Source organism: Amphibalanus amphitrite, unplaced genomic scaffold (assembly GCF_019059575.1).
Source record: "Amphibalanus amphitrite isolate SeventyFive unplaced genomic scaffold, NRLGWU_Aamphi_draft 000404F_arrow, whole genome shotgun sequence".
NCBI classification, from domain to species: domain Eukaryota; kingdom Metazoa; phylum Arthropoda; class Thecostraca; order Balanomorpha; family Balanidae; genus Amphibalanus; species Amphibalanus amphitrite.
The window spans coordinates 923-73,011 of NW_024881898.1; the positions used below are offsets into that span (position 1 = coordinate 923).

At 47.5% G+C, this 72,089-nt stretch overlaps 1 protein-coding gene and 1 long non-coding RNA gene across 9 annotated transcripts; one reads left to right on the forward strand and one right to left on the reverse strand.

Moving 5' to 3' along the window:
- Nucleotides 1-14,129: 14,129 nt before the first annotated feature.
- On the reverse strand, nt 14,130-31,047 carry LOC122390658. Of its 8 annotated transcripts, none has more exons than XR_006258200.1 (3): nt 31,012-31,047; nt 18,465-18,549; nt 14,130-14,451 (listed from the first exon to the last, which is right to left on the reverse strand). It is a non-coding gene; the product is annotated as an uncharacterized LOC122390658 (long non-coding RNA). The 8 variants fall into 8 exon arrangements; XR_006258198.1 differs by lacking the exon at nt 31,012-31,047 and adding an exon at nt 21,156-21,191; XR_006258195.1 differs by lacking the exon at nt 31,012-31,047 and adding an exon at nt 21,080-21,104.
- Nucleotides 31,048-58,363: 27,316 nt separating this feature from the next.
- Nucleotides 58,364-60,041, forward strand: LOC122390666 (loricrin-like). The gene is made up of 2 exons (XM_043383827.1): nt 58,364-58,593; nt 58,894-60,041. Exons 1-2 carry the CDS (start codon nt 58,579-58,581, stop codon nt 59,902-59,904), a joined length of 1,026 nt encoding a protein of 341 aa, XP_043239762.1. The 5' UTR covers nt 58,364-58,578; the 3' UTR covers nt 59,905-60,041.
- Nucleotides 60,042-72,089: the final 12,048 nt, after the last annotated feature.

Genomic DNA, 72,089 nt, shown 5'->3' on the forward strand with positions numbered 1-72,089 from the left:
ACATACTAACTGACTTGTGCACAGCACCCTACTAACCGGTCTCTAAAGGTGTGCCGAATTTGAATGCAATCGGCCCAGCCGTTCCTGAGATCTGGAAGCGTCACCCTGCACGTGCGCACGTGCAACCTGGGGCCCAGCAGACCTGTGCAAGACACCCTACTACGCGATCTCTAGCGGTGTGCCAAATCTGAGCACAATTGGCCCGGCCGTTCTCGAGATCTGGAAGCGTCACCCTGCACGTGCGCACGTGCAGTTGCACCCCAATCGTGGCACATGGAAATGCATACTAAATGACTGCAACCTACTGATCGGTATCAAGCGTTTATGCCAAATTTGAACACAATCGGTCCAGCCGTTCTCGAGATCTGGAAGCGTCACCCTGCACGTGCGCACGTGCAGTTGCACCCCTACAAAGACACATGGAAATGCATCGCCTGGAAAGTGTCTACCTCCATGCCAAGTTTTAGCGCAATCGGCCCAGTAATTACCGCGAGCTATTGCGCGTATTACAAAACAGGCACCTCTTGGCTTTGCACGTGGAACCTGCGTTAGGGGTCACCCATATGCATCGAGAGTAGCACACTATGTGAAAGAAGGGAAAAAGCTACCCCACACAAAAAACCGCACGTGTATCAGCCCAGTGGTTGCCGAGATATAAGTCGTACAAAAACGTCCCCACGGCGGCCGGCCGCTATTTAGCAGTAAAATCGTGTCGCATCCTTCTATGGGAGGTATCCCCGTCACCTGTTCGTATACTGTCTGAGCAAAGGCCATACGTTACGGTCCAAACTCCATAGTGAGGCGGACATACGAATTTACGAGAGTTTAGCGACGAAATGATTCACTTAATTGTTAAGTAATGGGTACCATTAGGTAGACCATAAATTTTATCTAGCATCTCACCGTAGATGCAGTAAAAAGTGCTTTACTTTTCAATGTATATAATTTATAAAGACTTGCTCAGCTCAATCAGTTCACTCTGTATTGGCTCAAGCCGTATCATGCGAACGCAACACAAACTAGAGCACCGACAGCGCAGCGCTCCCCAACTCACTGCTCGCCCAGTCCACCCGGGCCGCCGCCACGACGGCCCCCCGCAAGTAGGCATCCCGCACTGCACCGACAGCCGCGGGCGACCAGCTGACCGGCCAGCTGACCGGCCAGCAGCCGGCGGGCGGCAAGCCGCGGATGGCCGACCCGCCAGCGCGGCGAGGGAGGGGAGGGACGCAGCTGAAAGACCCGACTACATATATATCAAAGAAACATTATATGTAATCATCGACGACGCGACATAAATCTGCTTTATTTGGTTTAGCGGTGTAGTCTGTGATGCCATCACAATGAAAATAGCCTAGTTTTGTAGAGCATCAAATTCTGATTCCATAACGACTCTCGCTAGTCCATTTTCAATTGTAAATAAGCCTTTTATTGCGATGCAAAGTCCCGAAATGGTGCCGACGGCGGCCGGTCCCCGATGGTACCATACCATAGATCTGGTAAACAGGTTAGTTCACATTCCCGCCGCTATGCGGGCGGCGGCGGCGCCACCTGTCCTCGTGTCCGCCTGACACCGTAACGATATAGGTCTGAGCTCAAATCTCGGTAATGTCGTGCTTTTTTACTATATTTCTCAAAAACGGCACCACGTGCAATAAAGTTGTATATATCATTGGAAAGAGCATCAAAAGTTGTATAACCTATCAACTTTTCACTTAAATATATCTCAACTGTAAAAAGTTATTAAGCAGCAAAGACGCTCCCATTCACTTTCCATGTTAAAATTTTTCATTTTTAAACGAGCCTTAAAAGAACAAACGAATTTGCACAGCTTAAAGAAGCATAACAACATGTTCTATGGTCTTTCTCAACAAGTCCTGAAAGTTAAAGCAAAATCGTATCATATAATTTTGTACAATGAGCGAATGAAAATGTCTCTGCAAAAACGCCCATTGACTTAACATGGGGAGCGAAAAAAGTTCAACTTTGACCTCGTGCAAAGACACGTTACGAAGTTCTGAGGGGTATACGGCGCACACTAGCGTGTACCCAAACGTGTTTGCCATAAAATGCTGGGAAGAAAACCACCTCTTCCTTGGCTCGTTTTCCCGCCATTGGCGATCGCGCAAAAAGTGTCCAAAACCCCACCCCGTTGACTTAACATGGGGAAAATGGAATGGCACGTGCCACGTGCCACGAGGTTTTAAGCGAGTAGCGACCGGTGCCATCAGGTAGATCGCCTGCGGGAGCCCATACCCTGAAATTTTTACGAAGATTGACCGATTCGTCTAGGCCCCGGTCAAGATGTCTCGATTCGCGGCCAGACTTGCAAAACATAGCCCGGAGACGGACCGCTCCGGTTGTTTTTCAATAGTAGAAAAACACAATTCTAACGAATAGTGTTTGTCTTTTCAAACAACCTGCGGTTACCCGGCATCTGCGATGCCGGGCTCCGCATCGCGGGACCGCAGGTTGTTTGAGCAAGCACCTTTGTAAACGCAGCAAAAACGCCCGCCACCAAACGAGAGGATGAGCCTTGCACGTGCAGACCGCAGTCGGTGTGCTACGGACTGACGTGCACGGCACCCTATTCGTCGGTCTATAGCGGTGTGCCAAATTTGAGTGCAATCGACCCGGCCGTTTTCGAGATCTGGAAGCGACACCCTGCACGTGCGCACGTGCAGCCTAGGCCCCAATTGACTTGTGCACGGCACTCTATTCGCCGGTTTCTAGCGGTGTACCAAATTGGAGCTCAATCAGCCCCGTCAATTTCAAGATCTGGAAGCGACCCCTACACGTGCGCTGGTGCAACTGCACCCCAACCGTGGCACATGAAAATACATACTAACTGACTTGTGCACGGCACCCTACTAACCAGTCTCTAGCGGTATGCCAAATTTCAGCAGAGTCGGCCCAGCCGTTCTTGAGATCTGGAAGCGTCAGCCTGCACGTGCGCACGTGCATAGCGGGTCCCATCTGACTTGTGCACGGCACCCTACTTACCAGCCTCTAGCGGTGTGCCAAGTTTGATCACAATCGGCCCAGCCGTTCTCGACATCTGGAAGCGTCACCCTGCCCGTGCGCACGTGCAGTTGCACCCCTACCAAGACACATGGAAATGCATCGCCTGGAAAGTGTCTACCTCCATGCCAAGTTTTAGCGCAATCGGCCCAGTAATTACCGCGAGCTATTGCGCTTATTACAAAACAGGCACCTCTTGGCTTTGCACGTGGAACGTGCGTTAGGGGTCACCCATATGCATCGAGAGTAGCACACTATGTGAAAGAAGGGAAAAAGCTACCCCACACAAAAAAACCGCACGTGTATCAGCCCAGTGGTTGCCGAGATATAAGTCGTACAAAAACGTCCCCACGGCGGCCGGCCGCTATTTAGCAGTAAAATCGTGTCGCATCCTTCTATTAGAGGTATCCCCGTCACCTGTTCGTATACTGTCTGAGCAAAGGCCATACGTTACGGTCCAAACTCCATAGTGAGGCGGACATACGAATTTACGAGAGTTTAGCGACGAAATGATTCACTTAATTGTTAAGTAATGGGTACCATTAGGTAGACCATAAATTTTATCTAGCATCTCACCGTAGATGCAGTAAAAAGTGCTTTACTTTTCAATGTATGTAAAGACTTGCTCAGCTCAATCAGTTCACTCTGTATTGGCTCAAGCCGTATCATGCGAACGCAATACAAACTAGAGCACCGACAGCGCAGCGCTCCCCAACTCACTGCTCGCCCAGTCCACCCGGGCCGCCGCCACGACGGCCCCCCGCAAGTAGGCATCCCGCACTGCACCGACAGCCGCGGGCGACCAGCTGACCGGCCAGCTGACCGGCCAGCAGCCGGCGGGCGGCAGGGCGCGGATGGCCGACCCGCCGGCGCGGCGAGGGAGGGGAGGAACGCAGCTGAAAGACCCGACTACATATATATCAAAGAAACATTACATGTAATCATCGATGACGCGACATAAATCTGCTTTATTGGGGTTAGCGGTGTAGTCTGTGATGCCATCACAATGAAAATAGGCGCCTAGTTTTGTAGAGCATCAAATTCTGATTCCATAACGACTCTCGCTAGTCCATTTTCAATTGTAAATAAGCCTTTTATTGCGATGCAAAGTCCCGAAATGGTGCCGACGGCGGCCGGTCCCCCGATGGTACCATACCATAGATGGTAAACAGGTTAGTTCACATTCCCGCCGCTATGCGGGCGGCGGCGGCGCCACCTGTCCTCGTGTCCGCCTGACACCGTAACGATATAGGTCTGAGCTCAAATCTCGGTAATGTCGTGCTTTTTTACTATATTTCTCAAAAACGGCACCACGTGCAATAAAGTTGTATATATCATTGGAAAGAGCATCAAAAGTTGTATAAAATATCAACTTTTCACTTGAATATGTCTTCAAGGTACAAAGTTATTAAGCACCAAAGACGCTCCCATTGACTTTCCATGTTAAAATTTTTCATTTTTAAAGAAGCCTAAAGACAACAAACGAATTTGCACAGCTTAAAGAAGCATAACAACATGTTCTATGGTCTTTTCTCAACAAGTCCTGAAAGTTTAAACAAAATCGTATCATATAATTTTGTACAATGAGCGAATGAAAAAGTCTCTGCAAAAACGCCCATTGACTTAACATGGGGAGCGAAAAAAGTTCAACTTTGACCTCGTGCAAAGACACGTTACGAAGTTCTGAGGGGTATACGGAGCACACTAGCGTGTACCTGAACGTGTTTGCCATAAAATGCTGGGAAGAAAACCACCTCCTTCTTGGCTCGTTTTCCCGCTATTCGCGATCGCGCAAAAAGTGTTCAAAACCCCATTGACTTAACATGGGGAAAATGGAATCGCACGTGCCACGTGCCACGAGGTTTTAAGCGAGTAGCGACCGGTGCCATCAGGTAGATCGCCTCCGGGAGCCCATACACTGAAATTTTTAAGAAAATCGAGCCACAAGTTTAGGCCTGACCCAAGTTGCCCCAATTCGCGGCCAGACATGCAAAACATAGCCCGGAGAAGGACCGCTCCGGTTGTTTTTCAATAGAAAAACACAATTCTAACGAATAGTGTTTGTCTTTTCAAACAACCTGCGGTTACCAGCATCTGCGATGCTGGGCTCCGCATCGCGGGACCGCAGGTTGTTTGAGCAAGCACCTCTGTAACGCCGCAAAAACGCCACCCGCCAAACGAGAGGATGAGCCTTGCACGTGCAGACCGGAGTGGGTGTGCTAAAAACTGACGTGCACGGCACCCAATTCGCCCGTCTCGAGCGGTGTGCAAAATTTGGGTGCAATCGGCCCGGCCGTTTTCGAGATCTTGAAGCGGCACCCTGCACGTGCGCACGTGCAAGCTGGGTCCCAACTGACTTGTGCACGGCACTCTATTCGCCGTTCTCTAGCGGTGTACCAAATTTAATCGCATTCGGCCCAGCCGTTTCCAAGATCTGGAAACGACCCCTACACGTGCGCACGTGCAGTTGTACCCCAACCGTGGCACATGAAAATACATACTTACTGACTTGTGCACGGCACCCTACTAACCAGTCTCTAGTGGTATGCCAAATTTGAGCACAGTCGGTCCAGCCGTTCTTGAGATATGGAAGCGTCAGCCTGCACGTGCGCACGTGCAAACTGGGCCCCATCTGACTTGTGCACGGCACCCTACTCGCCGATCCCTAACGGTGTGCCAAGTTTGATCACAATCGGCCCAGCCGTTCTCGAGATCTGGAAGCGTCACCCTGCCCGTGCGCACGTGCAGCGGCACCCCAACCGTGACACATGGAAATGCATTGCACGGCGGGTGCCTACATCCATGCCAAGTATCAGTGCAATCGGCAAACTAACTACAGAGTTATTAGACTTGTTACCGAACTGACACCTCTTCGTTTTGCACGTGGCACGTGCATTAGGGGTCACCCATACGTATCGAGGGTAGCACACTACGTGTGAGAAAGGAAGAAGCTATCCCACACAAAGACCGCAAGTGAATCGGTCAAGCGGTTGTGGAGATATAAGCTTTGCAAAGGCGCCCCCAGGGCGGCCGACTGCCAATAATTAGCAATAATCAGCGTCGCGTCCGCACATGGGAGGTGTCCCCTTCACCTGTTCGTATACTCTAATGTGGTTGGGTTCAAGTCACAGTCGAGCCCTGATTTTTTACACCTTTTCTTAAAAACGGCACATCGTGCAGTGACGTTCTATGCACCAGTGGAAAGAGCATCAGAAGTTGTATATTATATTAACTTTTCACCTATATGTCTTACTAAAGATAAAAGTTATAGAGGAATAAAGACGCTCCCATTGACTTTCCATGTTAAAAATTTTCATTTTCCAACGAACTTTATTAGAAAAAACGATTTCTGCCAGCTTAACGAAGCATACCAGCATGTACTACGCTCTTTCCTGTACAAGCTATAAGAGTTTGGGCAAATTCTATCTCTAAAATTTTGTACAATGAACGAATGAAAATGTCTCTGCAAAGTCTCGGCATCGCCGTCCATTGACTTAACATGGGACACAGCAAAATTCCAACTTTGATCTCGTGCAAAGACACGTTCCGAGATTCTGAGGGGTATACAGCGCACACTGGCGTGTACCCAAACGTGTTTGCCATAAAATGCTGGGAAGAAAACCACCTCTTCCTTGGCTCGTTTTCCCGCCATTGGCGATCGCGCAAAAGTGTCCAAAACCCCGTTCACTTAACATGGGGAAAATGGAATCGCACGTGCCACGTGCCACGAGATTCTGGCGGGTATACAGCGCACACTAGCGTGTACCCAAACGTGTTTGCCATAAAATGCTGGGAAGAAAACCACCTCCTTCTTGGCTCGTTTTCCCGCCATTGGCGATCGCGCAAAAAGTGTCCAAAACCCCATTGACTTAACATGGGGAAAATGGAATCGCACGTGCCACGCGCAAAAGACTTCTTAGCGAGTAGCGACCGGTGCCATCAGGTAGATCGCCTCCGAGAGCCCATACCCTGAAATTTTTACGAAGATTGAGCGATTCGTTTAGGCCAGACTCAAGATGTCTCGATTCGCGGCCAACTTTGCAAAACATACCCCGGAGAACGACCGCTCCGGTTGTTTTTCAATAGAAAAACACAATTCTAACGAATAGTGTTTGTCTTTTCAAACAACCTGCGGTTAGGCCGGCCGGCCGCTCATACTCAGAAATTTCCGTTAATCTAAGGAAAGACTTCGCTCGCTTCGCTCGCTCCGTAACAAAAGTGACACCTCTCCGTTTTACACGTGTCACGTGCAGTGGAGGTCACCCGCAAGCATTGTCCATAGTAAATACTTGTAAGAAGAGTATACGCTACCCCACACAAAAAACCGCAAGTGTAACAGTGTCCGTCCCCCTCCCCGGCGCCGTTTTCCTCCAGGGGAGGCGCCCCAGCCGCCGTACTGGGGCGTAGCGGAGTCCGTGCTTTTAGCACAGCAAAATATCCACCCAGGCTAGATTAACGTCACGACAACCTAGGATTAAGAGTGGCTAGACTTCAGACTTCATGCAGACTTAACATTGAAGTATTATATATGCAACTAAATGACACACATGGTGTTTGTTCTAACCTTCTCAACAGAAAGTGAACGTGTCAGGACAGCACCCCTTGGTGACCATTATATTCAAGGGGTGCAGGAACTGATTCCCCAGGGGTGAAGCGATAGAAGCAAAAACATGAGTCACTAGTTCCCTCCTGTGTCTTCCCTCCTGCAGAAAAAAAAATACATGTGTGATGCCCAATGTGACTGATAACTGCATATTATAAAGCTGGAAATATTGTACAAAGTTGTGACAACACAAGCAAACTATGCATGTCACTGCTCTTGTATAACTTTTCTATTTTTATTGCTATATGAGACCTCACAAGACACAAAAATATGCATGGTTAGAAAGTGGGTAACAATACATTTCAAATGAACTAAGCAGATTATTTCTAAGCTCCTTTAAGTCCCAATTTCTGCTATATTTCGCTTGTTGTCACTTCATATTTTGAACTCAAGGTGCCTTGTGGATTTACCTCAGGTATGTAGGTAAATCCACAAGGATTTATGGGCTTTACCACAGTTGAGTAGCTGCTCCCTCAATTTAAGTTTCTCGTTAAATTTCATTGAGGCGTTGCAAGATGGGCTGAAGCCGAATCCTCTTCCCTGTTTAGCTGATGCTCATAATACCTGAACATTTTTAATTCCAATTTTTATAGCTGTTAACAATTGGTAAAGGCCCATGTACCTAGACAACAATGACTTTACAGAAGAAACCCCTGGCTGTGTTTCATGGGCGCGCTGCCAGCCGCTGCCAGCGCATTCCGCGTGAGCTAGCGTCAACCTCCGGTAGTGTTGGAGGTATAGGCTTGTTGATGTCTCTATGGAAGCCAAAAGCGGCTGGCAGAGTGCTGTGATATGCTGTGATACACCACCCTTATTTTTGCACAATAATGCTGTGATAACTGTTCCTGCAAAAAATATAAGGTGAAGTGAAGTAAAATCAGGTCAAACATTAATATATACCCGAAAATAGCAGTGTTTGGAGTACCTATATTCACATTACCAATAATATAAAATCAGGTCAAACATTAATATATACCAGAAAATAGCAGTGTTTGCCGTTTGGAGTACCTATATTCACATTACCAATAATATGATACACAACAGGCCATAGAAAACCAGTGAATCAGAATGTTGAATTGTACCCCAATTTCAATATCAATATGGCACTTGGCAATAACAGTTAAACACACCGTTTTTGATGTTAAATCAACAGAGAAAACTCCTGAACATAAAAAATGATCAGAATGTATAATAAGGATAACAGTATAAATAAAAATCGACGACATCAGCACCTATCATCGCCGTTCCACATTCACCACTCCCCATTCCACGCACAGATTGTTTACTCCTTGGTTTACCCCGTGTTCGCAGTCTCCCTGACGACGGAGATTCTTTACGCCCACCGACCAATCACGTTCAAGATCAGCGGGGCTTGGCCGCAGTTCTCGAACGCTATTTGCCAGATTAAGCAGGACCTTCGTCGTCAGTAAACTGTGAACACGGCGTTACATATTTCGCTATGGTAACAAAAGCGCCAGAATTGACTACCAGAATTGGATCCGAAGGTCAAATGGGTCACGTGACTGACAAGTTCAGATGGACAACACCAGGAAAACGGAACAACGTGCAATAACGTTCTATATATCATTGGAAAGAGCATCAAAAGTTGTATAAAATATCAACTTTTGACTTAAACATATCTTAAACGTAAAAAGTTATTAAGCATCAAAGACGCTCCCATTGACTTTCAAAGTTAAAATTTTTCATTTTTAAACGAGCTTCAAAAGAGCAAACGAATTCTGACAGCTTAACGAAGCATAACACCATGTTCTATGGTCTTTTCTCAACAAGTCCTGAAAGTTTAAACAAAATCGTATCATATAATTTTGTACAATGAGCGAATGAAAAAGTCTCTGCAAAAACGCCCATTGACTTAACATGGGGAGCGAAAAAAATTCAACTTTGACCTCGTGCAAAGACACGTTACGAAGTTCTGAGGGGTATACGGCGCACACCAGCGTGTACCCAAACGTGTTTGCCATAAAATGCTGGGAAGAAAACCACCTCTTCCTTGGCTCGTTTTTCCGCTATTCCCGATCGCGCAAAAAGTGTCCAAAACCCCGTTGACTTAACATGCGGAAAATGGAATCGCACGTGCCACGTGCCACGAGGTTTTAAGCGAGTAGCGACCGGTGCCAACAGGTAGATCGCCTGCGGGAGCCCATACACTGAAATTTTTAAGAAAATCGAGCCACAAGTTTAGGCCTGACCCAAGTTGCCCCAATTCGCGGCCAGACATGCAAAACATAGCCCGGAGAAGGACCGCTCCGGTTGTTTTTCAATAGAAAAACACAATTCTAACGAATAGTGTTTGTCTTTTCAAACAACCTGCGGTTACGATGCTGGGCTCCGCATCGCGGGACCGCAGGTTGTTTGAGCAAGCACCTTTGTAAACGCAGCAAAAACGCCCGCCGCCAAACGAGAGGATGAGCCTTGCACGTGCAGACCGGAGTCGGTGTGTTACAAACTGACGTGCACGGCACCCTACTCGCTGATCTATAGCGGTGTGCCAAATTTGAGTGTAATCGGCTCGGCCATTTTCGAGATCTGGAAGCGTCACCCTGCACGTGCGCACGTGCAAGCTGTGTCCAATTGCATTGTGCATGGGACCCTATTCGCCGGTCCCTAGCGGTGTACCAAATTCGAGCTCAATCGGCCCAGCCGTTTTCAAGATCTTGAAACGACCCCTCCACGTGCGCACGTGCAGTTGCATCTCAACCGTGACACATGGAAATACATACTAACTGACTTGTGCACGGCACCCTACTGATCGATCTCTAGATGTTTGCCGAATTTGAGTGCAATCGGTCCAGCCGTTCTTGAAATCTGGAAGCGTCACCCTGCACGTGCGCACGTGCAAGATGGGTCCAAACTGACTTGCGCACGGCACCCTACTAATCGGTCTCTAGCGGTGTACCAAATTTGAACTCAATCGGCCCGGCCGTTCTCGAGATCTGGAAGCGTCACCCTGCACGTGCGCACGTGCAGTTGCACCCCAATCGTGGCACATGGAAATACATACTAAATGACTGCAACCTACTGATCGGTATCAAGCGTTATGCCAAATTTGAACACAATCGGTCTAGCCGTTCTCGAGATCTGGAAGCGTCACCCTGCACGTGCGCACGTGCAGTTGCACCCCTACCAAGACACATGGAAATGCATCGCCTGGAAAGTGTCTACCTCCATGCCAAGTTTTAGCGCAATCGGCCCAGTAATTACCGCGAGCTATTGCGCTTATTACAAAACAGGCACCTCTTGGCTTTGCACGTGGAACGTGCGTTAGGGGTCACCCATATGCATCGAGAGTAGCACACTATGTGAAAGAAGGGAAAAAGCTACCCCACACAAAAAAACCGCACGTGTATCAGCCCAGTGGTTGCCGAGATATAAGTCGTACAAAAACGTCCCCACGGCGGCCGGCCGCTATTTAGCAGTAAAATCGTGTCGCATCCTTCTATTAGAGGTATCCCCGTCACCTGTTCGTATACTGTCTGAGCAAAGGCCATACGTTACGGTCCAAACTCCATAGTGAGGCGGACATACGAATTTACGAGAGTTTAGCGACGAAATGATTCACTTAATTGTTAAGTAATGGGTACCATTAGGTAGACCATAAATTTTATCTAGCATCTCACCGTAGATGCAGTAAAAAGTGCTTTACTTTTCAATGTATGTAAAGACTTGCTCAGCTCAATCAGTTCACTCTGTATTGGCTCAAGCCGTATCATGCGAACGCAATACAAACTAGAGCACCGACAGCGCAGCGCTCCCCAACTCACTGCTCGCCCAGTCCACCCGGGCCGCCGCCACGACGGCCCCCCCCCGCAAGTAGGCATCCCGCACTGCACCGACAGCCGCGGGCGACCAGCTGACCGGCCAGCTGACCGGCCAGCAGCCGGCGGGCGGCAAGCCACGGATGGCCGACCCGCCGGCGCGGCGAGGGAGGGGAGGGACGCAGCTGAAAGACCCGACTACATATATATCAAAGAATGATACATTATATGTAATCATCGATGACGCGACATAAATCTGCTTTATTGGGTTTAGCGGTGTAGTCTGTGATGCCATCACAATGAAAATAGCCTAGTTTTGTAGAGCATCAAATTCTGATTCCATAACGACTCTCGCTAGTCCATTTTCAATTGTAAATAAGCCTTTTATTGCGATGCAAAGTCCCGAAATGGTGCCGACGGCGGCCGGTCCCCCGATGGTACCATACCATAGATGGTAAACAGGTTAGTTCACATTCCCGCCGCTATGCGGGCGGCGGCGGCGCCACCTGTCCTCGTGTCCGCCTGACACCGTAACGATATAGGTCTGAGCTCAAATCTCGGTAATGTCGTGCTTTTTTACTATATTTCTCAAAAACGGCACCACGTGCAATAAAGTTGTATATATCATTGGAAAGAGCATCAAAAGTTGTATAACCTATCAACTTTTCACATAAATATATCTCAACTGTAAAAAGTTATTAAGCAGCAAAGACGCTCCCATTGACTTTCCATGTTAAAATTTTTCATTTTTAAACGAGCCTAAAAAGAACAAACGAATTTGCACAGCTTAAAGAAGCATAACAACATGTTCTATGGTCTTTTCTCAACAAGTCCTGGAAGTTTAAACAAAATCGTATCATATAATTTTGTACAATGAGCGAATGAAAAAGTCTCTGCAAAAATGCCCATTGACTTAACATGGGGAGCGAAAAAAGTTCAACTTTGACCTCGTGCAAAGTCACGTTACGAAGTTCTGAGGGGTATACGGCGCACACTAGCGTGTACCCAAACGTGTTTGCCATAAAATGCTGGGAAGAAAACCACCTCTTCCTTGGCTCGTTTTTCCGCTATTCCCGATCGCGCAAAAAGTGTCCAAAACCCCGTTGACTTAACATGGGGAAAATGGAATCGCACGTGCCACGTGCCACGAGGTTTTAAGCGAGTAGCGACCGGTGCCAACAGGTAGATCGCCTGCGGGAGCCCATACACTGAAATTTTTAAGAAAATCGAGCCACAAGTTTAGGCCTGACCCAAGTTGCCCCAATTCGCGGCCAGACATGCAAAACATAGCCCGGAGAAGGACCGCTCCGGTTGTTTTTCAATAGAAAAACACAATTCTAACGAATAGTGTTTGTCTTTTCAAACAACCTGCGGTTACCCGCCGGCGCGGCGAGGGAGGGGAGGAACGCAGCTGAAAGACCCGACTACATATATATCAAAGAAACATTATATGTAATCATCGATGACGCGACATAAATCTGCTTTATTGGGGTTAGCGGTGTAGTCTGTGATGCCATCACAATGAAAATAGGCGCCTAGTTTTGTACAGCATCAAATTCTGATTCCATAACGACTCTCGCTAGTCCATTTTCAATTGTAAATAAGCCTTTTATTGCGATGCAAAGTCCCGAAATGGTGCCGACGGCGGCCGGTCCCCCGATGGTACCATACCATAGATGGTAAACAGGTTAGTTCACATTCCCGCCGCTATGCGGGCGGCGGCGGCGCCACCTGTCCTCGTGTCCGCCTGACACCGTAACGATATAGGTCTGAGCTCAAATCTCGGTAATGTCGTGCTTTTTTACTATATTTCTCAAAAACGGCACCACGTGCAATAAAGTTGTATATATCATTGGAAAGAGCATCAAAAGTTGTATAAAATATCAACTTTTCACTTGAATATGTCTTCAAGGTACAAAGTTATTAAGCACCAAAGACGCTCCCATTGACTTTCCATGTTAAAATTTTTCATTTTTAAAGAAGCCTAAAGACAACAAACGAATTTGCACAGCTTAAAGAAGCATAACAACATGTTCTATGGTCTTTTCTCAACAAGTCCTGAAAGTTTAAACAAAATCGTATCATATAATTTTGTACAATGAGCGAATGAAAAAGTCTCTGCAAAAACGCCCATTGACTTAACATGGGGAGCGAAAAAAGTTCAACTTTGACCTCGTGCAAAGACACGTTACGAAGTTCTGAGGGGTATACGGCGCACACTAGCGTGTACCTGAACGTGTTTGCCATAAAATGCTGGGAAGAAAACCACCTCCTTCTTGGCTCGTTTTCCCGCTATTCGCGATCGCGCAAAAAGTGTTCAAAACCCCATTGACTTAACATGGGGAAAATGGAATCGCACGTGCCACGTGCCACGAGGTTTTAAGCGAGTAGCGACCGGTGCCATCAGGTAGATCGCCCCCGAGAGCCCATACCCTGAAATTTTTACGAAGATTGAGCGTTTCGTCTAGGCCCCTATCAAGTTGCCCCAATCTCAGGCCAACTTTGCAAACATAGCCCGGAGAACGACCGCTCCGGTTGTTTTTCAATAGAAAAACACAATTCTAACGAATAGTGTTTGTCTTTTCAAACAACCTGCGGTTATTTTTGGGCGTCACGCCGCCGCAGCCTGCTTTTGCCGATTCTAATGCTAACCCTATGGCGCACATGAGCACGCGCCACGGGCGCACCCCCGGCCGCATCGTGCCCAAAATTTAATACGACCTGTTGAATGACGCGACCCACGAGCCGTGAAAATTTCACCCTCGTGCGTCAATCGACGGCGCCGCATAAAGCCTTTTTAAGCGTAACCCCGACGGCGGCGGACTTTTTAAGATTTATAGATGAATAGTAGACCACTACAACCGCTGGGTCGTGTCCCAGCGGTTGATGGTCCCACCAGATGGTCCGCGGAGGGGAGACCCATACCAGAACGTAGATTGTGAAACAATGTAAGTATCTGCCAATATTACCTTTTCCAGAAGAGTTGAAAAACAGCAATGGGTCAGCTCTTGTGAGAAGCACCATGCAGTGTTGGCTGCACTTCAATCTTGTCTCCTGTAAAAAAAAAAAAAAAAAACAGTATCACTGTATGATTGACAGTTTGATTGCATTTCCTTCAAGCTGCAACATCTCTATTTTAGACATTTTCAGTTCCCACTTGCGCACGGCACCCTACTAACCGGTCTCTAGCGATGTGCCAAATCTGAGCACAATCGGCCCGGCCGTTCTCGACATCTGGAAGCGTCACCCTGCACATGTGCACGTGCAGTTGCACCCCAACCGTGACACATTTAAACACATTGCCCGGTGGGTGCCTACATCCTTTTTATAATGTAGTTATTGTCATTACAATCAAGTTGTACCGTGCTATTGTCATTACAACAAAAATGACACCTCTCTGTTTTACACGTGTCACGTGCAGTGGAGGTCACCCGCATGCATTGTCAATAGTAAATACCTGTAAGAAGGGTATACGCTACCCCGCACAAAAAACCGCAAGTGTAACAGTGTCCATCCCCTCCCCGGCGCCGTCTTCTTCCAGGGGAGGCGCCCCGGCCGCCGCACTGGGGCGTAGCGGAGTCCGTGCTTTTAGCACAGCAAAATATCCACCCAGGCTAGATTAAGGTCACGACAACCTAGGATTAAGAGTGGCTACAGACTCCAGGCTTTATGCAGACTTAACATTGAAGTATTATATATGCAACTAAATGACACACATGGTGTTTGTTCTAACCTTCTCAACAGAAAGTGAACGTGTCAGGACAGCACCCCTTGGTGACCATTATATTCAAGGAGTGTAGGAACTGATTCCCCAGGGGTGAAGCGATAGAAGCAAAAACATGAGTCACTAGTTCCCTCCTGTGTCTTCCCTCCTGCAGGAAAAAAAAATACATGTGTGATGCCCAATGTGACTGATAACTGCATATTATAAAGCTGGAAATATTGTACAAAGTTGTGACAACACAAGCAAACTATGCATGTCACTGCTCTTGTATAACTTTTCTATTTTTATTGCTATATGAGACCTCACAAGACACAAAAATATGCATGGTTAGAAAGGGGGTAACAATACATTTCAAATGAACTAAGCAGATTATTTCTAAGCTCATTTAAGTCCCAATTTCTGCTATATTTCGCTTGGAGTCACTTCATAGTTTGAACTCAAGGTGCCTTGTGGATTTACCTCAGGTATGTAGGTAAATCCACAAGGATTTATGGGCTTTACCTCAGTTATGTAGCTGCTCCCTCAATTTAAGTTTCTCGTTAAATTTCATTGAGGCGTTGCAAGATGGGCTGTAGCCAAATATGCTTCCCTGTTTAGCTGATGCTCATAATACCTGAACATTTCTAATTCCAATTTTTATAGCTGTTAACAATTGCTAAAGGCCCATGTACCTAGACAATAATGACTTTACAGAGGAAACCCCTGGCTGTGTTTCATGGGCACGCTGCCAGCAGCTGCCAGCGCATTCCGTGGAGCTAGCATCAACCTCTGGTAGTGTTGGAGGTATAGGCTTGTTGATGTCTATGGAAGCCAAAAGTGGCTGACAGAGTGCCGCGTTAAACCACCCTTATTTTTTGCACAATAATGGTGTGATAACTGTTCCTGCAAAAAAAATAAGGTGAAGTGAACTAAAATCAGGTCAAACATTTATATGTACCCAAAAGTAGCAGTGTATGGAGTACCTATATTCACATTACCAATAATATGATGCACAACAGGCCATAGAAAACCAGTGCAGTTGGGGAAACTACGAGGTGAACGTCAAAAAATGGATTGGTCAATAAATGGACTTTTGATGACCATATATGGGCATAAATGCAGCCCCCGCTACTAAGAGTGAAAAACGGTATGACAAGCCGGTACTTGCGGCATCGCGTCCACTTATTGGAGAGAAAAGGCTTCCATTTTTCACTAGCAATTGGTGTGATTTGATAAAATTTGGCGAATTGACTCGAAAATGGCGATAGGAAAACGGCTTTTCTGCAGGTTCTGGGCGTCGCAATCAGCTGGCCATTCAATAAATGGATTGGTTTTATAAAAGAAAATTGTTCAAAGATTTAATTTAATTACAATAAACAAAAATATTTAATTCTATAATAATAACTTAACTACAATTTAAAAAACCATAAACAAAATAATAAAAATAATGACATTTTTAAACCACGGTACTGCTTACATTTTTTGGCGCGTCCGTTTCAATCCGCCATATTTGCCAATCACGGACCAATCACGGTTTGACCTTGCGTTGTAACTCTGCGATTTAGAGCCGCCAGTTAATTATGCACCGGGTGAGTGTAGGCCTTGCGTGGTTAAAAAACATTCTTATGCCTTATCTTTTCATTTGAATGCTAAAGCCCCGCCCACTCCAGCCGCTGATTGGCTAATCCAATTTTTGTTTGGCTCCTCGTAGTTTCCCCAACTGAGTGAATGTTGAATTGTACCCCAATTTCAATATCAATATGGCACTTGGCAATAACAGTGAAACACACCGTTTTTTATGTTAAATCAACAGAGAAAACTCCTGAACGTAAAAAATGATCAGAATGTATAATAAGGATAAAAGTATAAATAAAAATCGACATCAGCGCCTATCATCGCCCCTGCACATTCACCACTCCCCATTCCACACGCACAGATTGTTTACCCCTTGGTTTACCCCGTGTTCGCAGTCTCCCTGACGACGGAGATTCTATACGCCCACCGACCAATCACGTTGAAGATCAGCGGGGCTTGGCCGCAGTTCTCGAACGCCATTGGCCAGATTAAGCAGGACCTTCGTCGTCAGTAAACTGTGAACACGGTGTTACATAATTCGCTATGGTAACAAAAGCGCCAGAATTGACTACGAGAATTGGATCCGAAGGTCAAATGGGTCACGTGACTGACAAGTTTAGATGGACAATACCTGGAAAACGGCACAACGTGCAATAACGTTCTATATATCATTGGAAAGAGCATCAAAAGTTCTATAACCTATCAACTTTTCACTTAAATATATCTATAACGTAAAAAGTTATAAAGCAGCAAAGACGCTCCCATTGACTTTGCATGTTAAAAAAATTCTTCTTTAAACGAGCTCAAGAAGAACAAACGAATTCTGACAGCTTAACGAAGCATAACAACATATTCTATGGTCTTTTCTCAACAAGTCCTGAAAGTTTAAACAAAATCGTATCATATAATTTTGTACAATGAGCGAATGAAAATGCCTCTGCAAAAACGCCCATTGATTTAACATGGGGAGCGAAAAAAGTTCAACTTTGACCTCGTGCAAAGACACGTTACGAAGTTCTGAGGGGTATACGGCGCACACTAGCGTGTACCCAAACGTGTTTGCCATAAAATGCTGGGAAGAAAACCACCTCTTCCTTGGCTCGTTTTCCCGCTATTCGCGATTGCGCAAAAAGTGTCCAAAACCCCGTTGACTTAACATGGGGAAAATGGAATCGCACGTGCCACGTGCCACGAGGTTTTAAGCGAGTAGCGACCGGTGCCAACAGGTAGATCGCCTGCGGGAGCCCATACACTGAAATTTTTAAGAAAATCGAGCCACAAGTTTAGGCCTGACCCAAGTTGCCCCAATTCGCGGCCAGACATGCAAAACATAGCCCGGAGAAGGACCGCTCCGGTTGTTTTTCAATAGAAAAACACAATTCTAACGAATAGTGTTTGTCTTTTCAAACAACCTGCGGTTATTTTTGGGCGTCACGCCGCCGCAGCCTGCTTTTGCCGATTCTAATGCTAACCCTATGGCGCACATGAGCACGCGCCACGGGCGCACCCCCGGCCGCATCGTGCCCAAAATTTAATACGACCTGTTGAATGACGCGACCCACGAGCCGTGAAAATTTCACCCTCGTGCGTCAATCGACGGCGCCGCATAAAGCCTTTTTAAGCGTAACCCCGACGGCGGCGGACTTTTTAAGATTTATAGATGAATAGTAGACCACTACAACCGCTGGGTCGTGTCCCAGCGGTTGATGGTCCCACCAGATGGTCCGCGGAGGGGAGACCCATACCAGAACGTAGATTGTGAAACAATGTAAGTATCTGCCAATATTACCTTTTCCAGAAGAGTTGAAAAACAGCAATGGGTCAGCTCTTGTGAGAAGCACCATGCAGTGTTGGCTGCACTTCAATCTTGTCTCCTGTAAAAAAAAAAAAAAAAAACAGTATCACTGTATGATTGACAGTTTGATTGCATTTCCTTCAAGCTGCAACATCTCTATTTTAGACATTTTCAGTTCCCACTTGCGCACGGCACCCTACTAACCGGTCTCTAGCGATGTGCCAAATCTGAGCACAATCGGCCCGGCCGTTCTCGACATCTGGAAGCGTCACCCTGCACATGTGCACGTGCAGTTGCACCCCAACCGTGACACATTTAAACACATTGCCCGGTGGGTGCCTACATCCTTTTTATAATGTAGTTATTGTCATTACAATCAAGTTGTACCGTGCTATTGTCATTACAACAAAAATGACACCTCTCTGTTTTACACGTGTCACGTGCAGTGGAGGTCACCCGCATGCATTGTCAATAGTAAATACCTGTAAGAAGGGTATACGCTACCCCGCACAAAAAACCGCAAGTGTAACAGTGTCCATCCCCTCCCCGGCGCCGTCTTCTTCCAGGGGAGGCGCCCCGGCCGCCGCACTGGGGCGTAGCGGAGTCCGTGCTTTTAGCACAGCAAAATATCCACCCAGGCTAGATTAAGGTCACGACAACCTAGGATTAAGAGTGGCTACAGACTCCAGGCTTTATGCAGACTTAACATTGAAGTATTATATATGCAACTAAATGACACACATGGTGTTTGTTCTAACCTTCTCAACAGAAAGTGAACGTGTCAGGACAGCACCCCTTGGTGACCATTATATTCAAGGAGTGTAGGAACTGATTCCCCAGGGGTGAAGCGATAGAAGCAAAAACATGAGTCACTAGTTCCCTCCTGTGTCTTCCCTCCTGCAGGAAAAAAAAATACATGTGTGATGCCCAATGTGACTGATAACTGCATATTATAAAGCTGGAAATATTGTACAAAGTTGTGACAACACAAGCAAACTATGCATGTCACTGCTCTTGTATAACTTTTCTATTTTTATTGCTATATGAGACCTCACAAGACACAAAAATATGCATGGTTAGAAAGGGGGTAACAATACATTTCAAATGAACTAAGCAGATTATTTCTAAGCTCATTTAAGTCCCAATTTCTGCTATATTTCGCTTGGAGTCACTTCATAGTTTGAACTCAAGGTGCCTTGTGGATTTACCTCAGGTATGTAGGTAAATCCACAAGGATTTATGGGCTTTACCTCAGTTATGTAGCTGCTCCCTCAATTTAAGTTTCTCGTTAAATTTCATTGAGGCGTTGCAAGATGGGCTGTAGCCAAATATGCTTCCCTGTTTAGCTGATGCTCATAATACCTGAACATTTCTAATTCCAATTTTTATAGCTGTTAACAATTGCTAAAGGCCCATGTACCTAGACAATAATGACTTTACAGAGGAAACCCCTGGCTGTGTTTCATGGGCACGCTGCCAGCAGCTGCCAGCGCATTCCGTGGAGCTAGCATCAACCTCTGGTAGTGTTGGAGGTATAGGCTTGTTGATGTCTATGGAAGCCAAAAGTGGCTGACAGAGTGCCGCGTTAAACCACCCTTATTTTTTGCACAATAATGGTGTGATAACTGTTCCTGCAAAAAAAATAAGGTGAAGTGAACTAAAATCAGGTCAAACATTTATATGTACCCAAAAGTAGCAGTGTATGGAGTACCTATATTCACATTACCAATAATATGATGCACAACAGGCCATAGAAAACCAGTGCAGTTGGGGAAACTACGAGGTGAACGTCAAAAAATGGATTGGTCAATAAATGGACTTTTGATGACCATATATGGGCATAAATGCAGCCCCCGCTACTAAGAGTGAAAAACGGTATGACAAGCCGGTACTTGCGGCATCGCGTCCACTTATTGGAGAGAAAAGGCTTCCATTTTTCACTAGCAATTGGTGTGATTTGATAAAATTTGGCGAATTGACTCGAAAATGGCGATAGGAAAACGGCTTTTCTGCAGGTTCTGGGCGTCGCAATCAGCTGGCCATTCAATAAATGGATTGGTTTTATAAAAGAAAATTGTTCAAAGATTTAATTTAATTACAATAAACAAAAATATTTAATTCTATAATAATAACTTAACTACAATTTAAAAAACCATAAACAAAATAATAAAAATAATGACATTTTTAAACCACGGTACTGCTTACATTTTTTGGCGCGTCCGTTTCAATCCGCCATATTTGCCAATCACGGACCAATCACGGTTTGACCTTGCGTTGTAACTCTGCGATTTAGAGCCGCCAGTTAATTATGCACCGGGTGAGTGTAGGCCTTGCGTGGTTAAAAAACATTCTTATGCCTTATCTTTTCATTTGAATGCTAAAGCCCCGCCCACTCCAGCCGCTGATTGGCTAATCCAATTTTTGTTTGGCTCCTCGTAGTTTCCCCAACTGAGTGAATGTTGAATTGTACCCCAATTTCAATATCAATATGGCACTTGGCAATAACAGTGAAACACACCGTTTTTTATGTTAAATCAACAGAGAAAACTCCTGAACGTAAAAAATGATCAGAATGTATAATAAGGATAAAAGTATAAATAAAAATCGACATCAGCGCCTATCATCGCCCCTGCACATTCACCACTCCCCATTCCACACGCACAGATTGTTTACCCCTTGGTTTACCCCGTGTTCGCAGTCTCCCTGACGACGGAGATTCTATACGCCCACCGACCAATCACGTTGAAGATCAGCGGGGCTTGGCCGCAGTTCTCGAACGCCATTGGCCAGATTAAGCAGGACCTTCGTCGTCAGTAAACTGTGAACACGGTGTTACATAATTCGCTATGGTAACAAAAGCGCCAGAATTGACTACGAGAATTGGATCCGAAGGTCAAATGGGTCACGTGACTGACAAGTTTAGATGGACAATACCTGGAAAACGGCACAACGTGCAATAACGTTCTATATATCATTGGAAAGAGCATCAAAAGTTCTATAACCTATCAACTTTTCACTTAAATATATCTATAACGTAAAAAGTTATAAAGCAGCAAAGACGCTCCCATTGACTTTGCATGTTAAAAAAATTCTTCTTTAAACGAGCTCAAGAAGAACAAACGAATTCTGACAGCTTAACGAAGCATAACAACATATTCTATGGTCTTTTCTCAACAAGTCCTGAAAGTTTAAACAAAATCGTATCATATAATTTTGTACAATGAGCGAATGAAAATGCCTCTGCAAAAACGCCCATTGATTTAACATGGGGAGCGAAAAAAGTTCAACTTTGACCTCGTGCAAAGACACGTTACGAAGTTCTGAGGGGTATACGGCGCACACTAGCGTGTACCCAAACGTGTTTGCCATAAAATGCTGGGAAGAAAACCACCTCTTCCTTGGCTCGTTTTCCCGCTATTCGCGATTGCGCAAAAAGTGTCCAAAACCCCGTTGACTTAACATGGGGAAAATGGAATCGCACGTGCCACGTGCCACGAGGTTTTAAGCGAGTAGCGACCGGTGCCAACAGGTAGATCGCCTGCGGGAGCCCATACACTGAAATTTTTAAGAAAATCGAGCCACAAGTTTAGGCCTGACCCAAGTTGCCCCAATTCGCGGCCAGACATGCAAAACATAGCCCGGAGAAGGACCGCTCCGGTTGTTTTTCAATAGAAAAACACAATTCTAACGAATAGTGTTTGTCTTTTCAAACAACCTGCGGTTACACCTCTTGGCTTTGCACGTGGAACGTGCGTTAGGGGTCACCCATACCAGCATCTGCGATGCTGGGCTCCGCATCGCGGGACCGCAGGTTGTTTGAGCAAGCACCTCTTTAACGCCGCAAAAACGCCACCCGCCAAACGAGAGGATGAGCCTTGCACGTGCAGACCGGAGTGGGTGTGCTAAAAACTGACGTGCACGGCACCTTATTCGCCGGTCTATAGCGGTGTGCCAAATTTGAGTGCAAACGACCCGGCCGTTTTCGAGATCTGGAAGCGACACCCTGCACGTGCGCACGTGCAGCCTGGGCCCCAATTGACTTGTGCACGGCACTCTATTCGCCGGTTTCTAGCGATGTATCAAATTTAATCTGAATCGGCCCAGCCGTTTCCAAGATCGGGAAACGACCCCTACATGTGCGCACGTGCAGCTGCACCCCAACCACGGCACATGAAAATACATACTTACTGACTTGTGCACGGCACCCTTCTGATCGTTCTCTAGAAGTGTACCGAATTTGAGTGCAATCGGCCCGGCCGTTCTCGAGATCTGGAAGCGTCGTCCTGCACGTGCGCACGTGCAAACTGGGTCCCATCTGACTTTTGCTCGGCACCCTACTCGCCGAGCCCTAACGGTGTGCCAACTTTGATCACAATCGGCCCAGCCGTTCTCGAGATCTGGAAGCGTCACCCTGCCCGTGCGCACGTGCAGCGGCACCCCAACCGTGACACATGGAAATGCATTGCCGGGTGCGTGCCAACATCCATGCCAAGATCAGCGCAATCGGCAAAATAACTACAGAGTTATTAGACTTGCTACCGAACTGACACCTCTTCGTTTTGCACGTGGCACGTGCATTAGGGGTCACCCATACGCATCGAGAGTAGCACACTACGTTTGGGAAAGGAAGAAATTATCCCACACAAAAGACCGCGAGTGAATCGGGTCAGTGGTTGCAGAGATATAAGGTTTGTAAAGGCGCCCCCACGGCGGCCGACTGCTAATAATTAGCAATAATCAGTGTCGCGTCCGCACATGGGAGGTGTCCCCTTCACCTGTTCGTATATTCTAATGTGATTGGGTTCAAGTCACAGTCGAGCCCTGCTTTTTTACAACTTTTCTCAGAAACGGCACATCGTGCAGTGACGTTCTATGCATTGTTGGAAAGAGCACCAAAAGTTGTATATTATATTAACTTTTCACCTATATATAATACTAACGATAAAAGTTATGGAGGAATAAAGACGCTCCCATTGACTTTCCATGTTAAAAATTTTAATTTTCAAATGAACTTTATAAGAAAAAATGAGTTCTGCCAGCTTAACGAAGCATAAGCGCATGCACTATGCTCTTTCCTCTACAAGATATATGAGTTTGGGCAAAATCTATCTCTAAAATTTTGTACAAAGATCGAATGAAAATGTCTCTGCAAAGTCTCGGCATCGCCGTCCATTGACTTAACATGGGACACAGCAAAATTCCAACTTTGACCTCGTGCAAAGACACGTTCCAAGATTCTGAGGGGTATACAGCGCACACTAGCGTGTACCTGAACGTGTTTGCCATAAAATGCTGGGAAGAAAACCACCTCTTCCTTGGCTAGTTTTCCCGCCATTGGCGATCGCGCAAAATGTGTCCAAAACCCCATTGACTTAACACGGGGAAAATGGAATCGCACGTGCCACGTGCCACGAGGTTTTAAGCGAGTAGCGACCGGTGCCATAAGGTAGATCGCCTCCGGGAGCCCATACACTGAACTTTTTACGAAGATTGTACATTTCGTCTAGGCCCCTACCAAGTTGCCCCAATTCGCTGCCAGACTTGCAAAACATAGCCCGGACAACGACCGCTCCGGTTGTTTTTCAATAGAAAAACACAATTCTAACGAATAGTGTTTGTCTTTTCAAACAACCTGCGGTTATCAAAATTCTGAGATATACATTTTGTACATGCTATTGCTCTTAGCAATCGCTGAAAGTTTCAAAGCAATCGGTCACTCGGTGTAGCTACAAACTGGGTCCCATCTGACTTGTGCACGGCACCCTACTCGCCGATCCCTAACGGTGTGCCAAGTTTGATCACAATTGGCCCAGCCGTTCTCGAGATCTGGAAGCGTCACCCTGCCCGTGCGCACGTGCAGCGGCACCCCAACCGTGACACATGGAAATGCATTGCACGGCGGGTGCCTACATCCATGCCAAATATCAGTGCAATCGGCAAACTAACTACAGAGTTATTAGACTTGTTACCGAACTGACACCTCTTCGTTTTGCACGTGGCACGTGCATTAGGGGTCACCCATACGTATCGAGGGTAGCACACTACGTGTGAGAAAGGAAGAAGCTATCCCACACAAAAGACCGCAAGTGAATCGGTCAAGTGGTTGTGGAGATATAAGCTTTGCAAAGGCGCCCCCAGTGCGGCCGACTGCTAATAATTAGCAATATTCAGCGTCGCGTCCGCACATGGGAGGTGTCCCCTTCACCTGTTCGTATACTCTAATGTGGTTGGGTTCAAGTCACAGTCGAGCCCTGATTTTTTACAGCTTTTCTTAAAAACGGCACATCGTGCAGTGACGTTCTATGCACCAGTGGAAAGAGCATCAGAAGTTGTATATTATATTAACTTTTCACCTATATGTCTTACTAAAGATAAAAGTTATAGAGGAATAAAAACGCTCCCATTGACTTTCCATGTTAAAAATTTTCATTTTCCAACGAACTTTATTAGAAAAAACGATTTCTGCCAGCTTAACGAAGCATACCAGCATGTACTACGCTCTTTCCTGTACAAGCTATAAGAGTTTGGGCAAATTCTATCTCTAAAATTTTGTACAATGAACGAATGAAAATGTTTCTGCAAAGTCTCGGCATCGCCGTCCATTGACTTAACATGGGACACAGCAAAATTCCAACTTTGACCTTGTGCATAGAGGTGTTGCGAGATTCTGGCGGGTATACGGCGCACACGGGCGTGTACCGGAACGTGTTTGCCATAAAATGCTGGGAAGAAACCCACCTCTTCCTTGGCTCGTTTTCCCGCCATTGGCGATCGCGCAAAAAGTGTCCAAAACCCCGTTGACTTAACATGGGGAAAAGAATTCGCACGTGCCACGTGCCACGAGATTCTGGCGGGTATACGGCGCACACGAGCGTGTACCTGAACGTGTTTGCCATAAAATGCTGGGAAGAAAACCACCTCCTTCTTGGCTCGTTTTCCCGCTATTAGCGATCGCGCAAAAAGTGTCCAAAACCCCATTGACTTAACATGGGCGAAAATGGAATCGCACGTGCCACGCGCAAAAGACTTCTTAGCGAGTAGCGACCGGTGCCATCAGGTAGATCGCCTACGGGAGCCCATACACTGAACTTTTTACGAAGATTGTACATTTCGTCTAGGCCCCGCTCAAGTTGCCCCAATTCGCGGCCAGACTTGCAAAACATAGCCCGGAGAACGACCGCTCCGGTTGTTTTTCAATAGAAAAACACAATTCTAACGAATAGTGTTTGTCTTTTCAAACAACCTGCGGTTACTAACTAGTCTCTAGTGGTATGCCAAATTTGAGCACAGTCGGTCCAGCCGTTCTTGAGATATGGAAGCGTCAGCCTGCACGTGCGCACGTGCAAACTGGGTACACCCTACTAACTAGTCTCTAGTGGTATGCCAAATTTGAGCACAGTCGGTCCAGCCGTTCTTGAGATATGGAAGCGTCAGCCTGCACGTGCGCACGTGCAAACTGGGACCCATCTGACTTGTGCACGGCACCCTACTCGCCGAGCCCTAGCGGTGTGCCAACTTTGATCACAATCGGCCCAGCCGTTCTCCAGATCTGGAAGCGTCACCCTGCCCGTGCGCACGTGCAGCGGCACCCCAACCGTGACACATGGAAATGCATTGCGGGGCGGGTGCCTACATCCATGCTAAGGATCAGCGTATTCGGCAAAATAACTAGAGTTATTACACTTGCTACCGAACTGACACCTCTTCGTTTTGCACGTGGCACGTGCATTAGGGGTCACCCATACGCATCGAGAGTAGCACACTACGTTTGGGAAAGGAAGAAATTATCCCACACAAAAGAGCGCGAGTGAATCGGTCCAGTGGTTGCAGAGATATAAGGTTTGTAAAGGCGCCCCCACGGCGGCCGACTGCTAATATTTAGCAATAATCAGTGTCGCATCCGCACACGGGAGGTATCCCCGTCACCTGTTCGTATATTTTAATGTGGTTGGGTTCAAGTCACAGTCGAGCCCTGCTTTTTTACAACTTTTCTTAGAAACGGCGCATCGTGCAGTGACGTTCTATACATTGTTGGAAAGAGCATCGAAAGTTGTATATTTTATTAACTTTTCACTTTGATACATCTGCAACGTAAAAAGTTATTAAGCAACAAAGACGCTCCCATTGACTTTCCATGTTAAAAAATTTAAATTTCAAATAAACTTTATAAGAAAAAACGATTTCTGCCAGCTTAACGAAGCATACCAGCATGTACTACGCTCTTTCCTCTACAAGATATCAGAGTTTGGGCGAAATCTATCTCTAAAATTTTGTACAAAGATCGAATGAAAATGTCTCTGCAAAGTCTCGACATCGCCGTCCATTGACTTAACATGGGACACAGCAAAATTCCAACTTTGATCTCGTGCAAAGACACGTTCCGAGATTCTGAGGGGTATACAGCGCACACTGGCGTGTACCCAAACGTGTTTGCCATAAAATGCTGGGAAGAAAACCACCTCCTTCTTGGCTCGTTTTCCCGCCATTGGCGATCGCGCAAAAAGTGTCCAAAACCCCGTTGACTTAACATGGGGAAAATGGAATCGCACGTGCCACGTGCCACGAGGTTTTAAGCGAGTAGCGACCGGTGCCATAAGGTAGATCGCCTCCGGGAGCCCATACACTGAACTTTTTACGAAGATTGTACATTTCGTCTAGGCCCCAATCAAGATGTCTCGATTCGCTGCCAGACTTGCAAAACATAGCCCGGAGAAGGACCGCTCCGGTTGTTTTTCAATAGAAAAACACAATTCTAACGAATAGTGTTTGTCTTTTCAAACAACCTGCGGTTACCAGCATCTGCGATGCTGGGCTCCGCATCGCGGGACCGCAGGTTGTTTGAGCAAGCACCTCTGTAACGCCGCAAAAACGCCACCCGCCAAACGAGAGGATGAGCCTTGCACGTGCAGACCGGAGTGGGTGTGCTAAAAACTGACGTGCACGGCACCCAATTCGCCCGTCTCGAGCGGTGTGCAAAATTTGGGTGCAATCGGCCCGGCCGTTTTCGAGATCTTGAAGCGGCACCCTGCACGTGCGCACGTGCAAGCTGGGTCCCAACTGACTTGTGCACGGCACTCTATTCGCCGTTCTCTAGCGGTGTACCAAATTTAATCGCATTCGGCCCAGCCGTTTCCAAGATCTGGAAACGACCCCTACACGTGCGCACGTGCAGTTGTACCCCAACCGTGGCACATGAAAATACATACTTACTGACTTGTGCACGGCACCCTACTAACCAGTCTCTAGTGGTATGCCAAATTTGAGCACAGTCGGTCCAGCCGTTCTTGAGATATGGAAGCGTCAGCCTGCACGTGCGCACGTGCAAACTGGGCCCCATCTGACTTGTGCACGGCACCCTACTCGCCGATCCCTAACGGTGTGCCAAGTTTGATCACAATCGGCCCAGCCGTTCTCGAGATCTGGAAGCGTCACCCTGCCCGTGCGCACGTGCAGCGGCACCCCAACCGTGACACATGGAAATGCATTGCACGGCGGGTGCCTACATCCATGCCAAGTATCAGTGCAATCGGCAAACTAACTACAGAGTTATTAGACTTGTTACCGAACTGACACCTCTTCGTTTTGCACGTGGCACGTGCATTAGGGGTCACCCATACGTATCGAGGGTAGCACACTACGTGTGAGAAAGGAAGAAGCTATCCCACACAAAAGACCGCAAGTGAATCGGTCAAGCGGTTGTGGAGATATAAGCTTTGCAAAGGCGCCCCCAGGGCGGCCGACTGCCAATAATTAGCAATAATCAGCGTCGCGTCCGCACATGGGAGGTGTCCCCTTCACCTGTTCGTATACTCTAATGTGGTTGGGTTCAAGTCACAGTCGAGCCCTGATTTTTTACACCTTTTCTTAAAAACGGCACATCGTGCAGTGACGTTCTATGCACCAGTGGAAAGAGCATCAGAAGTTGTATATTATATTAACTTTTCACCTATATGTCTTACTAAAGATAAAAGTTATAGAGGAATAAAGACGCTCCCATTGACTTTCCATGTTAAAAATTTTCATTTTCCAACGAACTTTATTAGAAAAAACGATTTCTGCCAGCTTAACGAAGCATACCAGCATGTACTACGCTCTTTCCTGTACAAGCTATAAGAGTTTGGGCAAATTCTATCTCTAAAATTTTGTACAATGAACGAATGAAAATGTCTCTGCAAAGTCTCGGCATCGCCGTCCATTGACTTAACATGGGACACAGCAAAATTCCAACTTTGATCTCGTGCAAAGACACGTTCCGAGATTCTGAGGGGTATACAGCGCACACTGGCGTGTACCCAAACGTGTTTGCCATAAAATGCTGGGAAGAAAACCACCTCTTCCTTGGCTCGTTTTCCCGCCATTGGCGATCGCGCAAAAGTGTCCAAAACCCCGTTCACTTAACATGGGGAAAATGGAATCGCACGTGCCACGTGCCACGAGATTCTGGCGGGTATACAGCGCACACTAGCGTGTACCCAAACGTGTTTGCCATAAAATGCTGGGAAGAAAACCACCTCCTTCTTGGCTCGTTTTCCCGCCATTGGCGATCGCGCAAAAAGTGTCCAAAACCCCATTGACTTAACATGGGGAAAATGGAATCGCACGTGCCACGCGCAAAAGACTTCTTAGCGAGTAGCGACCGGTGCCATCAGGTAGATCGCCTCCGAGAGCCCATACCCTGAAATTTTTACGAAGATTGAGCGATTCGTTTAGGCCAGACTCAAGATGTCTCGATTCGCGGCCAACTTTGCAAAACATACCCCGGAGAACGACCGCTCCGGTTGTTTTTCAATAGAAAAACACAATTCTAACGAATAGTGTTTGTCTTTTCAAACAACCTGCGGTTAGGCCGGCCGGCCGCTCATACTCAGAAATTTCCGTTAATCTAAGGAAAGACTTCGCTCGCTTCGCTCGCTCCGTAACAAAAGTGACACCTCTCCGTTTTACACGTGTCACGTGCAGTGGAGGTCACCCGCAAGCATTGTCCATAGTAAATACTTGTAAGAAGAGTATACGCTACCCCACACAAAAAACCGCAAGTGTAACAGTGTCCGTCCCCCTCCCCGGCGCCGTTTTCCTCCAGGGGAGGCGCCCCAGCCGCCGTACTGGGGCGTAGCGGAGTCCGTGCTTTTAGCACAGCAAAATATCCACCCAGGCTAGATTAACGTCACGACAACCTAGGATTAAGAGTGGCTAGACTTCAGACTTCATGCAGACTTAACATTGAAGTATTATATATGCAACTAAATGACACACATGGTGTTTGTTCTAACCTTCTCAACAGAAAGTGAACGTGTCAGGACAGCACCCCTTGGTGACCATTATATTCAAGGGGTGCAGGAACTGATTCCCCAGGGGTGAAGCGATAGAAGCAAAAACATGAGTCACTAGTTCCCTCCTGTGTCTTCCCTCCTGCAGAAAAAAAAATACATGTGTGATGCCCAATGTGACTGATAACTGCATATTATAAAGCTGGAAATATTGTACAAAGTTGTGACAACACAAGCAAACTATGCATGTCACTGCTCTTGTATAACTTTTCTATTTTTATTGCTATATGAGACCTCACAAGACACAAAAATATGCATGGTTAGAAAGTGGGTAACAATACATTTCAAATGAACTAAGCAGATTATTTCTAAGCTCCTTTAAGTCCCAATTTCTGCTATATTTCGCTTGTTGTCACTTCATATTTTGAACTCAAGGTGCCTTGTGGATTTACCTCAGGTATGTAGGTAAATCCACAAGGATTTATGGGCTTTACCACAGTTGAGTAGCTGCTCCCTCAATTTAAGTTTCTCGTTAAATTTCATTGAGGCGTTGCAAGATGGGCTGAAGCCGAATCCTCTTCCCTGTTTAGCTGATGCTCATAATACCTGAACATTTTTAATTCCAATTTTTATAGCTGTTAACAATTGGTAAAGGCCCATGTACCTAGACAACAATGACTTTACAGAAGAAACCCCTGGCTGTGTTTCATGGGCGCGCTGCCAGCCGCTGCCAGCGCATTCCGCGTGAGCTAGCGTCAACCTCCGGTAGTGTTGGAGGTATAGGCTTGTTGATGTCTCTATGGAAGCCAAAAGCGGCTGGCAGAGTGCTGTGATATGCTGTGATACACCACCCTTATTTTTGCACAATAATGCTGTGATAACTGTTCCTGCAAAAAATATAAGGTGAAGTGAAGTAAAATCAGGTCAAACATTAATATATACCCGAAAATAGCAGTGTTTGGAGTACCTATATTCACATTACCAATAATATAAAATCAGGTCAAACATTAATATATACCAGAAAATAGCAGTGTTTGCCGTTTGGAGTACCTATATTCACATTACCAATAATATGATACACAACAGGCCATAGAAAACCAGTGAATCAGAATGTTGAATTGTACCCCAATTTCAATATCAATATGGCACTTGGCAATAACAGTTAAACACACCGTTTTTGATGTTAAATCAACAGAGAAAACTCCTGAACATAAAAAATGATCAGAATGTATAATAAGGATAACAGTATAAATAAAAATCGACGACATCAGCACCTATCATCGCCGTTCCACATTCACCACTCCCCATTCCACGCACAGATTGTTTACTCCTTGGTTTACCCCGTGTTCGCAGTCTCCCTGACGACGGAGATTCTTTACGCCCACCGACCAATCACGTTCAAGATCAGCGGGGCTTGGCCGCAGTTCTCGAACGCTATTTGCCAGATTAAGCAGGACCTTCGTCGTCAGTAAACTGTGAACACGGCGTTACATATTTCGCTATGGTAACAAAAGCGCCAGAATTGACTACCAGAATTGGATCCGAAGGTCAAATGGGTCACGTGACTGACAAGTTCAGATGGACAACACCAGGAAAACGGAACAACGTGCAATAACGTTCTATATATCATTGGAAAGAGCATCAAAAGTTGTATAAAATATCAACTTTTGACTTAAACATATCTTAAACGTAAAAAGTTATTAAGCATCAAAGACGCTCCCATTGACTTTCAAAGTTAAAATTTTTCATTTTTAAACGAGCTTCAAAAGAGCAAACGAATTCTGACAGCTTAACGAAGCATAACACCATGTTCTATGGTCTTTTCTCAACAAGTCCTGAAAGTTTAAACAAAATCGTATCATATAATTTTGTACAATGAGCGAATGAAAAAGTCTCTGCAAAAACGCCCATTGACTTAACATGGGGAGCGAAAAAAATTCAACTTTGACCTCGTGCAAAGACACGTTACGAAGTTCTGAGGGGTATACGGCGCACACCAGCGTGTACCCAAACGTGTTTGCCATAAAATGCTGGGAAGAAAACCACCTCTTCCTTGGCTCGTTTTTCCGCTATTCCCGATCGCGCAAAAAGTGTCCAAAACCCCGTTGACTTAACATGCGGAAAATGGAATCGCACGTGCCACGTGCCACGAGGTTTTAAGCGAGTAGCGACCGGTGCCAACAGGTAGATCGCCTGCGGGAGCCCATACACTGAAATTTTTAAGAAAATCGAGCCACAAGTTTAGGCCTGACCCAAGTTGCCCCAATTCGCGGCCAGACATGCAAAACATAGCCCGGAGAAGGACCGCTCCGGTTGTTTTTCAATAGAAAAACACAATTCTAACGAATAGTGTTTGTCTTTTCAAACAACCTGCGGTTACGATGCTGGGCTCCGCATCGCGGGACCGCAGGTTGTTTGAGCAAGCACCTTTGTAAACGCAGCAAAAACGCCCGCCGCCAAACGAGAGGATGAGCCTTGCACGTGCAGACCGGAGTCGGTGTGTTACAAACTGACGTGCACGGCACCCTACTCGCTGATCTATAGCGGTGTGCCAAATTTGAGTGTAATCGGCTCGGCCATTTTCGAGATCTGGAAGCGTCACCCTGCACGTGCGCACGTGCAAGCTGTGTCCAATTGCATTGTGCATGGGACCCTATTCGCCGGTCCCTAGCGGTGTACCAAATTCGAGCTCAATCGGCCCAGCCGTTTTCAAGATCTTGAAACGACCCCTCCACGTGCGCACGTGCAGTTGCATCTCAACCGTGACACATGGAAATACATACTAACTGACTTGTGCACGGCACCCTACTGATCGATCTCTAGATGTTTGCCGAATTTGAGTGCAATCGGTCCAGCCGTTCTTGAAATCTGGAAGCGTCACCCTGCACGTGCGCACGTGCAAGATGGGTCCAAACTGACTTGCGCACGGCACCCTACTAATCGGTCTCTAGCGGTGTACCAAATTTGAACTCAATCGGCCCGGCCGTTCTCGAGATCTGGAAGCGTCACCCTGCACGTGCGCACGTGCAGTTGCACCCCAATCGTGGCACATGGAAATACATACTAAATGACTGCAACCTACTGATCGGTATCAAGCGTTATGCCAAATTTGAACACAATCGGTCTAGCCGTTCTCGAGATCTGGAAGCGTCACCCTGCACGTGCGCACGTGCAGTTGCACCCCTACCAAGACACATGGAAATGCATCGCCTGGAAAGTGTCTACCTCCATGCCAAGTTTTAGCGCAATCGGCCCAGTAATTACCGCGAGCTATTGCGCTTATTACAAAACAGGCACCTCTTGGCTTTGCACGTGGAACGTGCGTTAGGGGTCACCCATATGCATCGAGAGTAGCACACTATGTGAAAGAAGGGAAAAAGCTACCCCACACAAAAAAACCGCACGTGTATCAGCCCAGTGGTTGCCGAGATATAAGTCGTACAAAAACGTCCCCACGGCGGCCGGCCGCTATTTAGCAGTAAAATCGTGTCGCATCCTTCTATTAGAGGTATCCCCGTCACCTGTTCGTATACTGTCTGAGCAAAGGCCATACGTTACGGTCCAAACTCCATAGTGAGGCGGACATACGAATTTACGAGAGTTTAGCGACGAAATGATTCACTTAATTGTTAAGTAATGGGTACCATTAGGTAGACCATAAATTTTATCTAGCATCTCACCGTAGATGCAGTAAAAAGTGCTTTACTTTTCAATGTATGTAAAGACTTGCTCAGCTCAATCAGTTCACTCTGTATTGGCTCAAGCCGTATCATGCGAACGCAATACAAACTAGAGCACCGACAGCGCAGCGCTCCCCAACTCACTGCTCGCCCAGTCCACCCGGGCCGCCGCCACGACGGCCCCCCCCCCGCAAGTAGGCATCCCGCACTGCACCGACAGCCGCGGGCGACCAGCTGACCGGCCAGCTGACCGGCCAGCAGCCGGCGGGCGGCAAGCCACGGATGGCCGACCCGCCGGCGCGGCGAGGGAGGGGAGGGACGCAGCTGAAAGACCCGACTACATATATATCAAAGAATGATACATTATATGTAATCATCGATGACGCGACATAAATCTGCTTTATTGGGTTTAGCGGTGTAGTCTGTGATGCCATCACAATGAAAATAGCCTAGTTTTGTAGAGCATCAAATTCTGATTCCATAACGACTCTCGCTAGTCCATTTTCAATTGTAAATAAGCCTTTTATTGCGATGCAAAGTCCCGAAATGGTGCCGACGGCGGCCGGTCCCCCGATGGTACCATACCATAGATGGTAAACAGGTTAGTTCACATTCCCGCCGCTATGCGGGCGGCGGCGGCGCCACCTGTCCTCGTGTCCGCCTGACACCGTAACGATATAGGTCTGAGCTCAAATCTCGGTAATGTCGTGCTTTTTTACTATATTTCTCAAAAACGGCACCACGTGCAATAAAGTTGTATATATCATTGGAAAGAGCATCAAAAGTTGTATAACCTATCAACTTTTCACATAAATATATCTCAACTGTAAAAAGTTATTAAGCAGCAAAGACGCTCCCATTGACTTTCCATGTTAAAATTTTTCATTTTTAAACGAGCCTAAAAAGAACAAACGAATTTGCACAGCTTAAAGAAGCATAACAACATGTTCTATGGTCTTTTCTCAACAAGTCCTGGAAGTTTAAACAAAATCGTATCATATAATTTTGTACAATGAGCGAATGAAAAAGTCTCTGCAAAAATGCCCATTGACTTAACATGGGGAGCGAAAAAAGTTCAACTTTGACCTCGTGCAAAGTCACGTTACGAAGTTCTGAGGGGTATACGGCGCACACTAGCGTGTACCCAAACGTGTTTGCCATAAAATGCTGGGAAGAAAACCACCTCTTCCTTGGCTCGTTTTTCCGCTATTCCCGATCGCGCAAAAAGTGTCCAAAACCCCGTTGACTTAACATGGGGAAAATGGAATCGCACGTGCCACGTGCCACGAGGTTTTAAGCGAGTAGCGACCGGTGCCAACAGGTAGATCGCCTGCGGGAGCCCATACACTGAAATTTTTAAGAAAATCGAGCCACAAGTTTAGGCCTGACCCAAGTTGCCCCAATTCGCGGCCAGACATGCAAAACATAGCCCGGAGAAGGACCGCTCCGGTTGTTTTTCAATAGAAAAACACAATTCTAACGAATAGTGTTTGTCTTTTCAAACAACCTGCGGTTACCCGCCGGCGCGGCGAGGGAGGGGAGGAACGCAGCTGAAAGACCCGACTACATATATATCAAAGAAACATTATATGTAATCATCGATGACGCGACATAAATCTGCTTTATTGGGGTTAGCGGTGTAGTCTGTGATGCCATCACAATGAAAATAGGCGCCTAGTTTTGTACAGCATCAAATTCTGATTCCATAACGACTCTCGCTAGTCCATTTTCAATTGTAAATAAGCCTTTTATTGCGATGCAAAGTCCCGAAATGGTGCCGACGGCGGCCGGTCCCCCGATGGTACCATACCATAGATGGTAAACAGGTTAGTTCACATTCCCGCCGCTATGCGGGCGGCGGCGGCGCCACCTGTCCTCGTGTCCGCCTGACACCGTAACGATATAGGTCTGAGCTCAAATCTCGGTAATGTCGTGCTTTTTTACTATATTTCTCAAAAACGGCACCACGTGCAATAAAGTTGTATATATCATTGGAAAGAGCATCAAAAGTTGTATAAAATATCAACTTTTCACTTGAATATGTCTTCAAGGTACAAAGTTATTAAGCACCAAAGACGCTCCCATTGACTTTCCATGTTAAAATTTTTCATTTTTAAAGAAGCCTAAAGACAACAAACGAATTTGCACAGCTTAAAGAAGCATAACAACATGTTCTATGGTCTTTTCTCAACAAGTCCTGAAAGTTTAAACAAAATCGTATCATATAATTTTGTACAATGAGCGAATGAAAAAGTCTCTGCAAAAACGCCCATTGACTTAACATGGGGAGCGAAAAAAGTTCAACTTTGACCTCGTGCAAAGACACGTTACGAAGTTCTGAGGGGTATACGGCGCACACTAGCGTGTACCTGAACGTGTTTGCCATAAAATGCTGGGAAGAAAACCACCTCCTTCTTGGCTCGTTTTCCCGCTATTCGCGATCGCGCAAAAAGTGTTCAAAACCCCATTGACTTAACATGGGGAAAATGGAATCGCACGTGCCACGTGCCACGAGGTTTTAAGCGAGTAGCGACCGGTGCCATCAGGTAGATCGCCCCCGAGAGCCCATACCCTGAAATTTTTACGAAGATTGAGCGTTTCGTCTAGGCCCCTATCAAGTTGCCCCAATCTCAGGCCAACTTTGCAAACATAGCCCGGAGAACGACCGCTCCGGTTGTTTTTCAATAGAAAAACACAATTCTAACGAATAGTGTTTGTCTTTTCAAACAACCTGCGGTTATGCATCGAGAGTAGCACACTATGTGAAAGAAGGGAAAAAGCTACCCCACACAAAAAAACCGCACGTGTATCAGCCCAGTGGTTGCCGAGATATAAGTCGTACAAAAACGTCCCCACGGCGGCCGGCCGCTATTTAGCAGTAAAATCGTGTCGCATCCTTCTATTAGAGGTATCCCCGTCACCTGTTCGTATACTGTCTGAGCAAAGGCCATACGTTACGGTCCAAACTCCATAGTGAGGCGGACATACGAATTTACGAGAGTTTAGCGACGAAATGATTCACTTAATTGTTAAGTAATGGGTACCATTAGGTAGACCATAAATTTTATCTAGCATCTCACCGTAGACGCAGTAAAAAGTGCTTTACTTTTCAATGTATGTAAAGACTTGCTCAGCTCAATCAGTTCACTCTGTATTGGCTCAAGCCGTATCATGCGAACGCAATACAAACTAGAGCACCGACAGCGCAGCGCTCCCCAACTCACTGCTCGCCCAGTCCACCCGGGCCGCCGCCACGACGGCCCCCCCCCCCCCGCAAGTAGGCATCCCGCACTGCACCGACAGCCGCGGGCGACCAGCTGACCGGCCAGCTGACCGGCCAGCAGCCGGCGGGCGGCAAGCCACGGATGGCCGACCCGCCGGCGCGGCGAGGGAGGGGAGGGACGCAGCTGAAAGACCCGACTACATATATATCAAAGAATGATACATTATATGTAATCATCGATGACGCGACATAAATCTGCTTTATTGGGTTTAGCGGTGTAGTCTGTGATGCCATCACAATGAAAATAGCCTAGTTTTGTAGAGCATCAAATTCTGATTCCATAACGACTCTCGCTAGTCCATTTTCAATTGTAAATAAGCCTTTTATTGCGATGCAAAGTCCCGAAATGGTGCCGACGGCGGCCGGTCCCCCGATGGTACCATACCATAGATGGTAAACAGGTTAGTTCACATTCCCGCCGCTATGCGGGCGGCGGCGGCGCCACCTGTCCTCGTGTCCGCCTGACACCGTAACGATATAGGTCTGAGCTCAAATCTCGGTAATGTCGTGCTTTTTTACTATATTTCTCAAAAACGGCACCACGTGCAATAAAGTTGTATATATCATTGGAAAGAGCATCAAAAGTTGTATAACCTATCAACTTTTCACATAAATATATCTCAACTGTAAAAAGTTATTAAGCAGCAAAGACGCTCCCATTGACTTTCCATGTTAAAATTTTTCATTTTTAAACGAGCCTAAAAAGAACAAACGAATTTGCACAGCTTAAAGAAGCATAACAACATGTTCTATGGTCTTTTCTCAACAAGTCCTGGAAGTTTAAACAAAATCGTATCATATAATTTTGTACAATGAGCGAATGAAAAAGTCTCTGCAAAAATGCCCATTGACTTAACATGGGGAGCGAAAAAAGTTCAACTTTGACCTCGTGCAAAGACACGTTACGAAGTTCTGAGGGGTATACGGCGCACACCAGCGTGTACCCAAACGTGTTTGCCATAAAATGCTGGGAAGAAAACCACCTCTTCCTTGGCTCGTTTTTCCGCTATTCCCGATCGCGCAAAAAGTGTCCAAAACCCCGTTGACTTAACATGGGGAAAATGGAATCGCACGTGCCACGTGCCACGAGGTTTTAAGCGAGTAGCGACCGGTGCCAACAGGTAGATCGCCTGCGGGAGCCCATACACTGAAATTTTTAAGAAAATCGAGCCACAAGTTTAGGCCTGACCCAAGTTGCCCCAATTCGCGGCCAGACATGCAAAACATAGCCCGGAGAAGGACCGCTCCGGTTGTTTTTCAATAGAAAAACACAATTCTAACGAATAGTGTTTGTCTTTTCAAACAACCTGCGGTTACATCTGCGATGCTGGGCTCCGCATCGCGGGACCGCAGGTTGTTTGAGCAAGCACCTTTGTAAACGCAGCAAAAACGCCCGCCGCCAAACGAGAGGATGAGCCTTGCACATGCAGACCGGAGTCGGTGTGCTACGGACTGACGTGCACGGCACCCTATTCGCCGGTCTATAGCGGTGTGCCAAATTTGAGTGCAATCGACCCTGCCGTTTTCGAGATCTGGAAGCGACACCCTGCACGTGCGCACGTGCAGCCTGGGCCCCAATTGACTTTTGCACGGCACTCTATTCGCCGGTTTCTAGCGATGTACCGAATTTAATCTGAATCGGCCCAGCCGTTTCCAAGATCGGGAAACGACCCCTACACGTGCGCACGTGCAGCTGCACCCCAACCGCGGCACATGAAAATACATACTTACTGACTTGTGCACGGCACCCTACTAACTAGTCTCTAGTGGTATGCCAAATTTTAGCAGAGTCGGTCCAGCCGTTCTTGAGATATGGAAGCGTCAGCCTGCACGTGCGCACGTGCAAACTGGGTCCCTGATCTGACTTGTGCACGGCACCCTACTCGCCGATCCCTAACGGTGTGCCAACTTTGATCATAATCGGCCCAGCCGTTCTCGAGATCTGGAAGCGTCACCCTGCCCGTGCGCACGTGCAGCGGCACCCCAACCGTGACACATGGAAATGCATTGCGGGGCGGGTGCCTACAACCATGCCAAGTATCAGCGCAATCGGCAAACTAACTACAGAGTTATTAGACTTGTTACCGAACTGACTTCTCTTCGTTTTGCACGTGGCACGTGCATTAGGGGTCACCCATACGCATCGAGAATAGCACACTACGTGTAAGAAAGGAAGAAGCTATCCCACACAAAAGACCGCGAGTGAATCGGTCCAGTGGTTGCAGAGATATAAGGTTGGTAAAGGCACCCCACAGGCGGCCTACTGCTAATATTTAGCAATAATCAGTGTCGCATCCGCACACGGGAGGTATCGCCGTCACCTGTTCGTATACTCTAATGTGGTTGGGTTCAAGTCACAGTCGAGCCCTGCTTTTTTACAGCTTTTCTTAAAAACGGCACATCGTGCAGTGACGTTCTATACATTGTTGGAAAGAGCATCGAAAGTTGTATATTTTATTAACTTTTCACTTTGGTATATCTGCAACGTAAAAAGTTATTAAGCAACAAAGACGCTCCCATTGACTTTCCATGTTAAAAATTTTAAATTTCAAATTAACTTTATAAGAAAAAATGAGTTCTGCCAGCTTAACGAAGCATAACGGCATGTACTATGCTCTTTCCTCTACAAGATATAAGAGTTTGGGCGAAATCTATCTCTAAAATTTTGTACAAAGATCGAATGAAAATGTCTCTGCAAAGTCTCGGCATCGCCGTCCATTGACTTAACATGGGACACAGCAAAATTCCAACTTTGACCTCGTGCAAAGACACGTTCCGAGATTCTGAGGGGTATACAGCGCACACTGGCGTGTACCTGAACGTGTTTGCCATAAAATGCTGGGAAGAAAACCACCTCCTTCTTGGCTCGTTTTCCCGCTATTGGCGAACGCGCAAAAAGTGTCCAAAACCCTATTGACTTAACATGGGCGAAAATTGAAACGCACGTGCCACGTGCCACGAGGTTTTAAGCGAGTAGCGACCGATGCCATCAGGTAGATCGCCTCCGGGAGCCCATACACTGAACTTTTTACGAAGATTGTACATTTCGTCTAGGCCCCGGTCAAGTTGCCCCAATTCGCTGCCAGACTTGCAAAACATAGCCCGGACAACGACCGCTCCGGTTGTTTTTCAATAGAAAAACACAATTCTAACGAATAGTGTTTGTCTTTTCAAACAACCTGCGGTTACTCAGAAATTTCCGTTAATCTAAGGAAAGACTTCGCTCGCTTCGCTCGCTCCGTAACAAAAGTGACACCTCTCCGTTTTACACGTGTCACGTGCAGTGGAGGTCACCCGCAAGCATTGTCCATAGTAAATACTTGTAAGAAGAGTATACGCTACCCCACACAAAAAACCGCAAGTGTAACAGTGTCCGTCCCCCTCCCCGGCGCCGTTTTCCTCCAGGGGAGGCGCCCCAGCCGCCGTACTGGGGCGTAGCGGAGTCCGTGCTTTTAGCACAGCAAAATATCCACCCAGGCTAGATTAACGTCACGACAACCTAGGATTAAGAGTGGCTAGACTTCAGACTTCATGCAGACTTAACATTGAAGTATTATATATGCAACTAAATGACACACATGGTGTTTGTTCTAACCTTCTCAACAGAAAGTGAACGTGTCAGGACAGCACCCCTTGGTGACCATTATATTCAAGGGGTGCAGGAACTGATTCCCCAGGGGTGAAGCGATAGAAGCAAAAACATGAGTCACTAGTTCCCTCCTGTGTCTTCCCTCCTGCAGAAAAAAAAATACATGTGTGATGCCCAATGTGACTGATAACTGCATATTATAAAGCTGGAAATATTGTACAAAGTTGTGACAACACAAGCAAACTATGCATGTCACTGCTCTTGTATAACTTTTCTATTTTTATTGCTATATGAGACCTCACAAGACACAAAAATATGCATGGTTAGAAAGTGGGTAACAATACATTTCAAATGAACTAAGCAGATTATTTCTAAGCTCCTTTAAGTCCCAATTTCTGCTATATTTCGCTTGTTGTCACTTCATATTTTGAACTCAAGGTGCCTTGTGGATTTACCTCAGGTATGTAGGTAAATCCACAAGGATTTATGGGCTTTACCACAGTTGAGTAGCTGCTCCCTCAATTTAAGTTTCTCGTTAAATTTCATTGAGGCGTTGCAAGATGGGCTGAAGCCGAATCCTCTTCCCTGTTTAGCTGATGCTCATAATACCTGAACATTTTTAATTCCAATTTTTATAGCTGTTAACAATTGGTAAAGGCCCATGTACCTAGACAACAATGACTTTACAGAAGAAACCCCTGGCTGTGTTTCATGGGCGCGCTGCCAGCCGCTGCCAGCGCATTCCGCGTGAGCTAGCGTCAACCTCCGGTAGTGTTGGAGGTATAGGCTTGTTGATGTCTCTATGGAAGCCAAAAGCGGCTGGCAGAGTGCTGTGATATGCTGTGATACACCACCCTTATTTTTGCACAATAATGCTGTGATAACTGTTCCTGCAAAAAATATAAGGTGAAGTGAAGTAAAATCAGGTCAAACATTAATATATACCCGAAAATAGCAGTGTTTGGAGTACCTATATTCACATTACCAATAATATAAAATCAGGTCAAACATTAATATATACCAGAAAATAGCAGTGTTTGCCGTTTGGAGTACCTATATTCACATTACCAATAATATGATACACAACAGGCCATAGAAAACCAGTGAATCAGAATGTTGAATTGTACCCCAATTTCAATATCAATATGGCACTTGGCAATAACAGTTAAACACACCGTTTTTGATGTTAAATCAACAGAGAAAACTCCTGAACATAAAAAATGATCAGAATGTATAATAAGGATAACAGTATAAATAAAAATCGACGACATCAGCACCTATCATCGCCGTTCCACATTCACCACTCCCCATTCCACGCACAGATTGTTTACTCCTTGGTTTACCCCGTGTTCGCAGTCTCCCTGACGACGGAGATTCTTTACGCCCACCGACCAATCACGTTCAAGATCAGCGGGGCTTGGCCGCAGTTCTCGAACGCTATTTGCCAGATTAAGCAGGACCTTCGTCGTCAGTAAACTGTGAACACGGCGTTACATATTTCGCTATGGTAACAAAAGCGCCAGAATTGACTACCAGAATTGGATCCGAAGGTCAAATGGGTCACGTGACTGACAAGTTCAGATGGACAACACCAGGAAAACGGAACAACGTGCAATAACGTTCTATATATCATTGGAAAGAGCATCAAAAGTTGTATAAAATATCAACTTTTGACTTAAACATATCTTAAACGTAAAAAGTTATTAAGCATCAAAGACGCTCCCATTGACTTTCAAAGTTAAAATTTTTCATTTTTAAACGAGCTTCAAAAGAGCAAACGAATTCTGACAGCTTAACGAAGCATAACACCATGTTCTATGGTCTTTTCTCAACAAGTCCTGAAAGTTTAAACAAAATCGTATCATATAATTTTGTACAATGAGCGAATGAAAAAGTCTCTGCAAAAACGCCCATTGACTTAACATGGGGAGCGAAAAAAATTCAACTTTGACCTCGTGCAAAGACACGTTACGAAGTTCTGAGGGGTATACGGCGCACACCAGCGTGTACCCAAACGTGTTTGCCATAAAATGCTGGGAAGAAAACCACCTCTTCCTTGGCTCGTTTTTCCGCTATTCCCGATCGCGCAAAAAGTGTCCAAAACCCCGTTGACTTAACATGGGGAAAATGGAATCGCACGTGCCACGTGCCACGAGGTTTTAAGCGAGTAGCGACCGGTGCCAACAGGTAGATCGCCTGCGGGAGCCCATACACTGAAATTTTTAAGAAAATCGAGCCACAAGTTTAGGCCTGACCCAAGTTGCCCCAATTCGCGGCCAGACATGCAAAACATAGCCCGGAGAAGGACCGCTCCGGTTGTTTTTCAATAGAAAAACACAATTCTAACGAATAGTGTTTGTCTTTTCAAACAACCTGCGGTTATCGCTACTCATCAGCGTAGATGTCGCTGCAGTCTGCGTCAGCCTGAGCTCCGGTGGCCTGCCCGTCAGCGCCCGATCGGTCGTTACTGGTAGACAAAAACGGCCCCTGCCCAATCACGTAGTGCTCACGTAGTGCTCTTATACGGCCTTGGTGCTCACCGAGCCCTGTGTCGCGAAGAAGCAATGCAAACCAGCTGCTCATTATCGATGGTACGAATGTTTTTTGTTGAAAATTAACTCGATTATTTTGAATTTGAAAGTAGAATAGTTATACAAAGCCAGAGCCCGAGCAAAAAAGAGCCACAGAAGCCAGGTCAGTCAAGTGGCCTCACAATACCTAGAAGGCATAAGGAAATGAGGGAAGTGAAGCTGAGTGACGGAAACCATTCTTGACTCTTAGGAGTTTTTTTCTTTAAAGCCTTCGACACTGAAATTGAAAGCTTCATTATTGACACCAATGATACCTACCTTTGAGGTTATGCAAGATCATCAATAATAGGTTACTACTTCGTCTTCGCCAGTAGATTTTCAAAGCCATGTTGGAATAATGAAAGGTCGACGATAAACTTCGACGAAGTTAATCCCTTATATCAAGTACCCGGCATCTGCGATGCCGGGCTCCGCATCGCGGGACCGCAGGTTGTTTGAGCAAGCACCTTTGTAAACGCAGCAAAAACGCCCGCCACCAAACGAGAGGATGAGCCTTGCACGTGCAGACCGCAGTCGGTGTGCTACGGACTGACGTGCACGGCACCCTATTCGTCGGTCTATAGCGGTGTGCCAAATTTGAGTGCAATCGACCCGGCCGTTTTCGAGATCTGGAAGCGACACCCTGCACGTGCGCACGTGCAGCCTAGGCCCCAATTGACTTGTGCACGGCACTCTATTCGCCGGTTTCTAGCGGTGTACCAAATTGGAGCTCAATCAGCCCCGTCAATTTCAAGATCTGGAAGCGACCCCTACACGTGCGCTGGTGCAACTGCACCCCAACCGTGGCACATGAAAATACATACTAACTGACTTGTGCACGGCACCCTACTAACCAGTCTCTAGCGGTATGCCAAATTTCAGCAGAGTCGGCCCAGCCGTTCTTGAGATCTGGAAGCGTCAGCCTGCACGTGCGCACGTGCATAGCGGGTCCCATCTGACTTGTGCACGGCACCCTACTTACCAGCCTCTAGCGGTGTGCCAAGTTTGATCACAATCGGCCCAGCCGTTCTCGACATCTGGAAGCGTCACCCTGCCCGTGCGCACGTGCAGTTGCACCCCTACCAAGACACATGGAAATGCATCGCCTGGAAAGTGTCTACCTCCATGCCAAGTTTTAGCGCAATCGGCCCAGTAATTACCGCGAGCTATTGCGCTTATTACAAAACAGGCACCTCTTGGCTTTGCACGTGGAACGTGCGTTAGGGGTCACCCATATGCATCGAGAGTAGCACACTATGTGAAAGAAGGGAAAAAGCTACCCCACACAAAAAAACCGCACGTGTATCAGCCCAGTGGTTGCCGAGATATAAGTCGTACAAAAACGTCCCCACGGCGGCCGGCCGCTATTTAGCAGTAAAATCGTGTCGCATCCTTCTATTAGAGGTATCCCCGTCACCTGTTCGTATACTGTCTGAGCAAAGGCCATACGTTACGGTCCAAACTCCATAGTGAGGCGGACATACGAATTTACGAGAGTTTAGCGACGAAATGATTCACTTAATTGTTAAGTAATGGGTACCATTAGGTAGACCATAAATTTTATCTAGCATCTCACCGTAGATGCAGTAAAAAGTGCTTTACTTTTCAATGTATGTAAAGACTTGCTCAGCTCAATCAGTTCACTCTGTATTGGCTCAAGCCGTATCATGCGAACGCAATACAAACTAGAGCACCGACAGCGCAGCGCTCCCCAACTCACTGCTCGCCCAGTCCACCCGGGCCGCCGCCACGACGGCCCCCCGCAAGTAGGCATCCCGCACTGCACCGACAGCCGCGGGCGACCAGCTGACCGGCCAGCTGACCGGCCAGCAGCCGGCGGGCGGCAGGGCGCGGATGGCCGACCCGCCGGCGCGGCGAGGGAGGGGAGGAACGCAGCTGAAAGACCCGACTACATATATATCAAAGAAACATTACATGTAATCATCGATGACGCGACATAAATCTGCTTTATTGGGGTTAGCGGTGTAGTCTGTGATGCCATCACAATGAAAATAGGCGCCTAGTTTTGTAGAGCATCAAATTCTGATTCCATAACGACTCTCGCTAGTCCATTTTCAATTGTAAATAAGCCTTTTATTGCGATGCAAAGTCCCGAAATGGTGCCGACGGCGGCCGGTCCCCCGATGGTACCATACCATAGATGGTAAACAGGTTAGTTCACATTCCCGCCGCTATGCGGGCGGCGGCGGCGCCACCTGTCCTCGTGTCCGCCTGACACCGTAACGATATAGGTCTGAGCTCAAATCTCGGTAATGTCGTGCTTTTTTACTATATTTCTCAAAAACGGCACCACGTGCAATAAAGTTGTATATATCATTGGAAAGAGCATCAAAAGTTGTATAAAATATCAACTTTTCACTTGAATATGTCTTCAAGGTACAAAGTTATTAAGCACCAAAGACGCTCCCATTGACTTTCCATGTTAAAATTTTTCATTTTTAAAGAAGCCTAAAGACAACAAACGAATTTGCACAGCTTAAAGAAGCATAACAACATGTTCTATGGTCTTTTCTCAACAAGTCCTGAAAGTTTAAACAAAATCGTATCATATAATTTTGTACAATGAGCGAATGAAAAAGTCTCTGCAAAAACGCCCATTGACTTAACATGGGGAGCGAAAAAAGTTCAACTTTGACCTCGTGCAAAGACACGTTACGAAGTTCTGAGGGGTATACGGAGCACACTAGCGTGTACCTGAACGTGTTTGCCATAAAATGCTGGGAAGAAAACCACCTCCTTCTTGGCTCGTTTTCCCGCTATTCGCGATCGCGCAAAAAGTGTTCAAAACCCCATTGACTTAACATGGGGAAAATGGAATCGCACGTGCCACGTGCCACGAGGTTTTAAGCGAGTAGCGACCGGTGCCATCAGGTAGATCGCCTCCGGGAGCCCATACACTGAAATTTTTAAGAAAATCGAGCCACAAGTTTAGGCCTGACCCAAGTTGCCCCAATTCGCGGCCAGACATGCAAAACATAGCCCGGAGAAGGACCGCTCCGGTTGTTTTTCAATAGAAAAACACAATTCTAACGAATAGTGTTTGTCTTTTCAAACAACCTGCGGTTACCTATCATACCATATCAACAACACAGTCAATACGGAACGACTTACCTATACCACAACGATCTCATCCGGACGGTTAGGCGCCAGCAGTCTAATAGTAATTAATTGTTTGTCTAAGTCGAGCTTTTGAGGTCATATAAACCGATAGACTGATAGGTGTTTGCCTTCTAAAGGAGAATTCGTTGACCTAAAAAAAGTTTAGCCTTTTCGCGATTGAGCTGCATTGAGCTGCATTCTTATACGATTACCTATAGCTTTTAGTTCACGAGTTTACAAGGACAGACAACTTTGCTTTCTCAAAAACGCTCCTGATATTGCAGTGGTCCGATTTCCGAATTATGCTCTCTCGAAGCAAATGAGCTTAAAATTTTATCAAGTACCTATCATACCATATCAACAACACAGTCAATACGGAACGACTTACCTATACCACAACGATCTCATCCGGACGGTTAGGCGCCAGCAGTCTAATAGTAATTAATTGTTTGTCTAAGTCGAGCTTTTGAGGTCATATAAACCGATAGACTGATAGGTGTTTGCCTTCTAAAGGAGAATTCGTTGACCTAAAAAAAGTTTAGCCTTTTCGCGATTGAGCTGCATTGAGCTGCATTCTTATACGATTACCTATAGCTTTTAGTTCACGAGTTTACAAGGACAGACAACTTTGCTTTCTCAAAAACGCTCCTGATATTGCAGTGGTCCGATTTCCGAATTATGCTCTCTCGAAGCAAATGAGCTTAAAATTTTGATTGTTTTATTTGGTGTGATGCGAATTTTATTCAGAGCTTCGGCCAAAGTTTTTCACCCCGGTTTCGCTTATCAACTTAAAAACAGTGTTTTACCAGTCATTTTTTAGACGGATGGGGCTAATCCGATTCTGCTTTGCTAGGGACGCGCGAATGTGCGCCCCACCGGGGCATACCGACCACATGTGATCGTTAGAGATAAAAAACTACATGACTCTCCCAGAAATTCCCTCTTCCTCTCAGGTGTCTATGAGTGACGACAAATGAAACTTCACGTTGAGCTTTTAATGGATTTCCTTTCTTAGACACGTGTCACAACCGGTTATGAACGACAAAAGCAACGCATTCCAATGGCATCCGATAGCGATTTAGAGCAAGCCAAAGTACCAATTCAATGGGGGAAAATCAGAACTTATTAAAAAAAATGGATGATATGCCATCACCAACACGACTAGGCCATCATCAGGCCCAAATAAGTGTTATGTGCGGACTTGTGGGTTTGATTCCGGCCACTCTAATCGCCCGAGGCACGGCCGGCCACCGGGGCTGACCGGTCGTCCCCTCCTGAGCCAATACAGTTGACCGACACGAGAGCTAGTGTGTGGACCGGGAGCCGGGGCGAATCGAACATGGCGCGGTCGCAGTGATACGCGAACCGATATGAGACACAGCTCTCTCATTTGACTCGGACTAATGTGATAAGTGTGATACGTGTCTACTTTGCTGCCGAGTGAAGCGTTTCAGTGTTTAACGTGTGACGATGTCGGACTGCGAGCAGGAGGAGCGAGACGCCAAGCCGCCGGGCGCGGCACCGGCGACTGAGACATCGACAGAGCTGCTGACTCGGCTTCTGGGGCAGCAGCTGGAGCTGGCGGCCAGGCGTGACGAGCAGCTAACGATGCTTCTACAACACATCCAGCAGGGCGCGGCTGCCGGCGCCCGACCAGTCGACGGCAGCGGCGCGCTTGCGGCGGCGAGTGGCGGTTGCCCGCCCGCGGCGGCGGGTGGCGGCAGCGCGCCTACGGCGTCTGGCGGCGGCGGCGCGCCTGCGGCGACTGGCGGCGGGAGCGCACCTGCGGCGGCCGCGGTTACAGAGAGTGTCGCCGCCGCGGCGGCTGTGCCGCCTACAGTCGGTTCCCGGCAACGGATCTGCCTGCCGGCGACTGGGACGCCAGTCCCCAGGCTGCACTCATCAGCGTCACTCATCGAATTCGACACATGGAGAAGAAAATTCGACGGATACTGTCTGCTCACCCGTGTGCGTGAGCTAACAACAGCGGAACAGAAGGCCGCCCTCATCGCCGTATTAGACGACGACTGGACACGGATCGTCGACTTCGGGCTCCAGCTACCCGCGGACGCGGATCTGGACAGCGTCCTCGAGGCCATGCAGAAGTACTTGCGTCGCCAACGCAACGTCATAGTCGACCGCATGGACTTCACAGCCAGACTACAGCAGCCAGGTGAATCCATCGACGAGTATGTGTGCGCCCTGAGAGAGATAGCAGCGTGCTGTGACTTTTGCCAACACTGTGCCGATGATCGATTCCGGGATCATATCGTCGTGGGCACAATCGACAGTGACGCGCGAAGGCGCATGCTAGAGACTGCCGACCTCACATTTGAGAAAGCGCTGGACATATGTCGTGCCTGTGAATGCGCCACCAACAACAATCAGGAGATCACGCAGTCAGGGACGGTCGGACGGATATCTCGCTACCGTCAAGAGAAGAACCGTCGACGTTTCGCCAGTGAAGACTCGATCCAGCTGAGCCGGTGCCGCCGGTGCGGCGCGGCGGAGCACAGCGATGACAGACGCTGTCCTGCTCTGGGCCGCGCTTGCAACAGCTGCGGTGAGCGCGACCACTTCGCGATCACTTGCCGAGGCCGGGCCAGCGGGCGGCGCACGACGGGGAGCAGTCTGCCGCGCATTCGCCACGACCATGAGCGACCGCGGAGTGACGAGCTCACGCCCCCGCGCGCGGAGCGTGGCCGCAGCCGTGGCCCTGGAACCAGAAGCGCCGACAGCGCCACCTATGGTAATAAGGCTCGAAGAACCAGCGCCACCTCTCGGCGACGCCAGCAGCTCTGGAGCTCTGGCGGCAATCGGGTGGCCGGCATCAGCGGAGACGGAGACCTGGTCAGTGGAAGCGAGGAGGATGAAGAGGCAGACTCAACAGCAGCGTCGCTGTTGAACGTATACGTTTCAGATGTGCGACTGACGAACAGCAGCGTGAAGCGCTCCCCACGCATAGAACTGGAGACCATGTATCGGGGTCGGCGACCGATTCCAACCACCTGGACCCCTGATACCGGTGCAGAGGTCTCGGTCATATCACGAGACCAAGCCAGGCTTCTGGGCGTCGAGCTGGACGATCTGCGCCCGTCGAAGACGACACTGTGGACCGCTGATGGACGGAAAATGCACTGCATGGGGACATGTAACCTGACGCTGCTTCTTGGAGACGTCAGCCACTCAGCCGAGATATCTGTCATGGAGTCACTTCACACGCCTCTCCTGTCGTGGCACGACTGCGTGAAGCTCGGCATCTTGCCGCCTGGTTTCCCTCGGCAGATCAGACGTCTGGAGAGCCACCACTCGTCTGGAGGACCGGACAGTGAGCCGGCAGGCGCGCGCAGTCGGAGCTCGCCAGCTGCTGCGCCACCCACGCGCGCTGCCAGACCCCGCTCAGCCAGCCCAGCAACCACGAGGCAGCCACCGGCATGGATCAGCAAGATGAAGAGATGCCACACTGGCATACCGCCGGATGAACACCGTCAACAACACTTCGCAGCTCTGAAGGCAGAATTCCCGAAGGTGTTTGACATCGAATCAGGACTACGGGAGATGGTCGGCGAGCCAATGTCCATTGAGCTCACGGATGACGCGACGCCGTACGCTCAGACGAGCGCGCGCAACATCCCATTCAACTGGAGAGACGACGTGCGCCGACAGCTGGACGAACTTCTTCAACATGACGTAATCGAAGCAGTCGAACATCCGACAGAGTGGTGTCACCCACTGTGCCCTGTGGCCAAGACAGACCCTGACGGCAAGTCCGTCGGATGCCGCATCACAGTGGACTTCACGAAACTCAACCGATTCGTGAAGCGGCCAGTGCACCCTGGTCGCACACCACAAGACGCCGTGTCATCGATCGCCACTGGTGCCAGCTTCTTCACGAAACTGGACTGCAAAGCCGGATACCACCAGATGGCGCTGAGGGAACAAGACCGTGATCTCACCTGCTTCATCACGCCGTGGGGCAGGTACAGATACAAGCGCATGCCGATGGGCATCACCCACTCGGGAGACGTTTACAACCGGCGCGGTGACCAAGCGCTGGGGGACATCCCGAATACAGTGAAAGTGGTTGACGACATGCTAGCGTGGGATGACGACTACTCCACCCACCTGCTACACGTCTGGAAGCTGCTGAAGAGGTGTGACGAGTACAACATCACCTTAAACCCAGCGAAGTGTCAATTCGCCATGAAGACAGTCGACTTCTGTGGCTACAGAGTCAGCTCAGATGGGTACACCGTGGATGAAAAGAAGGTGCAAGCTGTGAAGCACTTCCCGCAGCCGAACAACATAACAGACCTAAGAGCCTTCCTAGGCTTGGTAAACCAACTTGGTGCCTTCTCAGATGAGATCGCGTCGGCCGCTGAGCCACTGCGCCAACTGCTGAAACCTCGCAACGCATGGCTGTGGACACCAGCGCACACCGCAGCATTCGAGAAGGTGAAGACGGCACTGGTGTCGCCACCCATTCTCGACTTCTACAATCCCACGCGCAGAACTGTTCTGGAGACTGACGCATCACGTCTCGGAGGCCTGGGATTCTGCCTCAGACAACAAGACGAGAACGGCAACTGGCGACTGATACAGTGCGGCTCTCGATTTCTAACTGATGTCGAGACCCGCTACGCCGTGATTGAACTCGAACTACTGACCCTCGTGTGGGCATGCTATAAAGCTGACACATACCTCAGGGGTATGCAGACGTTTGAAGTGGTTCTGGACCACCGGCCCCTGATTCCGGTTTTGAACAAGAAAACACTGGCAGAAATCGACAATCCCCGCCTGCGGCGACTGCGCGAAAAGCTCATCGCGTACAACTTCGTCACCAGCTGGAGGCAGGGAAAGCTCCACTCCATCCCCGATGCCCTGTCTCGGGCCCCAGTCGAGCGACCGACGGCGGAGGATGAAGCAGCTGAGCACGACATCAGCGTGAGAGTCCAGTCCGTAGTAAGCAGCCTCACCGCTTCAGACAGTGAAACGGACCCCAGCCCGTTCAAGGACGCCGCTCTAGAGGAAGTAAGAGCTGCATCTACCGGCGATCCAGAGCTGCTTGCACTGAAGCACACGATCATGCACGGCTTCCCGGACCATCGGAGAGAACTGGAGCCGATACTGCAGCCCTACTGGGGCTGTCGCGAGCGACTGACTGTCGACAACGGCCTCATCCTGTGCGGCCAGAGACTGGTGATCCCACAGCAACTCAGACGGGTGACGCTGGAGCGTCTGCACTCCAGCCATCAGGGGATCGAAAGGACCAAGCGGCGAGCAAGACAAGTGGTCTACTGGCCACAGATCGACAAACACATCAGCGACCTCGTTGGAGCCTGTTCCAGATGTCAACGTCACCTGCCGAGCCTGCAGAAGGAACCGCTGATGCTGGAGCCGCTGCCGACACGCGTCTTCCAAGCTGTGTCCGCCGACTACTTCAGCTGGGCCGGGCGGACCTACCTGGTCTATGCCGACAGACTGTCCGGTTGGCCGTCCGTGTACCACGTCAGAGGAGAAGCATCAGCCAGAGCTCTCACCAGATGTCTCCGCAAGATGTTTGCGGCCACAGGTGTGCCACAGACACTGAGAACTGACGGCGGAGGACAGTTCACAGCGCGACATACCCGCGTGTTCTTGAAGAAATGGGGAGTCATTCATCAAATCTCCACGCCACACTTCCCACAGTCGAACGGACATGCAGAAGCCGCCGTCAAGAACGTCAAGCGGCTCATCAAGAAAACGACGCAGCACGGTGATCTCGACACCGACGAGTTCGTCCACGCTCTGCTCGAGCTTCGGAATACGCCGCGCGCGGACGGACGCTCTCCAGCGCAGGTGTTATTTGGCCACCCGCTGAGGTCGGCAGTTCCGGCCCACCACCGCGCGTTTGCGGCGCAGTGGCAAGAGGCTGCGGACACCTGTGATGCCAGAACTCGACAGCAGAGAAGCCAAACCGAAGAGCGATACAACATGACTGCGCGAGCACACCCAACACTCCGAGTGGGACAAAAGGTCATAGTGCAAGACCCTATCACGAAGGTATGGGACCGTACCGGCACCGTGACCGGCGTGGGGAGCAGGCGCGACTTCAACATCAGACTGCCCAGCGGGCGACTCATGTGGCGGAATCGGCGATACCTGCGACCCCAGAGCGTGGCCGCCTCCCAGTCTCCGCCACCGCAGCCCCAATCTCCACCACCGCAGCAGCGCCGGCCGGACGGAGAGGCGACCGCCGGCAGCCCGCGGCCTGCGCCTCCGCTGCCGCCTGTCGACGGCGTCGGAGAGCCCCCAGCACCGCTCACCGACGCACCCGCGGCACCAGCGGATGCACCGGAGCCGCGACGCAGCAACCGGCAGCGCCAGCGCACAAAACATCTATCTGTGAGCTGGGGCACTAAGTCATACCAGACGATACCGTGATACAGCATCGCTTACTGTCCGACATATGTCATCCCACACCCTGCGTGGTGCCGGGAGACCTCGTCCTCCGCCTCTGGAAGTTTTTTTTTGTTTGTTTCTGTTAATGGCGTTATGTGCCTGCTATGTCGTTAGACGTTAATCACTTTGTACCTCTGTGTTTACGTCTTGCGGGGGAGGTGATGGGATAGTTATCTGGGGGGAGGTGTTATGTGCGGACTTGTGGGTTTGATTCCGGCCACTCTAATCGCCCGAGGCACGGCCGGCCACCGGGGCTGACCGGTCGTCCCCTCCTGAGCCAATACAGTTGACCGACACGAGAGCTAGTGTGTGGACCGGGAGCCGGGGCGAATCGAACACTTAATTTGCCGAGACGTGATGCTGCAGAGGTTTTTATTTCAACGTGGTCACTGACAGTGATGTCTTATAAGAATTCACTGCAAATGCATGACGAGTGAAACGAATTCGTCAGTACTAAATCAGTGTATTTACTGATAACAATATACAATTCTTTGTTATCCCTGCAAAGTTTAGAATATGCAAATCACCGTCTAATTGTTTACCAAACTCGGTCACCGCCGCAATATGCCTCAATCACCTTGACGTGTCTGTTGGGCTCCCGCCCGTATCGTGCCGGCTCAGCAGTGACCTGACTTTGTCACCCTCTGAAATCACCTGTGAATGCCCTGCGACGCGCAGCGGTCAGCGCATTGCGTGAACCCCCGACCTTGCCGAACTGTTTTCGGACCGCTCAACTCACGCCGGGCGACACCCCCGTCACGGTGAAAGGTTCACGAATGTGATTCAGTGCACGGTGTCCACCGAAATCGTCCGACCTTCGGGGTGGCCGGAGCCGCGGGCGCCAGTCATCCTCAGCCGGCCAGTCACCCGGTCAAGTCGAACAGCTCGGCGGCGTGACGGCTCGAACCCGCTCCCGGTGACGACTGCGGGGCTCCAGAGCGGCCCGTCGGCGACCCTTTGTCTGCGGTCAGCCGAGCACAGCCGTGCACTCTCAAGTGCTCGCGCGGCGCTGTTACGACACGGTGAAGAGTTGAGGCAGGTTCTGGGGCGATTTGTCGATGGCCGCGTCAGTCGGTCGCGACTCAAGGGTTGGTAACTTGACAGGCCATGACTGGGGCCGGTTTAGGTGTGTCGTAAATTGAGGCGGCCAGGTTGCATGAGAGAATCAGCGCCGGTAGTTTATAGAAGGAGCGAAAAGCAGACATCGTAACTGATTGAAATACAAAGAACGGGATTCAATTGTGAAGTACTTCATACTTGGTGGTGCAAACAGATAAGATTTAAGATCGTAATAGTCAGGAAATGTAATGTGGAAAACAATGATTGTGGCACTTCATTATTTAGCTTCGGTTAATGCTATGTTTATGGTCTCTTTCGTACATCGCCAGTCATTAGACAAGTGCAAGACATTAATTTGATTGTAATCAGTGGTGGCATAGTACGATTCAAGCTGGAAACAGCTCGCGAAACAGAACTAAGTACAAAAGGTAAGTTTTTCGCCACTGTGTGATAAGATTGTCGAGTTGCACCAGACGCTCAGTAAAACACATTGTTTTGTTTAGAAACACGATTGAGGAAAAAGAAGATGATGGAGTCTGTTGGCTGATGTTGCCAGAGCAGTTGAGGCGGAGTCACGCTCCGAAAAGGGGACACGGCTGAGGTTCGTGACCTTTAGGATGTAGTTTTAGACATGGCAAAAGAGTCGACGTCGATGAAAGCATTTGTAGCGAGCATCTGTGTGGCGCTATGATGCTGGTGGGTGCGTTTCAAGCATATGCCTCCCCCCCGCAGAAAGGGCATATGCCAGCATGCGAAATCGAGGAAGACATATTTTTGGTCTCGAATAAAAGAATACAATTTTTTCCATTCCTCACCAATATTGCTCACCAATACGCATGAGAAGCTAAATCTGCATAGCTTGCAGAATTAGGTAATAATAATTAGGAAAAAGGAAAGAAAAAAGTCAATACATGTATATTGTAAGTATGTATTGACAATCAAAACACTCTCCGATACAATACTAGGGGAAGTTGGGGGAACGCCGAATACTTTTTTTCTGACGCCCGTAGCACGCAAGGTAGACAACATAAGCTATTCTTGTTGGCGTCATTCGAGAGGCCGGTCTTTTGCCTTTCAAACATACCAGGCGCATTTGATGAATTCGCATACCGTTAAGCGCACAAACTAAAAATATCAAAGAAGTGACTTTTTCGGCGTTGCCTCGGACTGCGGGGAAAGCCGAAAATGGGAGAAATTATCTACGGGAATGCCGAAGTTGATGTTTTGCTATTTTATCTCAAATTTTATCCAGAATTCGTCAAAGCTGACACGCGTTTTAAGAGCTTGAGGACGCTTGGTGCACACTGGAAGTTATAATTGTGTGATATAATAAGAAAATGCCAGAAAATTCCTTATAGGTAACAGGCCATTGTGTCGGTTGAAAGTGTAATTTGTGTGACTAAAAATTCGCGTTGCTATTCTACAGCAGTAAAGTCCACGTAGCGTGCTTTAACGTGCATAATTGCACGTTTTCGGCATTACCCCAGCCAGCCATGCTTTCATTTGCAGGCCCATAACTTTTCAATGTGCCGTATAAATTTAAAATAGGCAGCACACTTATGCAAAGACATGCTGAAGATTACTTGACCGAATTGGCCAGACAAACGGTAGCATAATGAGTAAGAAATGCAGCTTCAAAGGCGCATGTAGTACAAGGAACGCGTACCTTGAAAACGCTCTTGGCGCCCTCACAGCCGAAGTATTCCGAATGACGACTCGTAACAAACATGCGATAATTGTAGTCACTTAAGCTTCAGAGCATCACTGACAGGTGGCATCCATGTCTTACGGTTTTCGAAATATCTCGAATTTCGGCTTTGCCCCAACTCCGGCATTGCCCCAACTTCCCCTACCTATTCTCAGCGTCGCGTCACTTGGGAGAGAGGGAGAGAACATGTTAAAATCGACGCACGAAACAATCATGTCTCAATCACACAAATATCAGCTAAAATCACATAAAAGTGTCCACCGTATAGATAAATCATAAGACCAATGAATTTAAAGTTAATTAATTTAAAAGGTAATTAAAAAAGTAAATACCTGTAGCAATCAATGACACCGTATCCAAGTGTGAGCTACCATGAGCGAGGGTGAACCTTAATATAGGGGAGAGCGGGGCCAGTTGAACCACTTTTTATATATTGACATGCACAGCGAGATCTAGTAGTCATATCGAAAAATGCACAATGCCATGAAAAAATATGCTCTTTTGGCTTTATTTTAAGATATGTAAAATTATGTTTCAAACATATTTTGCTGCCAAACGCATGCTTATAAAACAGCTCTACGCCCGTTTCAAATGACCCCGATGCGAGGGTCAATTGAACCAGCCCATGGGGTCAATTGCACCTATCCTTAACAATGGGATGTTTTCCTCTTTAAGGCCACTTTCTTAAGGAGATATTTTGTCCGGTTTACTTTTCCAAATGCTACATTCAATAGGTCATTGGAAAGCTAAAAGTGCAAAGTTCCTCATAATAGGTGACATAAAGTACATAGACTATGGTAAAATGGGCGGATGACAAAAATGAGAAATATCTCAGGCTATAGTGTGCTTTCAAGCAAAAGGCTGGAGAAAAAGGGGTCAAAAATTGAGCTCTATTAAACTACTATTTCAGTTTAAAAGCTCATTTCAAAGGTGGACTATTTCCTTTAATGTTTACAGCCCCTGAACAATAACCATTGCAAAGGCCACCGGGGTCCATTGAAACGGCCTGTGGCCCTGTTTCAACTGACCCTCAGAGAAGCGTTTCAATTGACCCCATCCGCTCCCGCCATCTCGCACGCGCCGTAAAGCACATGTCAAACGAGCTGGAGGGACGGCATCATGCTGAATGAAGGGCCAAATAAGGTGTTATTCCGGAGCCAGGAGTTCTTCTTTCAGCAAACAAAGGTATATGAGATATCACAAAATATTCATAAAAACGATTTCTCCCAAACGCCCCTCAAAAACACAAAAACAAGTGTCAAATCAAAATTGCCGTCCGCTTGCCGCCCAAACGCCGTTGACAAAGGAAGTGGTCGAGCGCGGATGCGCAGTGGTGTCGGCAACGCCATATGTTGCATACTGTTGAAACTAAAGCCATGTTTCATCTGACCCCGTGTTTCAACTGGCCCCGCTCTCCCCTAATTGAGTGCATATTTTGCGCACGGTAGGGTCTGATAGTGTCCCTAGTAGCATATGTCATTCATCTCGTGGGGCTGAATACGGAGCAGCCTTTCAGACAAGGTACAATTTCAACATACAACGTACACTTTCATAAACAAAGAAACTGGCTTGTCCAATAATGCGGTATAGGGATATATTTTTCAGGTAGTATGATTTGCAACGAGACATTTGCAGGATTATTTTCACAATCAGTTGCAAGTTTGTCATAACGGATTTTTCACTAATTGCACCAAAAGCATGAGTGAACGGTGGTCATCGTTTCCTGTCAAAAAAGATATGTGTGAGCGATAACGTCTTAGATTTACACAACGAACATCACAACATGGCTTACGAAACAAGTTTTGCGAGCAAATCACCCTGAAGTTGCATTGCATATCTGCGAAATTATAACAAGTGCAGGTAACAATGACGACCAACACTCTTCTTTTATATGATCGTAACCCCAATTTCTCCGTACCGCCCCTCGCTGCCGATCAATTCACGACTGTTATCCGCCGTGCCAACGGCAGCTCAGCCGCACGGGACCGGTCAGCTGCATCCCGCCCGGTGGCGTAACCCCATAACCCGTCCCTACCTACCCCTGTCACGTGCCCCCTCCCACCCCCTCCCCCGACCGACGGGGCTGTGTCGAACCATCGGCTCCAAACGGCGACCCCTCCCCTCAGTCAGACACGGATGACGCCACGTCTGCTGTGTTCGTCTGCGCTGTCTGTCTGTCGGCGAAGGCCGGCCGTCGTGTCACTTCATTGACGGTTAGCTCATATGTAGAACGAAACGGGGAGAGGAGGAACGTATAGTAGCATGTAGTAGCCAGCCCCCTCCTCTCCCTCCCTCTCCCTCTCTCCCTTCCTCCGACTCTGCCGATGACCGCCACGCTGGCGGTCCCGCCCTTGGAAACTTGGAAAACCCGTCCGTTTCGGGGTCACTGGGAGTTATGATAGCTCGCCGGGCAGGATTGCCAAAAACGCCGAGGGCAGCGGTTGCATATGACCGGGCTACGTGAACTGGTGATGGGAGACGGGGTCGTAGTATGACAGACAAAATGTGGCAGTGTGACAGAGGGCGACAAATGTGACAGTGTGACGGAGTGTGACAGAGTGTGACAGTGCAGTGTGTGACTAACGGTCGTCCCTCGGGCGCCGGGCGGGGTGCGGGACATGATCTTCGACCACAAATGTGACTAAGTCCGAAGTCGTGACATGCCGAGGAACGGAAAAGCGGAAACGGGGCATTATATTTTGTTGCATATTGTCATATGTGAACCAACCATAACGTCACGCAAATAAGCGGAAAGGAATGTTACGTATGAACTTCTCAAGTCAATTAAAGTGGAAGGGTCCAATAGATTTCTAGTGGATGTTGAAAGTTAAAGCATAGGAGCCGATGGAACAAAATAAAACCAGTTTACGCATCTGTATTGCCGTTGAAATTTACAATATCCACTTTCAAGCCGGACAAAAATTTTCATGCATTCATTAAACGAGCATACCTATTGTTCACTTGTCACACCTTGTCATAATCACGTCTGTGACACACTAATGGCGTAAAAACCAGCATCAAGGTCGTACAGCACGCGCGCAGTGGGCCACCGAGCGACAGCTCGTACACGAATCAGCACTTTGCTCTGCAAGAATCATCTCATGACCAATTTGTCTCTTATTGTATTTGCTGCAAGGCCGCTGCATTTCGCCAGTGGACCAGCACGCATTTTGCACGCTGAGTCTGGGGGAAAACCGAAGGGTCTAGTCCGACGGGGTCGTTCTCAAGGTGCACATACTCCGCGAGCGAAATGCCGGTCACGGCGGGTGTTGCGTGGCGGCCGTCTCCCGTCACCGGGACCGTATATAAGCGGCACCGGTGACCCGACAGAGGCACACTCCGACCTGCACACATCGACAGACAGTCACAGAGGCCAGAGCAGCTGGCCGACATGGCGGTCAGAAAGGTGAGACAAATCAACCAGCGATGTGGCTCATACATTAGAAAAGCATAGCAACTAGGATGTAACTGAGTAAGATAAGTATAACTAACGATGAACGAAAATTAGTACAAAGAACAATAGATGAAACTTTTATTTATATGATGATTCACGAATCCAAAGCAATAAAAATAAATTAAAATGAAGTCCGCAAAATAATTTATCTGGAACATAAAACCATTTGAGGTCATGCTTGACAACATCAAGTAAAATACAAAACTAAGAACACAGGAGCAGTAAATAGCTGACATCACGAATGTTTTGCAGGTTTACATCCTAGCCCTGTTGGCCGGGCTTTGCTTGGCTGACGGCGGCGGACATTTGGGAGGCGGAGGCGGCGGCGGTTACAGCGGAGGAGGTGGTTACAGCGGAGGAGGCGGCGGCGGCTACAGCGGAGGCGGCGGCGGCTACAGCGGAGGAGGCGGCGGCTACAGCGGAGGTGGAGGTGGTTACAGCGGCGGAGGCGGCGGTGGTTACAGCGGAGGAGGAGGTGGTTACAGCGGAGGCGGAGGTTACAGCGGAGGTGGCGGCGGCTACAGCGGAGGCGGTGGCGGCGGTTACAGCGGAGGTGGCGGAGGCGGCGGTTACAGCGGAGGCGGCGGCGGTGGTTACAGCGGAGGTGGCGGCGGCTACAGCGGAGGCGGCGGAGGCGGCGGTTACAGCGGAGGCGGCGGCGGTGGTTACAGCGGAGGCGGCGGCGGCGGCTACAGCGGGGGCGGAGGCGGTTACAGCGGAGGCGGCGGTGGTGGTTACAGCGGAGGAGGAGGTGGTTACAATGGAGGTGGAAGCGGTGGTTACAGCGGAGGAAGTATCGGTGGTTACAGTGGAGGCGGCGGCGGCGGCGGCTACAGTGACTACGGTCCTCCCAAGGGATATTCTTCTGGAGTGTCAATAAGTTACAGCAGCGGAAGCGGTGGTTACAGCGGAGGCGGCGGCGGTGGTTACAGCGGAGGCAGCGGCGGTGGTTACAGCGGCGGAGGCGGAGGTTACAGCGGAGGAGGTGGTGGTTACAGCGGAGGGAGCATTGGTGGTTACAGCGGAGGCGGCGGCGGTGGTTACAGCGGTGGCGGAGGCGGCGGTTACAGCGGCGGAGGCGGAGGCTACAGCGGAGGAGGCGGCGGCTACAGCGGAGGAGGCGGTGGTTACAGCGGAGGAAGCAGTGGTGGTTACAGCGGAGGAGGCGGTGGCTACGGCACCAGCTACAGCATCGTTCCCATCTCAACTGGCGGAGCGGGAAAATACCCGGCAGCTCTGCCCTCTTCCCACTACGGAGGCTAAATGGGAAATGCTTGTTATTATCTATGTGGCGGAGAACACCAAGCCTATACTGTTTTCCGGCCAGATATATCTGTATTTATTTGACAATGCTGTAATGTGAATTGTTTTATTTATGTAAATAAATGAAAATGATCTGATCAAGGCGATTTCTTTCACACTACTTACCTAGAAACACGTTCACTCATGGGCAGCGTTCTAACATCCGCTCGGCTCAAACGCTCAGCATTCCAAAAAAAAACGTGGAAAAAATAGCAGACGGACAGACGATGTCTGGAGAAGTTAAGCTCCCCACTGGGGGGGGGAGGGGGCTATTCATAGTCCCCTCCCGTTTTTCTGCAATAACTTCCAAACCACTTGACGTATCGGCGCCAAATTTGCAATACCTTCGGCTGCATTAATTTGACACCTTGTGTCAAAATATGAGCTTCGTAGCTACCATAGGTCGGCCGGAAATGACGTCAGATTGACGTCATATTCGGCCGATTTCGACGCAAAACATTGAACCACGGCAATCGCTCCCAAGAGCTCAGTTTTTAAGCTAGATCCAATTTCTTTGCATGAGAGGACTCAGAATAGACTGCGCTATCAAACTGCTATCCCAGATTTTCATATTGTTGAAAATGTCGAAAACTTTACATAATAAAGTTCAAAATTTATATTTCTATCTTTTTCAAAAAATTTGACTTTTCGAATAAAAACGGAATATTTGTGATAGACCACATGCTTATAACTTACTCTAGCAAGTTTTAGATAAATATCTTCAAAAATGTCCAAGTTATACGCATTCCCAGCCAGCAATTCACTTGGGCTGAACTGTGGCAAACGTCGGGCAGCTTGGGCTTAGCTTGGGTTTGCCCACTTTGATCAAAACCAATGTATTTTTTACTAGGGCTGAGCTTGGGCATGCCGCTGCTATGCCCACGTGCGGATAGCAGTAGCTCAGCCCGACATCTGCCCGCGCATCCAAAACAGGCTTAACTTGGGCGGAGCGCGGGCTGATCAAGCTGGCTGTGTCCTTCGGCTAACTGGAGTAAAGCCGGAGTTTAGCCATACTTGTTCGGCTGTTCGCGCATGCGCAGTTCTGCGCCAATCATGTGCAGCGTTTGTGACAGTCTGCGCGCTGTGCGACGAAACGACACACCGGTGTTGGGGCATTTGGTGGTTGATGTTTGGGCGCGTGTGACAGCGCGAAGAAGGGATAGTGCTCATTGCTCTTATCAAGTGGACTGGCATGGAGTTTTACGGTAGGTAATTGTATTGAATGGTGCGCTTGATCGTATGTAAACGTCATTATTTTGACTGAGTTTCACGCCATCAAACATGAAGCTGAATAGCTGTTCAGCCTGGCGACTTATACCCTCGCTCAGAAAAGCCGCATTCCGTGCCTTTATGTATATCTTTGTGAAATACCAGCACTTCTGAACCAGGAAAATGAAATACAAAACACAAATATTTATCTACTTATCAAATATCACCGAGCACGCTCATTCTCTGTCCGCGTTGAAAATCGAATGAACATTTTATACGGATCAATGAGAAGTGCTGTTACAGTATTAGTGCAACAATAAGTTATTTTTCAAGCAAACATGCAATGTACCTAAATTAAACCAATTGATCTCTTTTTCAGGTACAGGGACCCGCAGTTGCTTCTGTACACACTAGTATTTCAGCGTATTCTTTGCCTGTGACACCGTTGGAGGCGAATTGGGAAATGATTGTGTGCTTATTGAAACCACCATCTGAAGGGCTTTAAACTGATGTGCTGCTCTCCTAATTCAATGAACTTTTTATGGCTATATCAGCAAAACATTGTTTTCAGCGCTTTTTCCTGCCCCATTCCTTCTGAAACCTGGAACCGCTTATTCCATTTACTCCTGCCATCTGACGATGGTCGTGCTGACTACTAGTTCCGGCGCTAGTTACTGCTCCAGTTTTGCACCCGGCACAAACTCGGGCGGCGCCGGCCCGTGGCTCGACCAGGGAGGGTCGGACCGAGCCGACTGCCTGGGGCGCGGTTAGATCGGACGCCCTGCTGGGGAAGGGGACGGGAGTGAGGGGGAGGGGAGGAGGTCGTCACGTGGTCCGTCCAAGCTCGCAGACGACCTGTCCTGCGCCCAGCGATGTTCCGTGATCCAAAATGGCACGAGAGCTGTGGAATGCCTGGAGGAGACGCTTCGAAAGCGAACTTCAGCAGCACTAATTTACCATATTCTGTGGAGATAAATGAATATTAATATTATCTTAATGAATATTATCTTAATGCAGAAAAAATTGTATGCCTAAACTGTCTAAGCTGTATCTTTTTAAAAATTGGAAATAGGATTATTTTTAGGGACTTATAGGTTTCGTATATACAGTGAATTGTGTTACATTAAGCCGTTTCGCTGTTATGGTTACTAACTGAAGAGTTATCCTTTTTTCTCACATGGAATGACAATACAATAACAATACGAATAAAACCAGACGTTTCGCACAAAAAAGTGCCTCCGTCAGTGGCAAGAAATAAGTAATTAGGCATACATGTTTTCTTTCAATAAAATTGATGAAGTAGTTATCTTTATTTTTTAAAGATATATTTTCAGCAGTTTTTAAGCACATCATGGACGCTTATAAACATTTGTGTATTTTATCGGCAACCCGGCTGGCCAGACCGAGACGGTGCCGCATATAGTTCTCATCGATGTTAAACCTATACACTTATTTTTCTTCACTGACGAAGGCACGTTGTTGTCCGAAACGTTTGGTTTTATTCGCTTTGTTTTTATATTGTCATTGTCCGTGAGAAAAACATACTCATATGGACTGGTCTCAGTTCATGTAGAAATTGTTGCATATTCATCAACACAGATAAAATGAATATTAGCCGTCACCACACATATAAGAAGAGTTAAGTAGACCGCGCCCCCTGTTTTTCACCAATAAATCGCGGCACAGCGAAGGATTGCGACGATTCTTTGGTGCCCTGGAGTTAAACAATTTTACAACTTCCCGGAAAATTAAATAGCCCTTATCATTTTTGCATCTTGTCTGAGAATTTTAAATCCCTGAACCAAATTACCTTTAATCTGTGATTATTTTTCTCAAGATCATGTCAGGCCAGAATAGCAATTGAAAGTCAGCGCACATCTTCTGTGTGTTTCCATAGTCGTTTCGTGATTAGCAACGTGACAGCATGTGAAATATACTATCTAATGTTTGTCTCATTGATTGTTGTGGGTGCCAAGGTGACGTGAAACTCAGGTTGGTCATTCACTTGAAATGATCTCGGTTAACTTCCTTAAATTTACACCTTTTTACTGTGGTTTTTAGGAAGTGTTGGTTTGAAATTTAGCACCCATTTTAGCATTTGAAAACTAGGCATACTTAGGTATCAGTTATAGTGCTTATGCAATATGTTGCAAGGCTGTAAGTGCTGGTTAACATCCTATGGATAGCCGGCAGAACGCCTAATGGGTAATCTGGCGTGACCCGTCCTACCCCAAATGCTTTGATACATCATCTTTGATCAAAGCAAGTGCAAATTTGGAGTCAGAAGCAAGCCAAGTCCCAGCGAACTTCACTTGTAGAAATTCTAGCAGGACTCAATTTTCCGTGCTTTTGGGTTATTAACCTGATCTGGGAGGTCAACCAGTGACCTAGGATCTCAGCATTGACCAGGACATAAAAATAATTAGCTTTCTCTCGTCAGCGATGACCAGGACCCTCAAATCATCGGATTTCTCTCGTCACGAGCAGCTCGCTCTTTTTTATTTTTCAGCGAAGCTCTGGCTCTTTTTATCAAGGGCCGAATGGCTGAGGGTTTCTACGCCCCTCCGCTACATGTAAGACGCTGAAAAGAAATGACTAAATGGGTGAGGGTTAAATATCGATTCGTTTTTAAGTGCCGAAGCCCGAAACACTTTAATTTACTTCGATAGCAGTTTTTAAGACCAACGAGCTCGAATACTATAACTTCTTGAACAATGTAAGCACCACATAAAATGAATCGTGAGAGAAGCGGCTCAAGATTAAGGAGCTATGAGACACTTAATAAAAAACGGCATAGATTAGAAACTGCACCTAACTTGCACTGGTTTTTAAACCTTTTCGTTGCAGACAGGTATGTAGATTAAATTTTAGGATTGATTTCAGCTGATGCTCAAATGGAGCTATTCATCCGTTCATTCATGCGACCATCCAATTCCATTCATAAAAGAAGCCGGTGACAAAATTGCTCATTTTAGATAAGTGTGAAATACAAACTCACTAAAAGTTTAATGATACGGCAAATTTGACAGCTTTCATAATGAACAAATAACTTAAACAAATCAAAGTTGAGAGCCCCAAATAAGGGAGAGGTAAGATGAGCCAAGGGGCAAGTTTAGCCACCCCATGTTTCTCAGCTCCTATGGCGCTAATTGACTTGAGCATCCATGTGCCGTTCGCTTACGATGCTGCAGTCTTTCACGTGAGACGGCAACGTTCTCACGCCCAGCACCCGGTAACATGTGGTATCGCCCCTGATAACTAAGACATGTTTTGCCTTTAAAATGAGATGGTTGTTATCTGCGGTGCATGGTTATTTTCCTTAGCGGGTGTCATTAATCGAAAATGGCCACGGGTGGGGCAGGATGAGCCATTTTCACCTGGGGAAGATGAGCCGGATAAGCCATTGTTGTCTCCGCTGTCGAAAACCAAACTGAGCTGCGCTTGTTTCTGCTGAATAAAAATGGTAGGAAACAATTTTTCTTTGTTGATTACACAAGTTGTATGTGATTTGCAGATTATCTGAAGGATAAAATGATTTCTTCCGTGATAGAAAACTTGACGAGTTATTGGAAGGCTTAAAACAGTCAGTTTTTGATGGAGGAAAAAAACTTTGCCATAAGTATGTATGCCATGGAGTAAATAAAAGAGCGAGCCCACTCTTCGCCGCGCCCGGGAAAAGAAGAGGTTCGCTTTTTCTATCCATGCTCAACTATCCCCACGACGTGTCTCAACTTACCCCGCCCATGGGGTAAGATGAGCAACGTGCAAGATGACTTTTGACGTAGCCTTTTCAGTACAAAAATAAGCGGTATGAAACATTTCTGGCCACCATTACATGCGCAACTGACCACTCTGTCCGTCCAACCCGTAAACGCAGAAAAAATGATCAGTAAGTTAGCCTGTAGCTAACGAAAAACAAAATGCGGCTCAACTTACCTCATTCTCCCCTACGTAACACAATTGAGGGCATTTTTTGGCCATCACAGTATTTGTCAACAATTGTTTGGGGGACTGGGGAAGGTGGTTACTGGCTCATAAACTGCCCCCCCCCCCCAAAAAAAAAGAAACAAGAAAGAAAACGAAACCGATCATCCGCGAAAAGAACTATTGAGCTCGAACCAAGGTGACGAATCGATTTATAGGTATGCAGGATGACTAACGATGCCACTTTTTAGGCCTGGCTACACTATGCGTTTTCTGCGTGCTTTTTTTGCGTGTTTGCGGGTTTTGCGTAATATCGTTCTAGAAAAATAAACGATATTACGTTTTTGTGATGTTTTTTATATTTAATTCTAGTTTATTAACTTCTGCATATAGCTAATGTAAAAATTATATTATTTTTTACTTTTTCTAGAACGATATTAGGCAAAAAACGCAAACCCGCAAAAAACGCACGCATAAAACGCATAGTGTAGCCAGGCCTTTTGACTTTTTGTGTCAAATAAATTCCATCATCTGGATAGCACGTCAACGTTTGTTGCAAAATGTCGTACTTGACATTTTGCAACAAACGTATACTATTTGGCGCGACTATATTATAGCCTCATAAATGTTCTGAAACTAAAACCGTTTCTTCGCAATTAACTTGGACCACGTCATCCCAGCTTATGCACGACAAAAAATAAAATAATGCTTCAGGATCACTGGCCTGAATTCCAATGCTTAAAGCTTACTCAAAACCAGTGTGGCTGAGGCACTCTTCGCTACATCTCGTGACGGCCACCATTGTGTTGCATTTTTCGGTAAGCTATAAGTTAATAAGGAAAAAAATGGTGAGTGGGTTGAAAACAGCCCTCACCCTCCACACCCCCCCCCCCCCTCCTTCTTCTGGAAACACAAGTAACCGAAAGATCTGGCGATGGTTTATCCACCTCCTCTGCCGCCGCGCTGCGAGGCCTCGATTCGTTCGGTATGTGGCTTCCTGAGCGGTCCTCCCCGGAGGCAAGGTGAAAGGTCATGGCCTGTATCAGAAATTTATACGTTGCTGAATATGTTTTATAGTTCTTCCAAGGCCTTGGACACCTTTTATTATATCGGATAAGCATTGCACTTTCTTGTCATTCAATACATTTAAAGAAAACTTGATCATAATCTTATACTGTGGCAACTGTAGTTCTGTTTACGGTTGCCTCTTTATGATACGGGCCACCACCACCTCCACTGCGCTGGAGCTCTGGCGTTCTACCCCTCCCCACTACGGACCGGCCCTCGGGCTAGGTGTGTTAGTACTGAGCGCAAACCTGTAGTAGTCACGTGACTTTCATTCACGTAGCGGGAACGGAAGCTATAGGCGATACCAAGGACGGGCTCTGGGGAGGCAACCGGCGCGGAAAAATAGCACGATTGTAGTTTTAGAAGAATATCTGTTGCGGTAAGAGGAATTATACAAAACGTAGGTCCTAGGAGCAAACATGTGTTATTCCTCCATACTTTGCGCTACATTTCCTTTCTCCAATGGCCAGCACTTAGCAAATAATAGCGCCATTCTAAATTGGTAATATATGTGTACAGTAGCAACTGCGGGTCCCTGTACGTACCATTAGAGCAAATGGTTCCAAAAAATGGAATAGTTATACAAACCAGGGCCGGGTGGGCGCCGCTGTCGCCCTCGCCAAGTGGTTTAGCGGAAACTGCCTGCTTATAATTAAGTAGGTAGGTATACCTACATATACGGAAACTGCGCGGAAAGCTGGCCGACCACCTACTGCAGATGTGTGTGTGTGTGGAGGAGCCAGACGCCTCCAAAGCTGCCATTCACCAGAGTGAAGTTCCTTATAAACGATTGTTTGCTAATTGCTTTATGTCTTATGAGCGATTACTTGCTGTCTTACTTTATGCTTTCGGTTAAGTGTTCAACCAAGTATTATGAAATATGAACGCCGAACGGGGAGGGAGGCTAGCGGGTCTTGTGATTGATTTATAGTTTTGATGGCGCTTTTTCATGCCATATTATTGCTGCAGTTTGCACTCCACTGTTTCATGTATTTGTGTTTCATTTGACGTGTCTGTAGTCGTTTGAAATATACATTCAATCAAAGTCAACCACTACTTTCATTTCGCAATGCTCGATGACCGGTTAACAGAGCATATGAGTGACCGTAGCAATTTTAAATATGCATTAAAACCACACAACATGCTGAAAGTGCATTGGCTGCTCCTTGCTACTTGATCCAGTGTGAAGCAAAAGCAAGATGAAGTCAAGTCGAGACTTGAGAAAACAGGAGCCGTCACTCGAGCCGAACCCGAGCAAAGCCACAGCAGTTTGCAATGTATAAACCCCATTCACTTCTATGGCTTAAGTCGGGATAGACAGGGCACACAGAGTGGGCTTGCCGGAGTTCAGCCCGCTCGGGCCCAGAGTAATCTCCATTATATAAATGGATTCACTGCTCGGGCTTAAATCGGGCTAACGCCAATCGTCGCTCAACTAGGGCTAAACTACGGCTGCCCGGAGCTCGCAGAGCGGGCATACCTCCGGCAGAGCATGGGCTTTAGTCGGCGTTTCTGTGTCATACGCCGACTTTAGCCCAAGCCCTAGCCGACTTTAGCCCTACTAAAAATCTCGGGCAATCCGCACTTGAGCCTGCTTGGGCCCGGAGCAAAATTGCTGGCTGGGTTATTGCAAAAAAATTGCAATTATAAATTTTCAAATCAATTTTTCAGTACGCATTAGACATCGTACACCAATATAAATAACACTATCGTGTTCCTGAGCTCAAACTGCATCCAATTGACACCTTTTTTTGCTGAAAAAATTAACTTCAAAATTTGACCTTTTTGACCTGAAAGTGACCTGACCTGAGCTAAATTCAACTCAAAATGACCTCAAATGACACAAACGACATCAAATTCGACATCTATGGCCTAAATGGATCATAAAATATATGTCCCGTGACCGACGCATGGTACGATATTTCCGTGACCTGTGATGACCTGACCCTGACCTGAAAATCAAAGTAAAAGTTTAGTACCCTCAGGGCATCTAAAGAATCGGTTCACGAGTGTGTAAACCAAAAATGAGCTTGATGTCTTGTAAGACGGCGGCCAGAGCCCAAAATGTGAACAAGCCAAATTGCTAATAGTTTTTAGTTTGAGCTGATCTGTGACGTCATCAGTGTCCTCGAGGTCAATGAAATTAGGTTTCACTCGACAGTTTTTCCGGGGTTATCAGACGCCGTTTGAATTTTGACGACCAGCCCAGTAGTTTCGGAGTTAGGAGGGGGGGGGCTATGAAGAGCCCCCCCCCCCCCCAGTAGGGCGTGTTATACGCAGACCCCAGTGGGGCGCAGGTTAATAAAAAAAAGTTAATAGTAGTGGGAAAGACATTAATTTTTTGGCAGGCCCAAGCAACGGCAACCGGTGCCTACTGGCTAGTCTGGTTCCAGTTCACCCAGACGAATATAGCCTGACATGGCTAGGTGTAGATAAAAAGACACAGAAAGACGTCTTCACGGGTGAAGAGCAACCGAGCTGAGAACTCTATATGTATACTCATTACTCAGCCCTGAAGGTGTGCACGCGAGGAGGGGAAAGTTTTTCGCCTCCCTATATAGTATATAGCTCCGTTTAACAAAACAAAACATGGTCTATAAACACAAAACATTTACCAAATAAAACATCTCAAAAGACAATTTCGAGGAAACAAAAGTTTTACCTCCGGTCAATGTATTTTCAAGACCTGGGGGTGAAGTCAAAAATCAAAACCAGGGATTTCGTAATAATCTTGAAATACATACATGTCCTAGACCAAAGCAGAACGTATAGAATCGTATTTAACTGTTTGGAAACAAAAGAAAATGTTTTGAGGACTCCAATGGTGTGCTCAAAGTTGCAACTTAAAGGGACCCTCCCACCTTAACATTAGATTTGAGTTGAGATAGCCAAAATGGGTTCCCTGGCTAACAATTACCGGTTTCGGCACTCAGAGCATCGAGAAATGCCTTAAATCGGAAATATTGAATTTCAAAATTGCAGCATTTGGATTCAGAGGGGCTAATGCTTTTCAATACCCCTCTGAATGTGTGACGTCAGCGCAGATCTAACGATTTTTAAATGTTTGACTAAAACGTTTTGTAGCACGCGGTGGTATATGCTGCTTTGCGCGCAACAAGTGCCGCACTTTCAGCTGCCAAACTATTGCTTCCAAATAAAGTCGCTAGGAACAGCGGAGACCCCAAAAAGTAAACAAAAGTAAAGTCTAATATCTTGAAAACCGGTGAATATTTTTCGGTGAAATTTGGTAGATATTCGTTTTCCGCTCTTTCTGAACCGAGCGACATCACTTTCATGTCAATTCATCAACTTCTTTGAAGGTGGGACGGTCCCTTTAAGGCCCAGACCATTGTCAAATAAGTATATAGTCAAACATGACATCGAACATTCCACTTTGTGGTGTACCAATTACAGTTCCACTATGCATGAGCTATGCGTGAACTATGCATGAAATTTGCGTCAGCTAAGCATCAACTATGCCCTGGATAAGAACTCTGCCTAGGTTTTTATTTATCGAACTTTTTAATCTTTATCCTCCATGATACGCTCACTTTGGACTTTGATGCAATCACTCTGCTCACTGGATTTGGGATCCTAGGAGAGACTCTAGGTTTCTCGAGAAAAGCGTAAATGTCTTTGAACCATGTCTCGAGGTTTATGGATTGCATGCTATTGCGGGTCCGTGCAAAGGAAGGTGAGAAAAAGATAACGAAGTAGAGAGAGAGAGAGAGAGAGAGAGAGAGAGAGAGAGAGAGAGAGAGAGAGAGAGAGAGAGAGAGAGAGAGAAAGAGAGAGAGAGAGAGGGAGAGAGAGAGAGAGAGAGAGAGAGAGAGAGAGAGAGAGAGAGAGAGAGAGAGAGAGAGAGAGAGAGAGAGAGAGAGAGAGAGAGAGAGAGAGAGAGAGAGAGAGAGAGAGAGAGAGAGAGAGAGAGAGAGAGAGAGAGAGAGAGAGAGAGAGAGAGAGAGAGAGAGAGAGAGAGAGAGAGAGAGAGAGAGAGAGAGAGAGAGAGAGAGAGAGAGAGAAATATCCATGCGTGAACTGCTTCCGACGGTTGGTGCAATGTGCACACCGATGCGTGCTCATTGGTGAACTATTCGTCGAATCGCCGTGAACTATGCGCAAACTATGCGTGAACAGTGCCGAAACCTTTAAGATCGTGTCTAAAAATGGCAGGACTTGCTAAGAAAAAATCGTGTTTAAAAGTCTTTCAAGCGTTCAAGCCTTGCAAGCCTCATGCCGTCACCCACGTCCGTCGAAACGCGTTTCCAGGCAGAGCCATTCACGACTGGAACAGCCTACCATCATCCGTCGTAGGCGCCGACTCCCTCAACGCGTTCAAGAATCGACTCGACGCTCACTGGAGACGCCTCTACTTTACCCCGCCACTACCATAGTCCATACGATTAGTAACACTGTCACTCACGAAATCGACTGGAGCGAACACTACAGGCCTTTGGCCTCTCTAATTGTCCGTGCATCTAAAGTAAATAAGCAAGTGTCAGGGCGCCTTAAACTTTGTCCTGTTGGAGCTGAGAGCGTTTTTTGTCACACCTACCAGTTTTTTTTGCACATGTAGAAAATCGCTTCGCGTAGCCAAATCTACTTACCTAACTCTATTTAAGTTATTGTAGCTAATAGCTCATCTGTTCTGTCCTACTGCATTCAGTAAAAAGAATGGCATCTGATGTATAGGGTAGGAAATCAGATTGGGCCGTGAATTGTCCTCCCAAACTATTATTCGAAGAAGCAAGGAAAGAAATACGACGGGTGCTTCGGAATGCCGTTTTAGCACGAAAGAAAGACGTCTCCATTCAAATAATAATCTTCTTAGGTGAACCAAATAATCTTCTTTGGTGAACGTTTAACAAAGATAATGAAAATCACTAATGGCGGCTGCATGCTTTTATAACTCCTAAAAGACCTTACAATTCAAATCACTTCAATCAATCCAAATCCAGACTTTTCCCACCAAGTTACAGTTTCCATAAAATGCCGGTCACGGCGGGCGTTGCGTGGCGGCCGTCTCCCGTCACCGGGGCCGTATATAAGCGGCACCGGTGACCCGACAGAGGCACACTCCGACCTGCACACACAGACAGACAGACACAGAGGCCAGAGCAGTTGGCCGACATGGCGGTCAGAAAGGTGAGACAAATCAGCCAGCGATGTGGCTCAGACATTAGAAAAGCATAGCAACTAAGATGTAACTGAGTAAGATAAGTATAACTAACGATGAACGAAAATTAGTACAAAGAACAATAGATGACAATTTTATTTATATGATGATTCACGAATCCAAAGCAATAAAAATAAAATAAAATGAAGTCCGCAAAATAATTTATCTGGAACATAAAAACCTTTCGAGATCATGCTTGACAACACCAAGTAAAACACAAACTAAGAACACGGGAGCAGTAAATAGCTGACATCACGAATGTTTTGCAGGTTTACATCCTAGCCCTGTTGGCCGGGCTTTGCTTGGCTGACGGCGGCGGACATTTGGGAGGCGGCGGCGGCGGTTACAGCGGAGGAGGCGGCGGCTACAGCGGAGGAGGCGGCGGCTACAGCGGAGGCGGCGGTTACAGCGGAGGAAGCATCGGTGGTTACAGCGGAGGAGGCGGCGGCGGCTACAGCGGAGGCGGCGGTTATAGCGGAGGAGGCGGTGGTTACAGCGGAGGAGGTGGTGGTTACAGCGGAGGCGGCGGTGGTTACAGCGGAGGAGGCGGCGGCGGCTACAGCGGAGGCGGAGGTGGTTACAGCGGCGGCGGAGGTGGTTACAGCGGAGGCGGCGGTGGTGGTTACAGCGGAGGCGGTGGTTACAGCGGAGGCGGCAGAGGCGGTTACAGCGGTGGAGGCGGTGGTTACAGCGGAGGCGGTGGTTACAGTGGAGGCGGAGGCGGTGGTTACGGCGGAGGAAGTATCGGTGGTTACAGTGGAGGCGGTGG